Source organism: Suncus etruscus, chromosome 16 (genome assembly GCF_024139225.1).
Source record: "Suncus etruscus isolate mSunEtr1 chromosome 16, mSunEtr1.pri.cur, whole genome shotgun sequence".
Taxonomy (NCBI): Eukaryota; Metazoa; Chordata; class Mammalia; order Eulipotyphla; family Soricidae; genus Suncus; species Suncus etruscus.
Genome location: NC_064863.1, coordinates 77497232 through 77569170, shown reverse-complemented (window position 1 = coordinate 77569170; position 71939 = coordinate 77497232). Strand labels below are relative to the sequence as shown.

General features: G+C 43.0%; 1 protein-coding gene across 1 annotated transcript; it reads left to right on the top strand.

Moving 5' to 3' along the window:
* Positions 1 to 17351: 17351 nt before the first annotated feature.
* On the top strand, positions 17352 to 70360 carry ABCG2 (ATP binding cassette subfamily G member 2 (Junior blood group)). Its single transcript, XM_049789760.1, has 15 exons — positions 17352 to 17574; positions 29578 to 29637; positions 30205 to 30319; positions 31764 to 31916; positions 35970 to 36127; positions 45588 to 45739; positions 47672 to 47776; positions 48737 to 48993; positions 60065 to 60147; positions 62525 to 62614; positions 62786 to 62910; positions 64529 to 64683; positions 66820 to 66909; positions 68483 to 68565; positions 70162 to 70360. Exons 1-15 carry the CDS (start codon positions 17372 to 17374, stop codon positions 70307 to 70309), a joined length of 1977 nt encoding a protein of 658 aa, XP_049645717.1. The 5' UTR covers positions 17352 to 17371; the 3' UTR covers positions 70310 to 70360.
* The last annotated feature ends 1579 nt before the right edge of the window (positions 70361 to 71939 follow it).

Here is a 71939-nt window from a genome sequence, read left to right as displayed (position 1 = left end):
AAAGAATCTTTAGGGGCTGGAGCCATTGCACAGCAGGTAGAGCATTTGCCTTGCTCATGGCTGACCCATGTTAGATCCCTAGTATTAGGCATGGTCCTCTGAGCCTACCAGGAATTATTTCTGAGTGCAGAGCCAGGAGTAACCCCTGAGCACTGCTGGATGTGGCCCTCAAACAAAAACAAAACAAGACAAAAAGAATCTTTACACTGATTCATAAGTTAATGCAAGAAGACAACCCAAGTGTCTGGGTTCATAATGGATATATATGGAGAGCAATAGATATGTATCTATATGCTGCAGACGGGTTAGCGTTGCTAAGCAGAACCTTCATGAGGTCCGGGAACCTTTCACAGGGAAAGAAGAGGGAGCACGAGTGGACGAATATGAAATATGAAATAAATGAGACCACACAAAATACATTGTATGGGGACCCTCGCCCAAGGGACGAGAGACAAATTTACTTTTCAGTTGATGACGTTTATAAGCACAAACTCTGGTATGCAAGATGTTTTCAAAGAGCAAGAGAGCAATACAATGGGAAAACAAGCCTTAAATTTACAAGTTAAAAGACGGTTCTTCAGGTGAGAAAGAACTCTGCTGGAGGGCAGTGAAATCAGTGCTGGGGATGTTTATGGTTAGCAAAAAGCAGGTCTTTCAAGATACCAGGAGGAGAGACACAGAGATATTTTTGATGTCTATGTAGTAGTCGCAAATAGATTTTTAGGGGGGACGGAAATAATTGTTTACCATCATAGAGCTAGACTTAGAAAAACAAGCTGTTGGCGCCAGGCTATACGAAGTAGCCAGCAGGGAACTTTTGGCAGGCTTTTGGTACTGACATTTCTTTGTCTGTAGAAGAGCTGAGACTGGATTTTTATAGTGGCCAAATTGAGAGAAAAATGTAATGTTACAGCCATGTTGGGATTACCGCCAATGATCCACGCAAAGGGTCAAATGATTGACTTCGCTAAGCGGGCCTTTTGGCAAATAATTCTTTTGGAGAAAGGCACTGCACCAGGGAAGGAAAAAACCACATCTGGTGCGTGCTTCCCTTAAATGGGAGGTAACAGCTATATCTATGTACAACTCCCTTCAGTGTATAAAAACTTTTCTATCATTGTTTTTGTTTTGGGGTCACACCTGGAGATGCTCAGGTGGATTCCCAGCTAGGATCAAATCTGGACTCAGCATGCAAAGCCTGTTGGTTGACCCTAATCTTAGGCCTAAGATCTTTTTTTCTCCTTTTTTCCCACTCCTGGCCATAGCCAGTGACGCCCAGGGGCCACCCCTGGCTATGCGCTCAGAAATGGCTCCTGGCTCGGGGGACCATGAGACACCCGAACCGCGGTCTGTGCTAAGCTAACACGCCTTATGGCCTGTGCCACCACTCGAGCCTTAAGATCAACTTTCTTACCTAGTTTTTGTTTTTTTTTTTGCCTAAAATTTATTTGCACTGGATGGAGCATCAACACCAATCCTAGTTTTGTCTTCAACTACTTAACTGATATGACTTTTCTTTTTTATTTATTTATTTTTTTAATTTTTTGGGCCAAACCCGGCGGTGCTCAGGGGTTACTCCTGGCTGTCTGCTCAGAAATAGCTCCTGGCAGGCACGGGGGACCATATGGGACACCGGGATTCGAACCAATCACCTTTGGTTCTGGATCGGCTGCTTGCAAGGCAAACACCGCTGTGCTATCTCTCCGGGCCCTGATATGATTTTTCTTTAAAAATGCAAATAGAAACATAAATTGCAAAGGAAGCCTTTATTTTGGGCAATACACTTAGCCTGATAACCTGCTCTTCTGAATCTGCACTTCCCACACAACTAGTATTTGCAAGAAATAGTAAGAATATGAACAATACTTAAAATACTTAGAATGTGAACAAACCTTAAAACTGTTTGTGGATTATTTCTTTTCTTTTTTTCAAAATGTATTTTGGGCTATACCGACAGTGCTCAGGAATCACTCCTGGCAGGGCTTGAGGGCCCATCTGGGGTCCCAGGAGTTGAACTAGATGCTGGTTAACAGGGATTGAGCAAGTGTTAGCTGTGTGCAAGGCCAATGCTTTAACCTCTGTTCTGTCTCCTTATGCACTTTGTGTCTGTATGTGGGGATGGGAGGTTAAGCTACAACACCATGATCCAGCCGTGATCAGGGCCTCTTTATTCCTGCTTCGTGCTCAGGAAAGCATGTGTGGTGTTGGGAGTTCTGAAACCCGTTGTGAGCTTAGAGAGGAGCTTGCAAGACCAGACCTTAATCTATACTATGTCTCCAGCCTAACACTCAAAAAAGTTGTCCTATCTGGGCCAGAAAGATAGCAGGCTGGGTAAGGCGCTCGCCTGGCACGCAGCTCACCAAGACTTGATTTCCAGCGCCCCAAAAGCACCCCACCTCGATGCCCCATCAGGAGGATGCCTGAACACAGAGCCAGACGGTTTCTAGTGTCCCTTCCCGGAGGGCCAGGCAGCTACTTTCTCAGAAAGTCCATCCTGAGCCCACCCATTTGCCCTGGAGGCTGGGTCCCAGCAAAGCACGGAGGGAGGTCTGCCTGGACCTCTGGGGGCTCCGAATTCTGCACCCGCAAGGGGCCCGGATCCGTTTCCTCTCCGCTCGGTTGCGCGCCAACTCGGGGCCCGGTGCGCTCTGGTGCCAGGAGCGCGCCTGGCCACGTCCGGGCCCGGGGATTGTGGCCCGGGGCCCGGGCGCCGCTCCTTGCTTATCGCGATCGTGCAGCAGCAGCCCCGCCGGGGCGGAGCCCGCAGCCCTTGGCCCGGAGCGGTCATTCGGGGTAGCTGGTCCGGGAGGCCGGCGGGGCGCCCCGAGGCGCGCGCGGGTGAGTGGCAGGCCCGGAGCCGATCGTCCTTGCAGCGCGCACCGGGACCGTGCCAAGCGCGCGCGCCCCTCGGCCGTGCAACCGGACGGTGGAGTTGGGGCCCGGGGCGACCCCGCACACTGGGCTGGGGGACCGCGGTGGGGAGCCGGGGCACGTCCGGAGAGGCGCCTGGAGCGCAGCGCGCGGACCCGAGGTCACCCGCTTCCTCCGGGGTTGAGCCGGGCGCGGCTGACTCATCCCCGCCTCCCTATAAAGGCCGCGGCGGGCCCCGGCGCCCGCGCACACACGCGCCGGGACTTGGGAGCCCCGGCTTGGCTGGCGGGCTGAGCCGAGCGACCGACGGTGCCCGGTGAGCGTTGGGGCGCAAGCGGGGCGCGCGCGGGGCTGTCTTGGTGGACTTGCTGGAGGCGCGGGGAAGACTTTCAGCCCCAGTGCTTTCTTGGAAGGGAATCTTTTTCTCTCTTAATACCCAGTAGTGTCTTCTCTATGATTTTTGGACGGGTTGTCAAAGCTATTGAGCACCCCCTCCCCTTGCCCTTCTCCTGTTTTTCTTTGGGGTCCACACTCGGTTGTGTGCTCAGGGTTTAAACTCCTGGCTTTGGGCTCAGAAAAAGAACTCCTAAGGCATTCTAGCCGTGGTCCTCCAACTATGTATCTCTATTTGTATTTGTATCTGTTTTGTTTCTTCATTGCAAACTAAGATCTACGCCGTGTGCAGAAGAATTCGTTCCTAGTTTTGTTTTTTACTAAAGTCAGACCCTCCAATGGTCTGAGGGACAGTGAACTGGCCCCCTGTTTAAAAAGGTTGAGGACCCCTGTGACTAGAGTGACGCTGAGGTTTGAACTGGGGCTGGTTCCAGGCAAGGATGATGATGATGAATATTATCTCTCTCTGGCCTTGGATTGTTTACTTTAATTCTTAACTTATTTATTTATTTATTTTTGTTGTTAATGAATCATTTTAGGGCAGGTAGGGAAGCCGGAGTGCGGAACATCAGTGCCAGAGCCTTGGCACACTTGGTTGGCCTGGCACAGGGGGTCAAATCCTGCCAGCATTTAGCGGGGAGCAGGCCAAGCAATTCCAGGTGAATCCATAAAACCGAAATGCAAATCACTGGGTCACAATACTTGGGGAGGGGTCCGTTCCCTACTCTCTTCCCACCTTTGGGTCATACCTGGTGGTGCCCGGAATTACTTCTGGCAGTGCCCGGGGCACTCCATATGGAATACCAGAGATCAAATACAGGTCATCTGTGCAAGGCAAGTGGTCTCACCTGTTTTCTCCCCTGATTTCTCCCCTGATCAAAATACATCTTAAAATACTGAAAAAGTTAGAATAGTGCAGAGTGATAAAAGACTCCAGAGTAGAGGGTAACATCTAGCAATTACCCAAAAACGTTGTGTCTTTTTTGTCTTATTTTTTCTTGTTTTGGTCTTTGGGGTCACACCAGTGGTGCTCAGGGATCAGTCTTGGAGATGATTGGGGGACCATACTTGATGGAGCCTAGGTTGGTTGCATGCAAAGCAAGCTCCTTATTCTCAGTTTTCCTTTTAGCCCGTTACCTAGTTTTATTTTCTTACCCAATAGTAAAAATATTAGGAGCACATTTCACTTTCAGGAAAAATGGGTTCTTGAAACTAGTGTTTATTAAGAAATTTTGTTCTTGACTGGTATTCAAGAGCTCCATTAGAAAATACATTCTTACTTTTTTTTAAGTTTAATTTATGTGTGTGAAGCTAGCTTGTTTTTAATTAAATGAAACTTACACAGAAAAGGATGTATAGGGGACCAGAGAGATTGCATGGAGGTAAGGCCTTTGCCTTGCATGCAGAAGGATGGTGTTCGAATCCCAGCATCCCATATGGTCCCCCGAGCCTGCCAGGAGCGATTTCTGAGAGTACAGCCAGGATTAACCCCTGAGCACTGCCAGGTGTGACGACCCCCCCCCCAAAAGGAAAAAAAGAACAGGATGTGAAGGGCCGAAGTAATAGCATAGTAATAGAGCGTTTGCTTCCTTGTGGCTGTACCGGGTTCGATCCCTGGCATCCCATACAATCACTCAAAGCCTGCCAGAAGTGATTTCTGAGTGCAGAGCCAGGAGAAAGCCCTGAGTACTGCCAGATGTGCCCCCTCCCCAAAATAAAGTGGGGCCAAAGAGATAGTGGGTAGGGCGTTTGCCTTATGCATGTGGCCAACCAAGGTTCCATCCCCAGCATCCCTTATGGTACCCCAAGCCTGTTAGGAGTGATTTCTGAGCACAGAGCCAGGAGTAACCTGAGTACCACCCAGTATGGCCCAAACCCTCCAAAATTTGAATTTAAAGTACCATGCTTTTACAAAATTATTGATAGTTGAGTTTTAGGTATATAATATTTCAACATACCAATCCTACCACCAGTGTTAACGCCTATTACTAGTGTTCTCTTACTTCTTCAGATATACAAAGTTTGGTGGCCAGTTGGGAACTCATTTATCCAGTGCTGTTGAGTCTGTACTTGAATTTATAGGTAGGCCACTCTCCCACATCACCAGTATAACAGAAGACCCGATCTGTTTCCCCATCACTTCCATGTCTTCATTTTCCTTCCTGCCTTGATTTCTTTCCTTTTTGGTTCTCTTTCCTTATAAGATCTCGGGTCAGAGGTGATCAAGACATCCCCTCTTTACTCATTTACTCATTCATTTATTCTGTATACTATAGATAAAGTGAGATCATCTTGTGCTTGTCTTTTTTCATGCAACATGACATTTTTCAGTTCCAACCAGGTTGTACCAGATTGCATGATTTTATGGTTCCTCACAGCTGTATAGTTTCCATATATACCACATTTTCATAATCTCTTCATCTGTTAATGGACACTTAGGTTGATGTCATATTTTAGCTATTGTACTAACTACAGTAATGAACAATGGTGTGCATATTTTCATCCTTTTGAGTGAATGTTTTTTAAATTCTAGGTGTAGATATTCAGATGTGGAGTTGCCAGACCATATGGCAGTTCAATTCTAAGTAAACTGAGAACTCTCCTTGTGGAGAGAACTTTTTTTTGGGGGGGGGGGGGATAGTGGGCACTCTCAACAATGCTCAGAAATCACTCCTGGGGCCCGGAGAGATAGCACAGTGGTGTTTGCCTTGCAAGCAGCCGATCCAGGACCAAAGGTGGTTGGTTCGAATCCCAGTGTCCCATATGGTCCACCGTGCCTGCCAGGAGCTATTTCTGAGCAGACAGTCAGGAGTAACCCCTGAGCAACGCCGGGTGTGGCCCAAAAACCAAAAACCAAAAAAAAAAAAAAAAAAAAAAAAAAAAGAAATCACTCCTGGCAGGTTTGGGGACCATATGCAATGTCAGGGATCGAACTCAGGTTGGCAACTCGGGTGTGCAAGGCAAACGTTCTACCTGCTCTGCTATTGCTCCAGCAATAGCATTCTTTTGTATCAAGAAGATATATATATATAAAAAGAAGATATCAAAGTGTTTATACAGTCAGAATTTATTTTTGGGGCCAGAGAGATAGCATGGAGGTAAGGCACTTGCCTTGCATGCAGAAAGTTGGCGGTTCCTGGCATCCCATATGGTCCCCTGAGCCTGCCAGGAGTGATTTCTGAGCATAGAGCCAGGAGTAAGCCCTGAGCGCTGCCGGGTGTGACTCCAAAACAAAACAAAACAAAATTATTTTTGCCTCCTTTTGAAAACCTTTTTCTATGTTGGTGGTTCTCAGAATTGAACCCAGGACTTTACACATATGGGGTAATTGCTTTTCTGCTGAGCCAAATCCCTTCTGCAAATTTAAGTGAGTATGGATGAAACATCGGTGGAAAATTTAGTAATTACAAATGAAAAATAAAATAGACAAAGTTTCTCCTTGGGAGAGCACAAGGACAGTGCTGTGTTGAGTTAGATCCTGGAGATGTAACTGAGGGAACAGGAACTAGAAGTCACAATTCAGTGAAGGACAGTGAGCGTCTTCTTGGCATTTGCCTTGTGCACATCCAAGGAGGCAGGGAAACTAGGGAGCAGCATGAGGACACACCCTGTGGTATATGGTATGTGACACTGCTTCCTCCACCAGCTGGCAGCCAGTCATCATTTTCAGATTTTACAAGACACCTGTTGGATGCTGAGAATTTGTGCTCAAATAGACCACTGTTTATGCTTGAAGGTTTTATTAAGTTTTTCTGCTTTGGGACCACACCCAGTGGTGCTCAGGGATCATTCTTGGCAGATTTCGGGGGATCTTGTACTGTGCTTAAGGATGAAGCCTGTGTTGACTATTGGCAAAGCAAGCACATATACAACCTGCTGGTCTCTAAGCATGGAGATTTGTACTAGAGACTAGATATATAGAGGAAATGGTGCTTCCAATCCTTTTTACTCTTTGCCATGTTAGGGATTAAACTCTGGCCTCCTGAATGCAAACCAGATGCTTCAGCTTGTTGAGCTACATCTCCATTCTGAATGTCTAATTTGTTGAGCTCACCTAGTTAGCTTATTGATTGAAAACAAAAAAAACAAATATTAAAAACAGTATTATAGGTTGAAAGTCCTACACTGATTATTTAAACCTGCAGTTAGGGAATGTAGGTGAAGCAAAATTGCTGCTCCATGCTAATTTCAGTGAAGTTTTTGTTTTTCCAAAAAAGATCGAATGAAACTATAAGACCAGAAACCTGTTGAACTTCTGTTGAGTGCCTTGCACTTTGGTGTTTACTGGTCCAGTCTTGGGCTTGCATGTGGAAAGAGCTTGGTATTTGCTGGGAGAGAGGCTGGCAGGAAATTTTTCAGAAGTCTGGTCCCGTTATATAATTCCACGTTAATTTTCCTGACATTGAATTCTATCCTGCCCCAACCCAAGAGATTCATTCAAGGAGTTGAAATTTTTCTTTTTCTTTTTTAATAGGTTTGGAGACATACTGGGGGTGCTCAGGGCTTACTTTTGGCTCTGTGCTCAGGGCTCATCACTTCTGGCAGGTTTTAAGGGGCAATATAGGGTACTAGAGATTTCAATCCTGCCCTATACAAAAATTTTTGCTTTATTTGCTGAACTACCTCTCTGGCCTTCTCATGGGGTTTGAATTTTCCAACAAAACAAATTGTTGCTCTCTTCCCCCTCCACAATTGACACCTGAACAAGAAAGTCTAGAGCACTTTGCAAAACAATTTACAAAATGAAAAGGCTTTAACAGTACATCCCTCTCAAGTTTGATCTGCATTTCAGCTAAACATGGAAGAGGTGAAATCTTTTAGTGAAATCAGGCTAGGTGCAAACTTCCTGTTCCTGCCTCCCAGGGTTTTCTGAGGATCCCACAGCTCTCATGTTCTTTTAGCTCATTCAAAACATGCCAGCTATATATATATATATTTATTACGAAACCACACTTTTTTTTTTTTTTTTTTTTTTTTTGGTTTTTCGGGCCACACCTATTTGATGCTCAGGGGTTACTCCTGGCTAAGCGCTCAGAAATTGCCCCTGGCTTGGGGGGACCATATGGGGATCAAACCTCGGCCCTTCCTTGGCTAGCGCTTACCTCTAGCGCCACCTCACCGGACCCGAAACCACACTTTCACACTTTCAATAAAAGCTTAGAACTGTAGCTAGGTTGTATGGATCTTGATGAGGATGTTGATTCTTTTTTTTTTTTTTGGTTTTTGGGTCACACCCGGCAGCGCTCAGGCTCTATGCTCAGAAATCATCCCCGGCAGGCTCGGGGACCATATGGGATGTCGGAATTTGAACTAACGTCCTTCTGCATGCAAAGCAAGCGCCTTAACTCCATGCTATCTCTCCAGCCCCTCATTGTCTTTTGATATTGGTATTCTTACCTGGCCTTTGTTGAAATGTTGGAGCCTCTCCTCCCCAGGGGTCCAGCCACCTCTCCTCAGGAAGCTTTGTGTACTTCCAATGAAGTCATTGGAATTCTGCATCTCATCTCTTTGACTTTCCTGACTCCTAATGTTTTTAGGCTGCTTCAGGTTTCTGAGACTGGGGGTTATCTTTCTGCCTATAACAATGCCACAGTGGCCTTTTAACTCTATTTTTTTTTTTTTTTTGTCCTGTTGAGGATCCAGGCTAGGATCTCAAATTGCGTTTGATTGTTTTTCTGCTTATTGTTTTTCTCAAGTGTTCAGTCCTTAACTGGTTAGTTACTTTTTTCTTTTTGTATGTGTGTTTTTGTGGGTCACACCCTGAAGTGCTGGGTTGCATATGTGGTTTCTGAGACTGAGCCTGTGTTGGCTGTGTGAAGGCAAGTGACCTAATCTCTGACTATCATTTCTTCCTAGTCATTTAGTGTGTAGAAAGCCCTTCATTTAGTATTTGTTGTTTTCTCATGATGAGATTGTATTTCAGTGTTCTGTGTGTTTGGGGGGAGATTAGGATCAGGAGATTAAGATTAGGATTAAGATTAGAAGCAAGGGTGCTTGTCTTGCACATGGCCCATCCAAATTTGATATCTGTATCCTATGTAGTGTAGTGTATGGTCCATTTCTCTCTAACCCCACATGTACTGCCAGGAGTAATTCCTAAATGCAGAGGCAGGAGTAACCCTGAGTGCTGCAGGGTGTGACCCCCCAAAAAAAGCAATAAATAAATAAATAAATGAAGTCATTCTGGAATATCTTGTCAGAGCATATGGCCTCTCATTACTGGTGTCAGTCTTGGTTTAGATGTTGCTTGAGGGTTTTTGGGAATGCGGCTCAGCTGTAGAGCACTTGAATTGGTTATAGCTTGGATTTGATCCCTAGCAAAGCAATAGCTGCATAAAAAACTATGCTGTTTGACAGGATCCCAATAGAAGCTTACTGTTTTTCCCTTTGCAATGAGTCGTTATTTGAGAAAAGAAACTTGGGCTAAGCAAATGTCCTTTGAGCAATTGCCATGTATTGGCTTTAGGACCCTTCAGAAGAATAGCTAGGAGGCCTTGACTTTCAAATAGATGCTTCCAAATAGATGTAGAGGCCCAGATTATAGTTGCCAATCAGGCTCACTTTTTTTGAGGGAGGGGAAAAATAAAACTGGGGACTGGAAAGACAACACAAGAGGTCAGGATTGGTTGAAGAGGCCCTGACCATTGCTGGATGTGGCCTACAAACAAACAAAATTGGAAGACTCCAGTTTTGTAGCAGGTCACCAGACTCAACTTTCTCTCCCAGTGACCTGAGAGAGAGGAGAGACATTGATTTCCTTGAACCTAGCTTCCTAGACTAGCAAGCTGAGCTCCACAGCTCATGGTGAGATGTGTGCCAGGCTTTAGGGTAGCAAGTGGGAAGGCTCTGCTTGCCTTTGTAACGTTGGCTTTCTAGGGTTTTCTCCTACTTTTTGTTCTGTGTTTTTGGGCCACACCTGGTGTTGCTCAGAAATTTTTCCTGGAAAGTTGCAGGTCAGGGTGGGGAACAGGGGTGGACAATATAGGACACCAGGAATCAAACCCTGGTCAGCTGCATGCAAGGTATTAAGACCTTTTGTCTCTTAGAGCTTTTCTGTGGGGTCCAGTTTTCTTGCTGCTGGGCAGCCTCCCGGGTTAGTGACTAGGCAGTGTATTTAAATCATCAAAAACTGGTTGCCAAGGTTCCCTTCCCCCGTCTGCCTAGTTGCAACACTATGAACAATCCTTAGTTACCTATTGATCCAAACTTGAAAATATTTCAAAATTGCCAGTTAATACAGAGGTGCCTTAACACCAAGATCACTAGGACTGAAGCACTAGCATGGCAGGTAGGGCATTTGGTTTGCATGCAGACAGCCAACCCAGCCTCAATCCCCAGCAACCCATATGGTTCCCCGAGCCTGTGAGGAGTAATTTATGAGCACAGAGCTCAGAGTAACCCCTGAACATTGCCGGGTATGGCCCAAAAACCATAAAAGCAAACACCAGAAAAGATAACTGTTTAATTACATACCTAATAATAAAACCAACATGAAATATATATATATTTTACTAACATATATATATATAATTAACATATCTTCATTTGAGAACTGCTTACAGTCTGGAAAAATGGCCGCAGTTTTTGGAACAGGTTAGTCCTAGCAAAGGAAAATGAAAAATTTATTTTTTTGCACATACTTAAATGTACTATGATATTAAGAGTTGTATCTTAAAATCCTTAAAGCAGTTCATTAGACTGTTCATTCCCGCTGTTGTTGTCTGGAGGCCAGTACTCCCTGCTTATTGCTTGAGGGTCAGTCCTGTGAGGTTCGGATATTAGGGATGCATTATGGCCCTTTGATCTGACTGGCTGATGGTTCTATTCATACTGACCACAAGTGGTCTTCATATCCCTAGGGTTCCATTTTCAGTTTGTTGCACATTGCCTGTGCATTCCCATTCTGTACTAGAGCTACTTCATTTCCCTTAACAAATAGTCCATTTCACTCTCAGACTATCCTTTCCCCTCAACAAAAATAGTTCCATTCATTATATATAGCTTTCTTTTTTTTTTTTTTTTTTAAATCGCCCCTGGCGGGTCCGGGCTGTGGCGCTAAAGGTAAGGTGCCTGCCTTGCCTGCGCTAGCCTTGGACGGACCGCGGTTCGATCCCCCGGCATCCCATATGGTCCCCCAAGCCAGGAGCAACTTCTGAGCACATAGCCAGGAGTAACCCCTGTGCATTACCGGGTGTGGCCCAAAAACCAAAAAAAAAAAAAAATCGCCCCTGGCAGGCACAGGGGACCATATGGGATGCCGGGATTCAAACCACCGTCCTTCTGCATGAAAGGCAAACGCCTTACCTCCATGCTATCTCTCCGGCCCCAATATATATAGCTTTCTAACTTGAAAACACCTAACTCACTTTATAGTCAGAATCGTTCTCATTTCTATTGGCTTTGAAATCATAGAATTCTTCAAAGGCATAAGTCTTTGTTTTTTTTGTTTTTTTTTGGTTTTTGGGCCACACCCGGTGATGCCCACGGGTTACTCCTGGCTATGCGCTCAGAAGTTGCTCCTGGCTTTGGGTCGCCGGGGGATCCAACCGCGGTCAGTCCAAGGCTAGCGCAGGCAAGGCAGGCACCTTACCTCTAGCATCACCGCCCGGCCCCAAAGACATAAATCTTTAAACCTGAACTTCTCAATTCAGAATTAAAAGCAGTTGTGAAAATTGTGTTTATATTCTGAGTCACTAGAAGACTTATAAGTAAATTCTCACAATTTCTTAAATAATGTGAATTTCCTTACTGGACATCACCTCCATTTATGTCCAAATATATAGGTTCTATAGTAAGTCTGATGATGAATATTTTCATAAAATGATCATCTACAATTTTTTTTTTTTTTTTTTTTTTGCCTCCTGGACTCCACCTTCACAGAATGCTGGACCATTCCCAATACTAGACACCAGAGGTGTCAGAGAGCCCGGTGGCGGTGGGGGGCTGGGAATGCTTTTCATTTGGCCTTAAACCATTACATTTTAGACCAGTTTTCACTTGCCATTTATCTCAGATCATAATAAGCATTTGAGGATTTGTGGTTCAATATCCTAATAATTTTACCCAGAAGCAAAACAAGTGAGGACGATATACTGAATCTGCATTCGGGCCCAAAAGGAAGTATCCTATTTTTAGGAAGTATCCAGGTTAGATAAGGCACCATATATCATCTCAATTTTAGTCGTGCCACCCAAACATAAAAGCAATCTCTGGATTAAGTAAACTCAAACATACATGTGCCCTGGTTTAAGAAATATTTGAGGGGCCGGGCGGTGGCGCTAAAGGTAAGGTGCCTGCCTTGCCTGCGCTAGCCTTGGACGGACCGGTTCGATCCCCCGGTGTCCCATATGGTCCCCCAAGCCAGGAGCAACTTCTGAGCACATAGCCAGGAGTAACCCCTGAGCATTACCGGGTGTGGCCCAAAAACCAAAAAAAAAAAAAAAAAAAAAAAAAAAAAAAAAAAAAAAGAAATATTTGACTTGCCAGTATGTGAAAACACAAGAACTTTCTTTGATTTTATTTCAAAACAGTTCTCTACTTCTTTTGGTTTGGTTTTGTTCTTGGGTCACACCCTGCTGTGCTCAGGGGTTACTCCTGGTTCTGCACTCAGGGGTCATTCTTGGCAATGTTGAGGGGACCTAGTTCTCTACTTATACCTTTTTATTTTTATTTTTTTGGTTTTTGGGTCACACCCGGCAGCGCCTAGGGGCTTACTCCTGGCTCTACACTCAGAAATCGCCCCTGGCAGGCTCGGGGGACCATATGGGATGCTGGGATTTGAACCACTGTCCTTCTGCATGCAAGGCAAATGCCTTACCACTGTGCTATATCTCTGGCCCCTCTACTTCTATTTCCAGAGGCCTCTTCTTATTTTTCTGAAACAATTTCTCTATTTCTTTTTTTTGTTTGTTTTGTTTTGTTTTTTTGGATCACACCCGGCAGTGCTCAGGGGTTCCTCCTGGCTCTAGGCTCAGAAATCGCTCCTGGTGGGCTCAGGGGACCATATGGGATATGGGATGCTGGGATTCAAACCACCGGCCTTCTACATGCAAGGCAAACACCCTACCTCCATGCTATCTCTCCAGCCTCTAATTTCTCCATTTCTAAGACATTCCAGTGCCTGAAGGAACTTGGGTAGGATAAACCCTACAGTTCTTCAGTCTTTCTGAGATCAAGCCCAGTCTTCTCACTCTCTCTTTCTCTCTCTCTCTCTCTCTCTCTCTCTCTCTCTCTCTCTCTCTCTCTCTCTCTCTCTCTCACTCTCACTCTCACTCTCATCTCTCTCACCCTCTTTCTCCTCTCTTTCTCTCTTTCTCCTCCTCTCTCTCTCTTTTTCCCCTCTCTGTACTCTCTTCTCTCCCCTCTCTTTCTCTCTCTCTTTTTTTTTTGGTTTTTTGGGCCACACCCATTTGATGCTCAGGGGTTACTCCTGGCTAAGCGCTCAGAAATTGCCCCTGGCTTGGAGGGACCATATGGGACGCCGGGGGATCGAACTGCAGTCCTTCCTTGGCTAGCGCTTGCAAAGCAGACACCTTGCCTCTAGCGCCACCTCTCCGGCCCCATCCCCTCTCTTTCTCTCCCCTCTCTCTACACCCGTTTTCAGTCACAACTAGTGGTGCTCAGGTATTATTCCTGACTCCTGGCTGGCTCTGCTCAGAAATCACTCCTGGTAAGCCCTGGAGACCATGTGGAATGCTGGAAATTGAAAGCTGCATGCAGGACAGATACCTTACTTGCTGTGAAGTCCAGTTCTTGATGTCAGTAACAGCAACTAAATCCAGTCTGATGCTATTTCCCTTTATGAAGCTCACCAGAAACAGGTCTCAGACAATGGTAGCAGCAGGATGCCTTACATCTTACTCAGTTGCCTCTTTTTTTTTTTTTTTTTTTTGGTTTTCTGTTTTCCTTGTTTTGCTTTTGTACTTCAGGAATCATTGGGGCTATTTCTCTTCCTGGCTTGTTGATAAGACCACTTTTAGCAGGGTTCAGGGGACTATGCAGTGCTGGGGATTGAACACTGGGTCATCTGAGATAAGCAGTGTTACAGTAGAACATATGTTTTTCCTCCCATGGGCTCATAGTTTAATGTGGTCTGGTCTGCTAGGATATGTTCTAGTAGGGGGATTCTGTTATAACTGAATTCCCCAGATTGAAATCTAAAACAAAATAAAAAAATCAAAACACAATTACCAAACAAATCAAATCCACAACAAAGATGACAGTAGACCCAGACAATCTGAAAGGAGATCTTCTAGTTGCAAATTATCCCGGCCAACCCTGAGAACAGAAGTGATTACAAAGCTCCTAGTCTGACGTGGATGATCCAGGATTCTAAATAACTAGAAAGCTCAGATGTAAGAACAAAGGACAGTCATGGTATTTACCCTAGTTTTTTTTTTTTTTTGTTTTGTTTTTTGCTTTTTTTGGGTTTTTGGTTTTTAGGCCATACCCGGAGGTGCTCAAGGGTTATTCCTGGCTCTTCTCTCAGAAGTCGCTCCTGGCAGGTGTGGAGGATCAGATGGGATGCCTGGCTTTGAACTGCCATCTGTCCTGGGTTGGCTGCTTGCAAGGCAAACTCCCTACCGCTGTGCTATCTCTTTGGTCCCTCTTTTGGTAGTTTTATCATAATATAACCAGGTGTAGTTTTCTCGTATTTATCTTGCTGTGGTGTTTTTTGAGTTTTTCTGGTCAGCAACTTGCTAACTTTATATTACTTTTGGGAACTATCTAGTATTCCTTCTTCAGCTATTTCTCTTTTCCTATAGGTCTCCCTCCTGACACAAGCAACCCAGGACCTGCCATTTACCATATTAGCATTTCTTTTTAGCCACTTTAATTTTTTTTGTTTTCTGAGTGGAGTTGTTATTCTTTTACATAATAATGTTCATCCTTATTTTTGTCTGGATAGTTTCTACATGCCAGTTACCTTGCTCACCAAATTTTTTTTTATTTTTTTTTGCTAATCTGACTTCTAATAACTATTAAATTCATCTACTGGACAAAAAAAAATCTAGACTTTTGGTGATGATAAACCTTCTAATTTTTTGTTTGTTTTTGTTTTGGGGCTACACCTGGTGGTTCTCAGGGGTTGTTACTCCTGGCTTTATGCTCAGAAATTGCTCCTGGCAAGCTTGGGGGACCATATGGAATTCTGGTGATTGAACCCGGGTTCATCCTGGGTTGGCAGCATGCAAGACAAATGCCCTACGTGCTATTGCTCCAGCCCCATTCTAATTTGTTTTCTTTAAAAACTTTTTGGGAGGTACACCTTGCTGCGCTGAGGACTTATTTCTGGGTTTGCTCAGAGTACAGTTTTTGTGAAGACCCTTAAGGATTTGGATAATCAAACCCGGGTCATTTCTGTACAGGACTGTCTCCCTGTTTTACCATTGTGGCCCATAAACATCTTTTTTTTCTTTTTTCTTTTATTGTTTGTTTGTTTTTGGGCCACATCTGTTGGTGCTCAGATATTACTCCTGGCTTGGGGATCACCTGTAGAGGCCTTCTAGGGATCATATGTGGTGCTAGAGATTAAATCTGGGTTGGCTGTATAAAAGGCATATGCAGTCAAGCACCCTACCTGCTGTATTATTTCTCTTGCCCCTCAAAATCCCATTTTTGATGCATTAGATCTTAGGCAGAGAAATTATTCAAATGACTGGAGATTTTGTATTTGTTTGTTTGGTTTGGTTGTTGGGCCACACCCATTGTATCTCAGGTTAAATTTACTTCTGGCTTTCTGCTCGGAAACCCCTCCTGGAAAGGCTCAGGGGACCATATGGGATGCCAGGGATTGAATTCCTGTCAGTCACATGTAAGGCAAACATCCTGCCAGCTGTGCTATCACTCTGGTCCCTGACTGGAGCTTTTAAGAATCTCAGATTTAATTCTCTGCTCCACAGGCTTCTTCAAGTACCACCAAGATCAACCCGTGACCACTAGGGCAGGTGTTATCATAATTGACATATATTCCTTTTAAGAATATGTCATAATTATTTAATATTAGTGTGTCTTATAAAACAATTGCCAGGATAAATTAAATTGCCTCTTTTTTTAATGACAACTTTTAAGCTCTTAGTACTTTTCAAATATATAAAGAGTATTTTCTTCACCATCTTCCTTTTTCTTTCTTTTTCCTCCTCCTGCCCCCGCTCCTCCCTCTTCCTGTTCTTCATCTCTTTTCCTACACCTTCTCTTTTTGCTCTTCCTCTATGTCCCTTTCTTCCTTCTTCTCTTTCTACTTTCACTCTTCTGCTTTTCTTCCTCTTACTTTTTGTGGTACCAGTGATCATATGAAGCTCTTCATTGAGGCCCCATCCCTGCCCCGTCAACAGCTTTACGAACCATAATGAACCCATGGTCCATTCTTTTTCTTTTTTCCTTTTGGGCCACACCTGGTGACGCTCAGGGATTACTCCTGGCTATGCCCTCAGAAATTGCTCCTGGCTTGGGGGACCATATGGGACCCCAGGGATCGAAGCCAGGTCTGTCCTGGGTCAGCTGCGTGCAAGGCAAACACCCTACCGCTTGCGCCACCACACCCCCCTTCATGGTACGTTCTTATCTCCCTGCACTTTTTTTTTTTTTTTTGTGGTTTTTGGGTCACACCTGGCAGTGCTCAGGGGTTATTCCTGGCTCCAGGCTCAGAAATTGCTCCTGGCAGGCACAGGGGACCATATGGGATGCTGAGATTCGAACCAATGACCTCCTGCATGAAAGGCAAACACCTTACCTCCATGCTATCTCTCCAGCCCCATCTCCCTGCACTTTTATAACTGTAAGTCTGTATCAAAATGGACCTAGAAAGATTTAAAAAAGAAATTAAAGCTTACAAAAAAGCATCCCTTCACATCTGTGAGATTCCTTCCTGGTGCCAGGGGTGGGGCTCTTGGCTAAGGTGCCTAGGGCTTGCACCAGGGGCCTGAAAGGCTCTGCCGGCTGCAGGACACATGCAGGCATGCTGTGGGAGGAATTAGTGCTGGGAATGAGTTGTGGCCTCACCATCGCTGGCCCAGCTTTCCCCAGGCTCTTTGAAATGTATGGTGATGTTTGACATTGATGCTCACAGTGTTTTTTCCTCTGCAGAAAGGCAGCAGCGGCTTCCAGGATGTCCGCCACAAGTGACCAAGTGTGTATTTCAATGTCCCAAAGAAACAACAATGGCCTCCCCAGGCCCAGCGACAACAGCACCAAGACGTTTACCGAAGGCGATGTCTTGAGTTTTCATAACATCCACTATCGGGTGAAAGTGAAGAGTGGTTTTCTACTTGGTCGAAAAACAGTTGAAAAAGAAATACTGAAGAATGTCAAGTATGGATATTAAATTTTAAAATGTGTTTCGTGTTTGCTTTGGGGTAACACCTGGCATTGTTCCAGACTTCCTCCTATTTCTCTGCTCAAGGATCACTCAATTTCAGTTTATTTCTAGGATATTTTTGATGTCAGAATTATTAAAAAAATGAATTTTGTTTTTATATTTTGGGTGTTTTGGGTCACACTTGGCAAAGCTCAGGGTTTACTCCAGGCTCTGCGCTCAGAAATCGCTCTTGGCGGGCACTGGGGTCCTGCCATATGGGATGCCGGAATTTGAACCACTGTCTGTCCTAGATAGGCTGCATGCAAGGCAAATGCTCTACCGCTGTGCTATCTCTCTGGCCCCTAAAAAAAGAATTTTCTTTTTTATTTTTTTAAAGGACTAGAAAAAAAGAATTTTCTAAAATCAAAACATATCTTTTAGTTTTGGCAAAATTGCATCTCAGTAATTTAGAACTCTTCTTTAGGGGTTTAGGTTTTTGGGTTTGAGGCCACATTTGTCCGTGCTCAGGGCTTTCTCCTTCCTCTTTGTTCAGGGATCATTCGTGGCAGAATTCTGGGGACCAAATGGATTAACAGGGATTGAATATGAGTCAGCCATGTGCAAGGGCAAGCCCTTCTACTCACTGTATTATCACTGGTTCAGAGAGAAGTATTTTTATCTTTTTCCAGGGCCTTCCCAGTTCAGGATGCAGGGCATTTTCATAGTACCCTGGGTATTTTTTACTTTTTTTGGTTTTTGGGCCACGCCAGGTGATACTCAGGGTTTACTCCTGTCTCTGTGCTCAGAAATCACCCCTGGCAGACTGGGGGACCATATGGGATGCCTCGAATCGAACCACTGTTGGTCCTGGGTCAGCCTCATGCAAGGGAAATGCCCTACTACTGCTGTGCCATCTCTCTAGCCCCAACCTAGGTACTAGGAATTTAACATCTTTTCACATAAATACTCAAGTTTGTGCTTTGAAATACCTTACCTTTGTCAATTATAGAGATCCTTTTATTTTGGGGGGGCCACACCAGCTATTTGCTCAGAAATAGCCCCTGGCAGGCACTGGGCACCATATGGGACTCCAGGATTTGAACCAATGATCTTCTGCATGAAAGGCAAATGCCTTACCTTCATGCTATCTCTCCGGCCCCAATTATAGTGATTCTTGTTCTAGGTTCAATGTAGGCTGGTTAAGTTTTGTTTGTTTATTTTTATTTTGAGCCACAGACAGGGTTTAGTAGGGGTTGCTCCTGACACTATGCTCAGATCTCTCCTGACAGGCTTGGGAAACCATATGGGATACTGGAGATCAAATCTGTGTCAGCTGTGTGTAAAGCAAAACACCTTACCTGCTCTGCTATAGTTCTGGTTCCTAAACTACAGGTTTTTGGGTTTTTTGTTTTGTTTAGTTTTGATTTTTTGGTCACACTCAGCGGTGCTCAGGGGTTACTCCTGGCTCTGTGCTTAGAAGTCACTCCTGGCAGGCTTGGGGGACCATAAGGGATGGGGTGCCGGGATTCGAACTGGGGTCCCTCTTGTGTTGACCACTTGCAAGGCAAAACGCCTTACCACTGGGCTATTGCTACAACCCCTAAACTACAGTTTTTATATTACTAAGTTTACAAAAATAATTTGAAGTTTCATCTATCATAAATAAAATTGCCTGTTATTCAAAGTAGTTGCAGCTGACATTTTCTGAAATGTCACTTTAAATTATCCTTTCTTATTGATTTCCCCCAATTTAACTACTATCTATTTTTCAGTGGGGTTGCTATGGGCCACACCTACCCCTGTGCTTGGGGGTTGCCTTTACAGGTACTCAGGAAACCATACAATGTTTGGGCTTGAACCTGTGTTGACTGTGTGCAAGGCAAGTACCTTCCCCAACTCTCCTACTTCTTTGGCCCCATTCTGAACTTTTCCACATAGTTTTTAATGTAAGATAAATTGTGCAGATTTTGTCCATTGCATTTAAAACTGTGCTGACAATTTATTTGTGCTTGTCTGTACACACAAACACGTGCTTTTGTTTCTTTTGACTGAACCAGGAGGGTTAAGATTAGATCATGTTAAGTATATATGTTTGTAATTTTTGGAGAGCAGGTTGTTTGGTTTGTCTGGTGTTCAAGGTTACTCCTAACTCTACTCAAGGATCACTCCTGGTGGGCTTGGGAGATCATACGTGATTATGGGTATCTTACATGGTTTAGCCATGTGCAAAGCAAGCACCCTACCAGCTATACTATTGCTCTGGCCCTAAATTTGTGTTTCATTTATTTTTGACGCCACATCTGGTGGTGCTCAGGCACTACTTCTAACTCTATGCTCACGGATCAACTACCAGTATTACACAGGGGACCATGTGGTGCTGGAATTGAAACTGGGTTTCTTTCATGCAAAGCTGAATATATGCCACATACTCCATATCCAAGCATGCTCCAGCCCTTATGTATATATTTTAAAGCACCAGATTGAAGTGGTCTATAGGCACAAAGGGATTGACATCTGGCTGCTACTTTGGTTCTTGCTGCTGGTCATACACCGTGTTCTGCAGACAGGGTTGGTCTACAGGTAGTGTTTGAAGACTGCTGATTTAAAGGATATTTAATGTGATTGGACCATAAACATTTTTGTTTGAGAAATCAATTCATGTGTCATTTAGATTTTTCTCTGTGTTCAGTGCTGTTTTCATCTGACTAGCTAAATGATACTTTTTTTTTTTTTTTGGTTTTGGGCCACACCCGGTGATGCTCAGGGGTTACTCCTGGCTATGTGCTCAGAAATTGCTCCTGGCTTGGGGGACCAGATGGGATGCCAGGGATCGAATCGAGGTCCGTCCTGGGTCAGCTACATGCAAGGCAAATGTCCTACCTCTGTGTTACCGCTCCGTCCCATATACAATACTCTTTCATGGAGATAAAACCGTGATCTTTATAGTTCAAATCTCTCCTTTCTTGTTTAGAGCTGAGCTGAGCTGCTCCTGTTGTGTGGTTGAAACTAGCCACCTTTTTAGGTCCTTGTATGTGCTTGAAGGTCAAAAGACAGAAGTTTGAAGTGATAGGGAAAGGACTTTGGGTATCAAATAGGCTTGAATGTTTTATTAATTTTTTAATTTGTTTTACTGGGTCATATTGACAGTTTTCTGCTTTTTTCTGGTAGGGTTCAGGGGGACTGTATTGGGTGCTAGGTATTTAACTGGGCCAGCTACCTTTTTTTTTTGTATTTTTGGGTCACACCTGGCAGTGCTCAGTGGTTACTCCTGGCTCTACACTCAGAAATCGCTCCTGGCAGGCTAGGGGGACCATATGGGATGCTGGGATTCGAACCACTGTCCTTCTGCATGCAAGGCAAACGCCTTACCTTCATGCTATCTCTCAGTCCGCTGGGTCAGCTATTTGTAAGACAAGTACCCTACGCACTGTACTATCGCTCCAACTTTAGACTTCATTTATTTATTTTTTAATTGCTTTTTGTTTTGGAGCCAAACCAGGCTATTCTCAGAGGGTACTCCTCACTCTGCACTCCTGGCAGTGCTCGGAGGACCAGATGGGATGCCAGATATCAAATCAGGGTCAACTCACTATTCTATCACTCTGGCTCCAGATTGTTTTTAGTGTTTCATTTCTATGGTAGTTTCACTTTTTCTTTTTTGGCTTTTGAGTCACACCTGGCAGTTTTCAGGGCTTAATCCTGTCTCTGCACTCAGGAACCACTACTGGCAGTGCTTGGGAGACTATATGTGGTGTTGGGGATCGAACTAGAGTCATCCACAGGCAAGGCAAATACCTGCTGTATTTCATGCCAGCCCCTCGATGGTAGTTTTTGTAGTTATTGTCATTTGTAATAAAGTTTCCCTCCATCTTACAGACCAACCATTGAAATACAAGGCAACTATATCTTATATTGTCAATTTTATTTTGGGGGTGGGGGGGGTCACAGCCGGTGGCGCTCAGTGGTTACTCTTGGTCTCTCTGCTCAGAACTCATTTCTGGTAGGCTCAGGGGACCATATGGGATGGCAGGAATTGAACCAGATCTGCCATGTGCAAGGCAAATGTCCTACTAGCTGTACTATCACTCCGGCCCCTATATCTTATATTAACAATGTGAATGAAGTCCAAATTTCTAAGCGAATATAGGAGACAAACCAATTCATTTAGCTATATTTTAGATCCATATCAATACAAAGATGGGGTTTTTAGTTTCTTCATACATTGTGTAGAATGAGAGGGACATGAATAATGAGAAAATCTGGGTTTTCCAGGTACTTCTATTATTTTTTTAATCATCGATTACTATTGTATATGCAACTATTTTTCTGATTTTTAGGGAATTGAGTTGGAGTCTTCCCCTATGGAGAGTTAACCTAGTCTTGCTCAGATGGTTTAGCTCATTTAGTTTTTGTACTCAGGGGTTACTCCAGTTCTGTACTTAGGATCACCCCTATCAGGCTCGGAATCATGGGATGAGGTTATTGAACCTGGGGTGGCCATGTGCAAGGTAAAGGCACTACCTGCTGTACTGTTGTTATGGCCCTGGCCTATTTGTTTGGCTTTGGTTTGCTTCATAGGGAGGAAATGTCTCTTAGGCAGAACAGACAGCATGTCTGGCTCTATTAAGGCTGGAGGAGGAGCAGCTATGTGTATTATGTTATGTATATGTATAGCTATAAATCTATATTCAGTCACTTATTTTCCATTTTTGGATGCATTGCTGAGGACTTTACTTATAGCTAACTGCTGCATGTGGGCTAAGAAAATGAGCAGTAGGCCTGAACATTTATGCCATGTGGGTGGCTAATAAATTGTGAAATCTGGGCCATGAGGATGCTGAGATGGGCCATTGCTATGAGTTTGGTAGACTTCCTTTGTGTAGAATCTTCTCTGTCTACTATTCCCTCTTGTTTTCATGGCTCTGAGACTGAAGTTTCTTCTTTTTTTTTTTAATTTTTTTATTTAAATAAAATGCATTACTTAGTTGTCATAACTTATTGTAATAAATTTGTTTCAAGATAAGGGAAAGCAAAGTTATTGAAAAAATAGAAAGAAAATAGAAAGAATAACTAAAAAATAAGATGAAAGAGAAGAAAAAAGAGAGAATAAGTTCAGTAACAAGCATAATTGTAAAAATTATCATATCTCCAATAAAGTCATTAATACAATCATAGGTTTAATAAGCTCTTTTTTTTTTTAAAGATAAGAGATGAAAAATACAATTAAAAAAGGTGTGTATGTGTGTGGCAGTTGTTGTTTGCATAGGCATAGCAAAATATGGGGAAAATAGAAAGGTAAAACCTTTGGCCTAAAAACAGGGAGACCTTACCCCATGAACTAGTATCCTGGCATAAGACCAACTCCAGGCTCCAGTTATACTAGGTGTCCAACCCCAAATTCTTTCTCTGTGGTTCCAGTAAAAACTCTTCACAATCACAGTTGTTGCTGTCAGATTTCTGTAGTGAGAGATCCTGGTTTCTGTACAGATCCAATGTCAAAGTCAGGGTGACATGGAGTGTCTTCTGGTTTCATCTCACCATAAGGTGACAATGCAGAGAACACTGCCCTGAAAGCAGGTTGTTGCTGTTACCAAGTCGTCAAGCTGTCATATGAACCCTCTCTGGAGTAAGTCAATGCCAGGGCAGCAGAAGGGCCTTCCTTAGTAGAAGTTCAATTCCTGGTGATGTTGTAGAAAACCGGTGGTTGTTTCCATAGATGGTATCCAAGGTTCAGGATGAATGGTCAATGTCCGATCTTCTGAAGTCCAAGCCAAGGCACTATGACTAATTGAAACTGAAGTTTCTGAGCCAGGGTAGGGAGAGAAAGGGCAGGTACAAAGCTCTTACCTTTGGCTTCATAGATAGACTAGAAGGGACCACTGACCTTTCTGAAACATTGACAAGTTCTTTAGTGAAGTATAATGGTCAATATGTTAGTCTCCTAAGATTTTGGAAGATAACCACTGATCTGAATATAGGCAGGCTTCATAAGATTTAAAATATGTCCCCTTGGGGCTGGAGAGATAGTACATCAAGGAGAGTGCTTGCCTTGCATGAGGCTGACCTGGGTTTGATCTCCATATGGTTTCCCATATTGTTCCCTGAGCACTGCCAGTGATAACCCCTAATGTTGAGCCCGAGTAAGCCCTACCACTGTCGTGGTGGTCCAAAAACCCGAAAGAAAGATTTTTAAATGTACCCACTGCCTGCATTTGTTTATCTTGTTCATATTTTACAGCTAGTAAATTAGTAACTTAATGTGTACCAAGTGTCATCCACTCAGTGCCCTGTAAATGTATGTAGGACTCAGTGGTGTTACATTTCAGTGTTAGATGAGTTCTTCTGGCTTCTGGTTTGCAAAGACTCAAATTTTAGATTTAAACGGACAGTGTAGAGCTGGTTTTCTTGTTGCCTTATATTTGTAGTTTAGGCATCCATGAGTATGATGTCTTGTTTTAGGTGTAGTTTTGAAGATTTTTCTTTTTTTGGAACTAGAATAGTAATATAGTTTGCTTTGCGTGAGGCTGACATGGGTTTTATCCCTAGCATCCCATATGGTACCCTGATTCCTGTCAGGAATAATTCCTGAGTGCAGTCAGGAGGAAAACTTGAGCTCCACTGCTTGTGAGAAAATCTTTCTCTCTGCTCTCTTATTATCAGTTCAGTAGTTTATGAGAAGATTTCTCTTCCTCTTACTTTGTGTTTACCACCATTTGAGATAGTTATACTCCCCGGAAGCTATGAAGAGTCTTCATTTTTGTTTTTCACTAGGACATTGTACTATCTCCCGTGTATAAGTAACAATGACTTGGGGGTTCTCTGTCAGAGATATAACTCCATTACCAACACACTAGAAAGGTTGGGAATGAGTAGTAGAAAAGTTGATGTACTATATGTTAGTTTGTTGGGTTTGGTTTTGGGGCCACACCAACAGAGCTTGGGTGCTACTCTCCTGGTGCATAGGAACCATGCATTTGTGGGTGGATCAAATCAGAGGCTCTTGCATAAAAGGTTTGTTTACAACCTGTTGAGTGCTATCTTCCCATCTTCCCAGTGCCACTCTACTGTTTTCACATGTAATGACAAGCTGGAAATATAATTAAGTTTTCTTTCTAACAGATTGAATGAACTTCTTTCCATGAATGAACTTTGCCCTACTTTTTGACTTTTTTTTTTTGCCACACCTTGCAGCACTCAGGGATTATTTTTGATTCTGTGACAAAGATCCTTCCTAGTGGTACTTGGGGGGACTCTAGATGGTGCCAGACATTGAACCCATATCAGTTGTACAAAGGATAATCATGTCTTATTGTATGCTGTACTGTCTCCAGCATGACATATTGTTTTGTTTTAGGGCCACACCTGGTGGTCTTTAGGGTTTATTCTTCCCCATCATTAGGGCTTATTCCTGACTCTGTACTCAAGGATTTCTCCTGGTGGGGATGAGAGAGCATATGGGGTACTTTCTGCCACATTTCATCCAGGCAGTATTGATGAGGTGGCTGCAGTGCTGGCGGGTTTGATCCCCAGTGCTGCTGCATGGCTTCCCAGAGATGTGGTGTCATGTTGACACCTTTTGCTTCCTGTCTTTGGTTTTGACCCCTTACATGGCTCAGTACTTAAGTAGCAATAGCTTGTCATTGGTTACTAGGAACTTTTGGCTTGTCACTTAGGAGAATACAGAGGTTTTGTGATTGAGTGAACATTGAGCACCTCCTGGGTGCCAAGCAATTGTAACCAGTTGCTTTGGTCACTCCTCTGTCCTGAGAAACCAGCCTATTGAGGGCTGGAACTGTTGGAGCATTCGTGCACAGCTCAGCACAACACAGTTATGGTGGGAAGGAGAAACTGGAGGTCAGGGAGAGAGAAAGGTAGATAGGTGTAGATAGGTGGGGTTGTGACAGTGTTGAAAGCAGTGTGGATGGCAGCAGCCTCTTATCCACAGACAAGACCAAAGGATGGGTCATTGTCCATTAAAATGTCTTAGAGGGCCCGGAGAGATAGCACAGCGGCGTTTGCCTTGCAAGCATCCGATCCAGGACCAAAGGTGGTTGGTTCGAATCCCGGTGTCCCATATGGTCCCCCCCCATGCCTGCCAGGAGCTATTTCTGAGCAGACAGCCAGGAGTCACCCCTGAGCACTGCCGGGTGTGGCCCAAAAACCAAAAAAATAAAATAAAATAAAATAAAATAAAATAAAATAAAATAAAAAAATAAAAAAATAAAATGTCTTAGAGGGGGACCAGCACACATGGCCTTGCACACAACCAACTCAGGTTTTATCATGCAATCTTCTTAATGTCCTTTGAGTGTAGAGCCAGGAGTAAGCCCTGAACATTACTGGATGTGGACCCAACCCTCTCTCTCACCTCCCAATTAATAAAATAAAACATTCTGGAGGTCCAGAGTGATAATACAGTAGATAGGGCACTTGCCTGTGGCTGATTGTGGTTCGATCCCCACCACCACATATGGTTCCGTGAGCCTTGCTAGAAGTAAGTCCTGAGCACTACTGATTGTGACCCTAAAACCAAAAATAAACGAAACACCCTAGAGAGACACTTTTTGTCTAATTTCCTATCTTTAGTTCAAGTGATCAGTATGAAGTGAGGACCAATGTGAATGTGGCAGGCTGGAAATTGGTCAATTGATGAGATGCTGCTCCTATGGGCATTCTTTCTTGTTCAGCAAGTGAGGTTTTCTTGTATGTAAATGCTCCAAGGTGGTCAATGTAATGGAAGATACTAGAAGGGTGGAGAATGGGGAACTAGGGAATTGCACACCCCAGAATAAAAGTCAGAGGCCTGCTGTAGATGTTTCTGGTGTTATGGACCATATACCTCCCTGAGCAGTATCCCCTCCACTTGGTCTCTGTAGTATGAAAGTGCCACAGCCACTGCCTAAAGGGCAGTCATGAGCTGTTTTTATTTTGATAACATTTTCAAAAGCAGAAAGCATGTTTTTCTTTTTTTTTCTTTTTCTCTTTTTGTATTTTGGGCCATACCCCATAGTATTCAGGGCTTATTGGGGAAGTAGCTCTCTGTCCTGGTATCGCTCATGGCAGGACTTAAGAAGGACCATATGGGGCCTGGAGAGAGAGCACAGCGGTGTTTGCCTTGCAAGCAGCTGAGCCAGGACCTAAGGTGGTTGGTTTGAATCCCGGTGTCCCATATGGTCCCCCGTGCCTGCCAGGAGCTATTTCTGAGCAGACAGCCAGGAGTAACCCCTGACACTGCCGGGTGTGACCCAAAAACCAAAAAAAAAAAAAAAAAAAGAAGGACCATATGGAATACCTGGGGTTAAACCTTGGGTTGGCTGCATGGAAAGGCTAGTGACTATAAGCTGTAAGATCATTCAAATCTGAAAGCATGTTATTTTAGTCTCTGGAAGATCAGTTCTGTGAGGGCTTAGACTTGTTTTAGTCTCAGTTTTGTCTTAGATCTGAACAGAATGTCTTGAACATACACAGTATAGATTGGGGGCGGTGGAAGAACACACCTAATGGTGTTCAGGGTTTACTCCTTCCTGGCTTTGCATTCAGGAATTATTCCAGGTAGGCTTAACAGACTACATGGGATACTAGAGATGGAATCTGGAGATGGAACCAGCCATGTACCAGGCAAACTCACTACCCACTGCACTCACTATCTGCTCCAGCCCCTGAACCGTGGATCTGTGACCCATTTATCACTTTTGCATCTTTCAAGGATCAGAGAGTTGGAATTCCTTTTTGTTTTTGTTTTTGTTTTTGTTTTTGCGTCACACCAAAAGCGCTCAGGGATTACTACTCGTTCTGTGCTTAGAAATTGCTACTGGAAGGCATGGGGGACAATGGGATGGCGAGAATCGAACTGGGCTCTGTCTGGGATTGGATGTGTGCAAGGCAAATGCCCTGCTGCTGTGCTATTGCTTTGGCCCCCAGAGTTGGGATTCCTAAAGTTATGATCACTAGAAAAAATTATTTCATCAAACCTAACTGCTTTGTTTTTGACTTGTCCCACTCCCTACATAACTAAAAACTAAAAATTGTGAGGGAGTAAAGGCTGGGAAGGTTATCAAATGATGAAACCTTAGAATAGCAAGGCCATTTTTGGTCATGTTAGAAATGTGGTAATTGGGGCCAGAGAGATAGCGTGGAGGTAGTGTGTTTGCTTTGCATGCAGAAGGACGGTGGTTCGAATCCCAGCATCCCATATGGTTCCCGAGCCTGCCAGGAGTGATTTCTGAGCATAGAGCCAGAAGTAAACCCTGAGCACTGCCGGGTGTGACCCAAAAACCAAGAACCAAAAACAAAACAAAACAGAAATGTGGTAATAGTAATTATGACTGAAGAAGATATAAAAAGCAGTATAGATTAATGCATCTTGAAAACTTACTCTTGGGCCCGGAGAGATAGCACAGTGGCGTTTGCCTTGCAAGCAGCTGATCCAGGACCAAAGGTGGTTGGTTCGAATCCCGGTGTCCCATGTGGTCCCCGTGCCTGCCAGGAGCTATTTCTGAGCAGACAGCCAGGAGTAACCCCTGACACCGCTGGGTGTGGCCCAAAAACCAAAAACCAAAAACCAAAACAAAAAAAACAAAACTTACTCTTGGTAGTATCTCCTCTCTCTTTGGTGGGTGATAGGGGCTGGGCCACATCCAATAGTTCTCAGAGCTCACTCCTGGCTCTGTGCTCAGGGAACTCCATGTAATGCCAACCATCAAACTGGGGTTGGCTGTGTGCAAGGCAAACACTTTATCCACTGCGTTCTCGCGCTTGCTCTCTCTCTCTCTCTCTCTCTTTCTCTCTCTCTCCCTCCCTCTCTCTCTCCCTCTCTCTCTCTCCCTCCCTCTCTCTCTCTCTTTCTCTCTCTCCCTCCCTCTCTCTCTCTTTCTCTCTCTCTCTCCCTCTCTCTCTCTTTCTCTCTCTCTCCCTCCCTCTCTCTCTTTCTCTCTCCCTCCCTCTCTCTCTTTTTCTCTCTCTCTCCCTCCCTCTCTCTCTCCCTCCCTCTCTCTCTCTTTCTCTCTCTCTCCCTTTCTCTTTCTCCCTCCCTCTCTCTCTCTCTCTCTCTCTCTCTCTCTCTCTCTCTCTCCCTATCTCTTTCTCCCTCCCTCTCTCTCTCTCTCTCTCTCTCTCTCTCTCTCTCTCTCTCTCTCTCTCTCTCCTCCCTTCCCCTCCCCTCCTCCCTTTTCATACTCCTAGGAAAGCACACTCAAAGTAAAACAGGGACCAAAGTGATACAGTACTGTGGATAGGGTGCTTGCCCTGTCTGATCAGCTTCATTCCTTGGCATTCCATATAGTTTCTCCAAAGCATTCCAGGCATACTTCCTGAGGGGAGAGCCAGGAATAACTCCTGAATACCTCCCCCTTCAAAAAAAAAAAAAAAACAACACCAAAACATCCCAACCCATACAGACAAATCAAAAAACCCTAGTGCTGTTTTTTATTTTCCCCTGTTTTTTTCCCCCCTTTCTCTATTGTTAGACAACTACCAAATTCTTCACCTATGGTTTTTCTTTTCGTTTGTTTGGTTCTTTTTTTTTTTTTTTTTTTATATGACTGGATTTGAGCTGGAGAGTCTCTACTAGAAATCCATTCACCATCCTGTAGAATTGACCTGGGGGCAAATGAAATGATTTGAAGATAATGATTAAATACTACTCAAGACCTGTTCTGTACTATGTGCTTAGAGGAGTAGGTGAAAGGTATGATCTGCCACATCATTCCTCAAGTTACTTCACAGAAGAACCTTGAAGGTGTGTGTCCTTTTCCAAACACGGTGGTTTAAGGTACAGTGGCAGGAATTTAGAGCCCCCCCACCCCATCTGGCCAATTTTCTTACTGGTCTACTTTTCAGTGATTAATTAACATAGCTATTTTTGTCTAATATAAGTCTGAGGAGTGGGGTTTCAGTTTCTTCTCTTGAGTTATCCTTACGTTTTGTTTCATTTCAGTGACTCTATGAAATGTGGCTTCTAAATGGTGACCACTAGTTTTCAAGTGGACTAGTAAGTGGTTGTTTTTCTGTTTTCGCAGTGGGATCATGAGACCAGGCCTAAATGCTATTCTAGGACCCACCGGTGGAGGCAAATCTTCGTGAGTATGAGGCAGTGTTTTCTGTCCACTTTTATCTGGCCTTGGAAAGTCCTGTTACCTGAGCTGGTACTTACTGAACTTTGGCTGCACGTCCAGTCAGCTTCCTGGCTCTTTGAGGAAAAGCTTGCATTTGAGCAAGCTGGCATTTGCTCTGAAGACCAGGAAGTCTTACTAGATCAACTCTACTTGGACATGGTGAGGTGGCATGTAACCTTCAGGAATGATTTGATCTACTTGGGGAGAATGGGACAGGGTTAAAATGGAAAGTGAGGCATAGGGCAGGAAGGTGTGAGTGAGGGCTTGCATCTTGTGTGTAGAAGCTAATTGCCTACCTCGAGTAGTTGGGCATAAAGAGCTGTTCTGAGAGATCCACCTACATCACCCAGCAGTATATCACTTCCATTTTTGCAAAACCTGGGACTGTGCCCAGAGCTTCACACATACTGGCCCTCTGGCAATTCTTGACCTGTCTATGATTTTTTTAGACTTGAACAAAATTGCGATTGATGTACATGGGAGGTCCAACCTGATATAGGGAAGCGAAATGACCTTCATGTCCTTTTATAGGTTGTTGGATGTCTTAGCTGCAAGGAAAGATCCACGTGGGTTATCTGGAGATGTTTTAATAAATGGAGGACCTCGACCTGCCAATTTCAAATGTAATTCAGGTTATGTCGTGCAAGTAAGTATCCACGGATTTGCAGCTTAGGTTTCTTTTATTCTATATAATTCTGCAAGTGGACTATGAAGCACTCATAGAACCAGTATTTGTGTTTGTTTTGGTTTTGGTTCTGGGCCATACCTGGCTGTGTTCAGAAATTACACATGGCTCTGCACTTGAGGATCAATGCTGGTGGGCTCAGGGGAATACATGGGATATGGGATGCCGGAGATTGGACCTGGTTTGGCAGCATAAAGAGAAATGCCACATGTACTTTATTGTCACTCTGGCCCCAAACCAACTTTTTTTTTGTATTTTATTAAAACACCTTGATTATAAACATGAATGTGGTTGGATTTCAGTCATGTAAAGAACACCCCCCATTACCAGTGCAACATTCCCAACATCAGAATCTCCCTCCTCCCCACCCCACCCCTGCCTGTACTCTAGACAGGCTTTCTATTTCCCTCATACAGCCTCATTGTTAGGATAGTTCACAATGTAGTTATTTCTCTAACTAAACTCATCACTCTTTGTGGTGAGCTTCATGAGGTGAGCTGTAACTTCCAGGCCTCCTCTTGTTTCTGAAAATTATTATTGCAAGAATGTCTTTCATTTTTTATAAAACTCATAGATGAGTGAGACCATTCTGCGTCTTTCTCTCTCTCTCTCTGAACTTATTTCACTCAGCATAATAGATTCCATGTACATCCATGTATAGGAAAATTTCATGACTTCATCTCTTCTGACAGCTGCATAATATTCCATTGTGTATATGTACCACAGTTTCTGTAGCCATTCATCTGTTGAAGGGCATCTTGCAAACCAATTTTCTAATTACAGCTTTTTTTTTTTGTTTTTGTTTTTTTGTTTTGGTTTTTGGGCCACACCTGGCGGTGCTCAGGGGTTACTCCTGGCTGTCTGCTCAGAAATAGCTCCTGGCATGCACGTGGGACCATATGGGACACCGGGATTTGAACCAACCACCTTTGGTCCTGGATCGGCTGCTTGCAAGGCAAACGCCGCTGTGCTATCTCTACGGGCCCTAATTACAGCTTTTTTATTAGTATTTTTTTTTTTTATAAATACAGCTTTTTATAAATGAGAACTGATGGGAAGACACTGAAACCTAGATCCTATCATTCTACTTCCAAGATAATATTTTTCTGTTTTGTTTTTGGCCCTGCCTTTATCCCTCTTTTTTTAGTTTTGAAGATGTTGGCAAATCCTTACATAAAGCAGTCAAAGAAGTATCTTCTTCCAATGTTAAGTGTATGTGTTTAACTGTATAGATAGAGAATGAAAATTCAGTTTTAGCAGTCTCTTTATGGAGTTACTTTATTTTATGTCATTGTTAACTCATCATTAGCTACAAAATTCCCTTGGGTTTTTGTGGCTTGCTACTCTCACTACATTGGATAGCAGAAAGACCTGACATATTTGTTAAAACACCCTTTTCCTTAAGGATGATGTCGTGATGGGAACTCTGACAGTGAGAGAAAATTTACAGTTCTCAGCAGCTCTCCGACTCCCAACATCTATGAAAAATCATGAAAAAAATGAACGCATCGACAAGGTTATTCAAGAGTTAGGACTGGATAAAGTGGCAAATTCCAAGGTAATGGAGAAAAAGCAGAGAGCCTGGGCCAGCAAATAAAACTTTACCGATAAATGACATAACCCCATTGCGAACTTCTCTTCACTGTGGCACTTCTCTCCAGTGTTGTCATCAGAAGTGCCTGCTTTCTGTACTAACAAGACGTGAATCCTTACATAGTGAATCAGAAAGCCATGCATCTATGGTGCTATGGTCTGTGCAAAGAACATGTGGCCTTTCTTCCTTTAAAAGCTCTTCATTCTCCCTCTATCTCATGTTGCATCATCATCTTTATATGGTTTTCCCTTCCTTTTGTTTTTCTTTCAATCTTTTTCCTCCAGGGAATCTTGTTTCCTTGTTTCGGAGGTGTATTTCTGAAATGTATCAGTTATCCTCAAACTTTTAAAACAGGCCCAGTTCACTGTCCCTCAGACCATTGGAGGACTGGACTATAGTTAAAATAAAAACTATGAAAAAATTACTATGCACAGTGCATACTTCTTATTTTGAAGTGAAGAAATAAAACGGAATAAATACAATATGTGGCTCGCGGGCCGTAGTTTGAGGACCACTGGATAAATGAAGAAATTCAAGGCTCTTTGCTCTGTTTGTCAGGATTTGGATTTCACAATCATTCTCAACCACATGAGGGTTTTCCCTTAATTTTGTTGCTTTTCTAGTGCTTTTTCCTTCAGCACTCTCTCCTGTCTTCCTTTCTTTCTTTCTTTTTTTTGGTATTTGGGCCACACCCGGCGGTGCTCAGGGGTTACTCCTGGCTGTCTGCTCAGAAATAGCTCCTGGCAGGCACGGGGGACCATATGGGACACCGGGATTCGAACCAACCACCTTTGGTCCTGGCTCGGCTGCTTGCAAGGCAAACGCCGCTGTGCTATCTCTCCAGGCCCTCCTGTCTTCCTTCCTTTTGTTAATATTTACCTATCAGTTTATACGTAACTGGTTCTTTGGGATACTGTTGTTGAAGAAGAGACTCGTAAGTAGCACCCTGTCAATGGGTTTTGTCAAAAAACTTGAAGTGTCAGGCAAAAAGGAGCTCTCTGGTCATTTGGCTGTAAGGTAATCTCCCCTTGAGGTGCTTTTCTTAGAGGAATTGGAGTATTTGTTGACTGGGTGTCACTTCTTGTTTCTTTCTCTTATTTAGCTGGAGAGGGACTTGGGGCACAGGGGGTAGAATCTGTACCTCCAACCCATCAAGTGATCTTGTGGGCTCTGGCTGCTGCCCGTCTTAACTTTCTCACATTTTAAAATGTGAAGTATATTTTGTGTGGAAGAATAACTTCAAGACATCATCTTTTCCCACGTACTTTCATTTTATGATTTCCTTCCTTCCTTCCTTCCTTCCTTCCTTCCTTCCTTCCTTCCTTCCTTCCTTCCTTCCTTCCTTCCTTCCTTCCTTCCTTCCTTCCTTCCTTCCTTCCTTCCTTCCTTCCTTCCTTCCTTCCCTCCCTCCCTCCCTCCCTCCCTCCCTCCCTCCCTCCCTCCCTCCCTCCCTCCCTCCCTTCTTCCCTCCTGGCTGTCTGCTCAGAAATAGCTCCTGGCAGGCACGGGGGACCATATGGGACACCGGGATTCGAACCAACCACCTTTGGTCCTGGATCGGCTGCTTGCAAGGCAAACGCCGCTGTGCTATTTCTCCAAGCCTCCTTCCTTCCTTCCTTCCTTCCTTCCTTCCTTCCTTCCTTCCTTCCTTCCTTCCTTCCTTCCTTCCTTCCTTCCTTCCTTCCTTCCTTCCTTCCTTCCTTCCTTCCTTCCTTTTCTTTCTTTCCCTTCCTTCCTTCCTTCCTCCCTCCCTCCCTCGCTCCCTCGCTCCCTCCCTCCTTCCCTCCCTCCCTCCCTCCCTCCCTCCCTCCCTCCCTCCCTCCCTCCCTCCCTCCCTCCCTCCCTCCCTTCCTTCCTTCCTTCCTTCCTTCCTTCCTTCCTTTTCTTTTTCTTTCTTCTTTTTTTTTGTGTTGCGGAGGGCATTTTGGACACCCTGTGGGGCTCAGGGGCTAGACTTAGCTTTGTGTTTGGTGGTACTCAGGGGAACCATATGGGTGCTTGAGATTGAATTATGATCTGCTCATTGCAGGGCAAATTCTTTAACCTTTTACTACCTCTCTGTCTCCTCTCTTCTCTTTTTGCTCCCCTTCTCCATATGATTTCAAGATTTTATAGTTTTCACAATAAAAGGTGATGCTTAGGTCTTTATATCACTGAGCCTTAATTTTTTTATTTAGCCTTTTTTATTTGCAAATATAAATTAAAATTACTAGTACACCTATAATTCTTTTCTTTTTAAGCCAGTAAAATTGAGCAGTGGGGGGGTTTATATACCAACTTTTGAGATACTAACCTATAATTCTTTATAGTGTTTTCAACTAAATAATAAGCACACACAACATAGGTCGGTTCAAAGGAAATCACAATATTTCTTAGTGTAATTTGCAAAAGGGAAGAAGTCTTGAGCCTACTCCTTGGAAATAAATATCAAGTTACCATTAAAAATAGTCATCTTCCAATTCTTCAGGAATATTTATGCATGGTCCCAGAGTATCAGAGTTCTTTCCCCTCTTACTCTTCCATCTTCTACCTTTTCCTCCTCCCTGTCTCTTTCTTCCTCTCTCTTCTTTCTGCTTCATATCCCCCCCCCCTTCTTTATCTTGTGGTTTGAGGACCAAATCCTTAAAATTAAGCAAGTGGTCTCCTTCTGAGTTACCTTCAATTATATCTATAACTGTGAGTCAAGTAAGTATGCATTAGGCAATAAATGATCCCTAAGTACAAAGCCAGGAGGAAGCCTTGAGCACATGTCAGTATGGCCCTAAAATTAAAAACAAACAAAATACCCAACTAATATCTTAATGTCAAAAATTTATTCACATTTTTCATTTGTCTCAAAATGCCTAGCCGTTATCAGATCCAAGTTTAGGCCTGACACTTGATTGTTGTCTCTTGGAAGGCTATGAGAGTTATCTCCCTGAGTCAGATAGCCCAAGGGACTGGAACATACTTTGCATGCTAGTGGTTTCGACCCCTAGCACCTCACCAGATATGACCCCTGAGCACAGAGCCAAAAGTAGCACCACTGGGAATGTGCCTGCCCTCCCCATCAACAAAAAGAAAAAAAACCAAATCTTTGTTTCCTACCTCTGTTTTTTTTTTTTTTTTTTTTTTGGTTTTTGGGTCATACCTGGCAACACTAAGGGGTTACTCCTGGCTCTGCATTTAGAAATTACTCCTGGCAGGCTAGGGGACCATATGGGAAGCCGGGATTCAAACCACCATTCTTCTGCATGCAAGGCAAACACCCTACCTCCATGTTATCTCTCCAGCCTGTTTCCTACCTCTGATCCCCAAAAACTTTCTCTTCCCACTGCTCTACAGAGTGACCCCGAACAGGCTGAAAAGACCGAGCGAGCCATTTGTCCTGCTGTATATTCCTAGATTTGTCTGAAAGATGCGATGAATGAGAATGTATACAGGGTCCATCCTGACAAATTCAGTGAAATTTGGGGTGTGTTTGTATGAAGTGGAGGAATGCCAGACAGTGAATAAGTCATAAATGCTTTCTTTTCCCCTTTTCAGCTCTTATCATTCACCCACTTTTCAGACTTGGATTGTGCTGTGTCAGGATCATATCTTAACCAGTGTTCTGATATAATTATATTAAAACTGAATATTTGACCTGATGAACTGTGATTGTATTTCTTACCAGGTTTCCCATTTCAGCTCGGACCTGGGCCTTATTCTACACTTACGATAAATAAAAGCCCACTATAGGTCTTTGTGGGGCCTTTTTTTTTTTTTTTTTTTTAAGCCACACCTGGTGGCACTCAGGAGTTTCTCTTGGCTCTGCACTCAGAAATTGCTCCTGGCAGGCTCAGGGGACCATATGGGATGCCAGGGTTTGAACCCCAGTTTGTTCTGGGTCGGCTGCTTACAAGTCAAACGCCCACCCCACTATGCTATTGCTCCGTCCCTAAGAGAAAGTACTTCTCTCAGAGCTGGCACTCATGTGGAACTCAGCAAGCAACAGTGCCATGGTGCCAATAACTCCAGCTTTTCTTTGTGTTCTAGGTTGGAACCCAGTTTATCCGTGGTGTGTCTGGAGGAGAAAGAAAAAGGACCAGCATTGGCATGGAGCTCATTACAGACCCTTCCATTTTGTTCCTCGATGAGCCCACGACTGGCTTAGACTCAAGTACAGCCAATGCTGTTCTCATGCTCCTCAAGAGGTGAACATTTCGGATTTGTTGCTCTTTTATTTACGCAGTATTTGCTCTTAACTCAGGTGTTATTCTCCTTTCCACCCTTACACACACACACAACACACATATACACACACCCAGCCCATTCAGCAGTTAGAGTTGGTGCAAGAGATAAGAATGCCTTTTTGACTGGGAGGGTCAAGTCAGTTAGTAAATACTTTGAAAATAAAAGTAAGTAGGGGATTGTTTGGGAAGGCCCTTAGGGTATCACAGTTCAGGGACGTAAGCAAGAGATGGTGTGGTATAATCAGTGACTTCTGATTGGAGGGCGCAGCCGGTGGCCTCAGGATTATCAGTTTTGTTTGGATGATCAGAGGAACTGGAAGCCAGTGACTAAAGAGAGTCCGGAATTCTATTATTTTAATCTCTGTTGATGCACTACTGTGATTTTCTATCCTCTAATGGTGGTCTCATTCCAACATCACTGTCATCACCAGCATAGTACCGACTCCCACCCCCAAAAACCCCAGCATACTTGCCCCTGCAAGCTCAGTTGTGTGAATAGTTTTCCCTTTATGTTGCTTTTATTACTACCTTTCTGTGTATCTTTAAGTCCCACATAGGATAAATCATTCTCTCTATGCCCCTTTCCTTCTAACTGACTTCACTCAGCATGGCATTCCTTCAGTTCCATCCAGACATGGGGTTAGGAGATGAATAGAAACTTTCCCTAATAGGCATATGGAAAAGTGCTTCATGGTCACTCATGGTTAAGGAACTGCAAAAGAAAACAGTGAGATAACAGTGAAAATGGCACATATCAACCAATCTGGGAACAACCAGAAAGGAACCTCCTTCACTGTTTGTGGGAGTATTGTCTGGTTCAACTTCTGTGGGAAGTAATATGCAGATCTCTTCAAAAAATTAGAATAGGGTGGGAGTGGTACTTAAAATGCTTATCTTTTGTGAAGCTGACCTGGGTAGATCCATCCCTGGTATTCCATTTGGTCTCCTGAGCATCTCCAGTAATGATTTCCTGAGTGCAGAGCCAGCAATAACTCCTGGGCATGGCTGGGTATTAGCCTACCCTTCACTAAAATAAGAATAGATCTCCCATATGACTCAGTGACAACACTTCTTTGCATTGAACCCCAAAACACAGAACATTGAGAGTTCTTAGTAATTGATTGCTGCAGCTACTGGAAGAGCTCACAGCCTGGGTGATTCACCATCAAGGACCCCCTTTTACACAGCCTGTCCCTAACCCCCGTCCCACCCCTGGCTCTTTGCTTCCTTATTCTTCTGTGTCTCTGTGCCTTTTTTTTTTTTTTTAAACCCTATCCAAACAGCCTTCCTTGGGACTTCCTTAGTCCCAATGACATCTAAAGAGAATAATCCTTTCCCAGAGAGTAGAAATCCAGCATAGGGAGAACTGGGGAATATAGCTGAGGTCTTGTACTGGGCATATGAGGTGGAATTGAGTGGGGAGCTGAGCATTCAGGTCCTTCTTAGGTCACTGTGAGGACTCCTGGTTATGAGGGACTGAGTTTCCCAGTGGAGGAGCCTCAGCTGTTCCAGAAGAAAAACTGTCTGGATTGGTTCTCTTGGGGTCACAGGGCCAGTTGGGAAGAGGACTACGGTCTACTCTGCTTCGAGATATGGCTTTGGCCAGTCTGTGTGCATTGACGGCTGGGGTGGTAGTGTAGAGAAAAGGCATCTAGAGTCCAGGCTTGTGGGTTTAGGACAGGGGTGTTAGGAAGTACATTGTGTGTATGTGGTTTGGGGGGAAGATATCAGTTTAGGAGCTCAACTTGATAGGATCCCAATGAGGGGAGAAAAGGAAAAGGAGGATTAGAGCCATAGAAATAGCTTTTCCTTTTCTTGAGAGAGAAGCCATTGGGACAGTATTTCTGGAAGTGATTTCCAAAATAAAGCCTCAACCATTTCTTCTTCTCCCTACCCCTTTGTGGGGTGACATACCTCTTGGTGTGTGGGGGGATACACCTTTTGGTGTTAAGGCTTGATCTCTGGCATCCCATACAGCCCCATACTCAACTCTGCACTTGTAATCACTCTTGACTGAGGGGACCATATGGGGTGCTGGAGATTGAGTGCAGGTTGCCTGCATGCAAGGCAAACACCCTACCAGCTGTACTCTCTGTGGCTCAGTCATGACCATTGATTTCTGAAATCAATCTTTAAAATTGTTTTAGAGTCCATCTTTCAAGAGAAGTTGCAAGAGGACCAACCAGACTTGCCTGTTTTCCAACCAGAATCACTTGTGCTCTCCCTCTGTGTCCCCATCTCCTTCTGCACATACATTTGCTGCAGCCTTACTCTTCACTCCGAGGTCACACAATCAAAAACACTCATGGTTCCACATGCATGGACTTTCCAGCCATCTAGGATGTCTTCTGCCTTCTTGGCACAGACTCTTCTCCAGATGGGGACTGTCCTATCTTTCTACCCTCCTCTCCTATTGCCAAGCCTGTATCAGCTTTCTATCCATAAGGTGTTTCAGATTCATTTTATTTATTTATTTATTACTTTTATTTATTATTATCTTTTGCTTTTTGGGCCACAACCTGTGACATTCAGGGGTATCTCTTGACTTTGTGCCCAGAAATTGCTCCTGGCTGGGGGACCATATGGGGGACACCAGGGGATCGAACCATGGTCTATCCCAGGTTAGCACTAGCAAGGCAAACACCCTACGGCTGTGCCACCGTTCCGGCCCCAGATCCATTGTAGACATTTTATCTGTAAGATGTTTCTTTGTGAAACCCAGTTCTTTCTTGTACAGTGATGACCTAGTAGCCAAGATATGGGAAAAGATTACTCAGGCTCTTGCTCTCTGTCATTCTTCACTTTCTTAGCAGACTTTGGAAATACACATATCTGTGGAGGGGGTATATATAATGAGATACAGGATAAAACTAGATTTAATGAAACATGTCTCTGAATAAAAATCTATTTTGCACATGTGTCATTTGACTAGGATGACATGTAGGCATAGACCTGAAATACCTGTAGATTGTGCTTTTAGTATATTCTTAGAGACCCATGAAGAAGGCTGGTGAGGTAGCTGAAAGGTCTGGAATGCCTGTCTTGTAGCACAGGGCCCTAGGTTTGAGCCTTCACATCCAGGACCTCCATAGTGACACCAGATATAACCCTGGTGGCCCTCAGAAGCACTAGGGAGACCCTCCAAATAAAACATTCCCTCTCCCCCTAAAACCCACTCTATTAGTTTACGGTATTTCCAGGTCAGGCTGGAGATATGGCTCAAGGAGTTGAGAGCAGCTTTTTGTATAAGGAACCTGAGTTCTGACATCTTATGATCCTTGGTATTGCCAGGTGTGGCCCCAGAACAAAACAAAACATAGTCCCTGTTTCAGTATGGTATTTGCTATATGTGAGAGGGAAAGCCTCAGTTCTGCACATCTAATGACAGCTGAAGCATGCAGGCAGGTGTCTCCAGCTTCCCACCTCACTGAGTCTCCCAACTTTTTCTCACGTCCATTTCCCACTTTTAGTTGGTTCTGGCTCATGGGTGCTTAAGGGCTGGTAGGCCATCTCTGAGCAAAAAGCTTTAGTGTGACCTTGTCTTTGAGGCCACTGCATTGATAGCTGCTCCATCCAACACTGGTGTGATGAATGGCTCAAGGTTCTTGCAGGGTCCTGACCAGACCTCATTTTCCTCACACTTTGTAGGCCTCCTTGATTCTTTCATTTTGGCTTACTCTTGACGCTTTGCTCATTCTCTTCTTATGGCATCAGATTGGGGTGCCACCAGCTATTTGGGTCTAAGCATTCTTGTGACTCCATTGTAACCAGGCAATGGGGTTCCTCACTTCTACTCTGACACTCTTCTTTGTCCTTATAGAAGCACGTCTTCTCTCTTGAAAATGCCTCCTCTTTCTTTTGTTTTTCTCTCCCTTTGAATAAAATCCATTCACAAAAAGAAAAGAAGAGGCATATTCTTTTTTTAATTTTTTACTTAAGCACCATGATTACAAACATAGTTATAGTTGGGTTTCAGTCACAAACAGAGCATCCCCCTTCACCAGTGCAACATTCCCACCCCCAATGCCCTCCTCCCTCTTTTCCGTCCCCTTTCCTATATTCGACACAGACATTCTATTACAGTTATTTTATTTTTTTTTTAAAGTTCAGTAAGCTGGTTATTTTTTCTTTCTTTTTTTTTTTTTTTTTTTTTTTTTGTGATTTTTGGGTCACACCCGGCAGTGCTCAGGGGTTATTCCTGGCTCCAGGCTCAGAAATTGCTCCTGGCAGGCACGGGGGACCATATGGGACGCCGGGATTCGAACCGATGACCTCCTGCATGAAAGGCAAACGCTTTACCTCCATGCTATCTCTCCGGCCCCTATTTTTTCTTTCTTAAAGGTTAAGTGTTAAAAAAATACAGTAGTAAAGTTGTGAAAGTGGCAATCGCCGTTGTTTGCATAGACCCAGCAAAATATGGGGAAAACGGGAGAAAAATCTTTGGCCTGATTACAAGAAGGCCTCACCCCAGAAGTTTATTGGCATAAGACCGACTCTGGGCTCCAGGCATACCAGTCTGTCCAACCCTATAGTCCTGGTGAATCTTTTTCGCACGTTAGCTGTTGTTGGTGTCAGGTTCCTGTATTTAAAGATTCTGGGTTCTGTGCATTTCCTTCCTCAAAATCAGGCTGATGTGGAGCATCCTCTAGTTTCACCTCATCATTAGATGCGGAGAGACCTTCCCTGCAAGCAGGTTGTTGCTAAGTCGTCTGGGTGTTGAGAGAGCTCTTTGGAGTCAATCAATGCCAGAGCAGTGGTAGGGTCTTCCCTGGGAGAGGTTTGCGTCTTGGTAGTGTTTTAGACAATTGTGGTTGTTTCCATAGATGGTTTTCATTGTTCAGGAATGTATGGGCAATGCCCATTCTTCTGAGGCCTAAGCCAACTCATTATGCCAATGTTTTGGGTATAAGGCTTAAATACATTACAAAATTTGTTTTCCCATCTCTATTAGATAAGAACTTGTTTGCATATGTAATATTTTCTCATTTTAATGTGCCTATGCAAAAGAGAAACAATGCCACAAGGTATTGTTGGTGCATCTGGGGGCTGAGGGAGCAAGTCCAACATTTTCCATAACTTGATTCTAACATGAATTCTATACAGAGATACTCTTCTACCAGCATTTCTTAATTGAACAGATCTCAAAGGGGAAAAAGCAAGCAAGCAAACAAACAAACAAAAAACCAAAATTGGGCTAAATTGTCACTGCATAAGAGAATATTCAAAAAGTTATAAATGTTAAGGGAATATACAAAGGAGATAAACATGACCCTTTTATGTTTTAGAAGTAGTTGGGGGAGAGGAGGATGTTGTTTCCGGGACACTCCTTTGGTCTGTGATTTGGCCATCTGGGGTCTGTAAACAACTACCAGCACTCCCGTATTAGGAAATGTCTTTGAGTGGGGGCATCAGAAAGTGATTGTGGTAGCAAGCGCAGGTACCCAGTGAAGGGATTTGAAGGATAGGAGTTCGTTGATAATAAAATTGATAGGAACAGAGTTTTGGTTTCTTCTCAGGCTTAGAGTCTATTTTTTAATTTTGGGAGCTGACTGGCAGTTAGCTTGAGAGAGGATATTAATCTGCTTCATAAGGAGCAAAGACCTACAGGTAAAAATGGTTACATGTGGGGTAAAGCTGAACCCACTTGGCTGTCACCCCAGGCAAGCGGTCTGGGGTAACTCTAGGGTCCCGGAGGAAGGAGAGAGAAGGCTGTGGAATGCAGCTGGAGGCCGCATCTTCCCCTAAGCTTGGCCAAAAAGCCTACAGCGTGGAGACATGCTGTACCCGTTTTGCCTGCTGAAACTTCCTGGCATGTTCTTTTTTATTTATTATTTTATTTATTTATTTTGGTTTTGGTGCCACACCTGGCAGTGATCAGGGGTTATTCCTGGCTCTGCACTCAGAAATCACTTCTGGCAGGCTCAAGGGACCATATGGGATGTCGGGATTTGAGCTGCCATTCTTCTGCATGCAAGGCAAACTAATACCTTACCTCCTCCATGCTATCTCTCTAGCCCTGAGGCATATTCTTTTTTTTTTTTTTTTTTTTTTTTTGTGGTTTTTGGGTCACACCCGGCAGTGCTCAGGGGTTATTCCTGGCTCCAGGCTCAGAAATTGCTCCTGGCAGGCACGGGGGACCATATGGGACGCTGGGATTCAAACCGATGACCTCCTGCATGAAAGGCAAACGCCTTACCTCCATGCTATCTCTCCAGCCCCCCCCCCCCTTTTTTTTTTGGTTTTTGGGCCACACCCGGTGACGCTCAGGGGTTACAGGGGTTACTCCTGGCTATGCGCTCAGAAGTCCCTCCTGGCTTGGGGGACCATCTGGGACACCGGGGGATTGAACCGCAGTCCGTCCAAGGCTAGCGCAGGCAAGGCAGGTACCTTATCTTTAGCGCCATCGCCCGGCATAGGCATATTCTTTTTAAAAATTTTTTATTTTGGGGGCTGGAGAGAAAGCACAGTAGTAGGGTATTTGCTTTGCACTTGGCTGACCTGGTATGAACCCAGGCTCGATCCCTAGCATTCCATATGGCCCTTTGGGCCTGTCAGGAGCAATTTCTGAGTGCAGAAACAGGAGTAACCCCTGAGTGTCTAGGTATGGCCCAAACCAAAAAAAATTAAAACTATTGTAATTTTTTTGTTTGTTTTTTTGGGCTACTCCTGGCTCAGAAGTCACTCCTGGCAGGCTCGGGGGACCGTATGGGGTGCCAGGGATTGAACCCGCGTTAGTCCCAGGTCGGCTGCTATCACTCTGGCCCCTAAACTATTGTGATTTACAAAGTTCTTCATAATTAAGTTTCATGTATACAATGTTTCAGGACCAGTTCCACCACCAATATTAACCTCCTTCCATCAATGTTCATCACATGACACCACTACCTACCCTCACCCTCAGCCTACCAGCATAACAGACACATTTTAAGTTTGATTGTTAAAGTTTGAGTCTCATGATTTTATTATTGTAGGCTCTGACTTGGATATTTAGTTCTCTCTTTTCTTAATACCACCAGTGCACCGGAGACCCCTTGGCTCCTGTCCCCCATCCTTTCATATTTGAATTTCTCCTTCTCCACTCAATTTCTTTCCTTCTCTTCATTATACTCTGGGGCCTAGAGTGTTTTCAACAGCCCCCATTTAAACATTGCATTCTTTCATTCATTTATTCTAAATGCCACATATAAGTGATATATATTTTGTTTGTTTGTTTGTTTTTGGTTTTCTTTTTGGCCATACCCGTTTGATGCTCAGGGGTTACTCATGGCTAAGCGCTCAGAAATTGCCCCTGGTTTGGGGGGACCATATGGGACGCTGGGGGATTGAACTGCGGTCCTTCCTTGGCTAGTGCTTGCAAGGCAGACACCTTACCTCTAACGCCACCTCACCGGCTCCTGATATATTTATTTTTTTAATTTTTATTTTGACCATATTGGCTTACATATCTTTCACAGTAGTATTTTAGGTACATATTAACATTGAATCAGGGGAATTCCCATCACCAAATTTGTCCTCCTCCACCCCCATTTCCCTTCCTGCATCCCATATTCCTCACCCTCACCCCCCGGGCTGCTAGAGTAAGTGGTCCCCTCTGTGTCTAGCTTACTACTAGTGATCATATATCTATTTGGTCCTAGTATCCGCCCTTGTTTCCCCCTCTATTTGAGAGGCAGAGCTAGATAGTTCGAGTTATGTGGTTTTGTTTGAAGGAAAGAAAAGCAATAGAATGGGGTACAAAATCAAATAAGCTGAAAATGGGCGGAGTCCTTAGAGGCTTTCAAACTCAGTTTGAGAGAGGACAGGAAAAGGTAATTGAAACACTGCAACAATACAGAAAGAAATATCAAATAAAATATCCAGGGGGCCGGGCGGTGGCGCTAAAGGTAAGGTGCCTGCCTTGCCTGCGCTAACCTTGGACGGACCGCGGTTCGATCCCCCGGTGTCCCATATGGTCCCCCAAGCCAGGAGCAACTTCTGAGCACATAGCCAGGAGTAACCCCTGAGCGTTACTGGGTGTGGCCCAAAAACCAAAATAAATAAATAAATAAATAAATAAATAAATAAATAAATAAATAAATAAATAAAATATCCAGTGAGCACTGCAGCAATAAAGACAAGCACCATACAATAGTCTCGGTCCTGAAATCAAACCATGCCGTAGTGCAAAAAGAAAGATAAAATAATATAAAATAACAGGGAGACATCAACTTCAATATCTACACCAAAGTAAGGACGTCAAAAAAAATCAATCAATCAATCAATAAATATATATGTGGAAAAATAATTATTTTGTGCTTTTTTTTTTTTTCTTTTTCCCCCTGCATAGGCACAGTAATTATTGGGGATATTGTAGAGGGAATTCCCTTGGCCTAGGAGACACAGGGTTTTTCCATCCCTGAAGTATACTGTCATGGGACTAACTATAGACTCCTTGCATGATCATTTACTCTCCCCTCCATGCTTTTGTGGTGTATGGATGACTTCTGCTTCGTCATGGATGGCAAAATCAGACTTCTGTATCTAGAGATCCTGGTGTCTGTATAGCTCAAGGAATGGAGCTCATGATGAAGTCTTTCTGTATAAGTGACATTTTATATTTATCCTCCTTCTGGCTTCATTTAGCATAATATCTTTTAGTTCCATCCACGTTGCTGCAAATTGCATGATTGTATCATTTTTTATTGCTATGTAGCATTCCATTGTGTATATGTACCATATCTTCATGATCCACTCATCTGTTGTTGGACATCTAGGCTGATTCCAACTCTTAGCTATGCACTGAGTGCTGCAATGAATAGTGGTGTGCTTATGTCCTTTTGGATCAGTGTTTTTCTATCCAGTGGATAGACAGTTATTTTCTCTCTGAGAGTTGGTGGGTACATCAGAATTTTGGGTCAAGTAATGGCACGTATCTGGGGATTCAGGTAGAACTGAGGGTCTCTAGGATTATGCCCAGTGGTGCTGGGTTGGAGGGCTCACCTGGTCCTTAAGAATCAAATTTGTGGTCTTTCATAGTTGAGGCAAACACCCTGATCCCTGAGATAGCTTCCTGTCCCTTATTTTAATACTTTAGTCTTTTATAGTTTTCCAAACTTGAGTGTACTTCTAAAATACTAGGATGCTTGCTAAAAATAAGGATCCCTATACCTGGTAGGTCTTGAAAGAATATTAGACATCTATCTTTTTCAATATTCTAAATGATTCTTGACTGTCTATTGAACCCACTATAAGAAACCCTAGGCTTTGAAAAGCAATCACTGCTGTTAGGTCTCCTATTAGATGGTAGGAAATGAGAAGTTAATGAGAAAAAAATTAAGTGGAACTAGGAACCAATGACTCAGAGGCAGGACTAAAGCATTTTGCTGAAAAGGACAAAGTCTCCACTATTTAATGATTTTTTTTTTTTTGGCTTTAAATTTAGGATGTCTAAACAGGGACGAACCATCATCTTCTCCATTCATCAGCCTCGTTATTCCATCTTCAAGTTGTTTGATAGCCTCACCTTATTGGCCTCAGGAAGACTAATGTTCCATGGGCCTGCTCAGGAAGCCTTGGGGTACTTTGAATCAGCTGGTATGATTGACTTTTTCTTGCAGTAAGAACTTGGCTAACAGAACCCGAGAGAATGGAGTATGTGGTCAGAGGGGATGGCAGTTGATCTTTCAGTAGACTTCTGAGTCTTTGGCCATTTTTGGGCTCTTGTTTTCCTTTTCTCTGCAATTCTGTATCTCTCCTGTCTTTAACTTCTGCTTCCAAATTCTAATTCTAATAGCTTCATGCATTTCTTGGCCTGGAACCAGATATCTGGCAACTAAACACTGGAGGTGAGGGGTGGAATATCTGGTTAACCCTAAGTTATTTGTCTTCTTGGCCATACATTGTGCCAGGCTTTAGTACTCTTTATTACTTTTTTACCCTTGCATGAGATATTGATCTTCTTTGATGGCAGTCTAATGGAGATGCTGCTAACTTTTCTAGTAAAGTTAGGAGGTGGGTTTAGGGCTCAAGAGCATGTGAGTGACTGAAACGAATGAAGATTCTGTTGGGAGGAGAGAGCTCAACAGGCTGTGTAAGAGGAGTTTTAGGTTCAGCCCCCAGTACCACATGGATCCCCCAAACTTCCTGCATAACGCCTAAGCACCAGTGGATGTGACTCCAAAGCAAACAAACAAAATATTTTGCTAATTACGAATATGCCTTCAGTGGTCTAATGTTTCTGAACTGTTGGAAGCAGGAAAGACAGCTCAGTAGGCTGAACACTGTCAAGTCTGCTCTGTATGCGGTTCTTTCCTGGCACTTGTGGCCCCAAGTACCAGTCAGTAACCTGAGCACTGAACTAGGAATAGCCCCTGAGCACCAACTAGTGTGTCCCTCTTCCACCACTTAAAAATTAAATAAAGGCATTTCTGGACTGATTTGCTTGATTGTACTTCAAAAGGAAAGGTGTGATTTTCTTTATAAAATGACTCATGCAGGGATTAGAGCTATAGCACAGCAGGTAGTGGTTTGCCTTACATGTGGACAACCTGGGACGGATCTGGATTTGATCCCTGGCATCCCATATTCCCTGAGGCTGCCAGAAGTAATTTCTGAGCAAAGAGCCAGGAGTAACCCCTGAGTGCCACTAGGTGTGGCCTAAAAACAAAACAAAACAAAACAAAAAAGACTCATGCAGGCAGTTCATTTTAGCGATATTTGGGTATGGTTATAGATAATGAGCCATGACCCCACTTATAATTTTATAATTATACACCAGTTATCTATCTCAGTTTATTTTTTGTCATTTCTTTCATTTTATTCATTTTTAGTGAAGCAAGATTTTGTTGAATGAAATTTGCATAGGAAGATGTGAGCGAAGAGAAAGAGGATTATGAGGAAAACTTAGTAATAGAAATATGTGCTTAAGGGCGGACAAGGCTCCAAAGAGCAAGCCCGTTTCTGTTGAGAATGTTGCTTTGCTGTTTTATTTATATTTTGTGTTGGAAGTACTGCAGATGAACGCAGATGATGATTGGTCCATTGAGGCGGTAGAAGATCCTTATGCTAAAGTACACTTTGACTTTCTGGCCACCCCTGATAATCTCAGGGAATAGGATTCATACCTATTCTACCCTATTTCATCCCCCAACATTAGTCCTGGCTGAAGCTTGCTGTTTGTCAGCTCCATATATATAATTCAATTTTTTTGAAAGGACATTCTATTAAATATTAGACCCTGTTAGTTGCCGTTTGAGGTTTCATGCATTATCACAGGCAGATACTATGTGCTAACGTAAGATTGTGAGAGGTTAAGAGTGACATAGATTGTTTATTTTCCAGCAGACAGAATTGTTTACATATTATGATTGAATGGGGAAAAAAAAGGGTAAATAGTGAGGGGGAAGGGGGAAAAATGACAAGGCCAAAGTGGCCGATGCTGTCTCCACTAGCCTCACCTTGCCTGAAAGTAAGTCCGTTTTTCCAAGACACTCAAGTGTGCGTGCCTGAGTGACCCCTCTCTTGTAGGCTACCACTGTGAATCCTATAACAACCCTGCCGACTTCTTCCTGGACGTCATTAATGGGGATTCTTCTGCTGTGATGCTGAACAGAGAAGAGGAAGGTGGTGAAGGTATGTAAATCAGAACCATTACCTGTTGGGACTGTTTGCAGTAAACTGTCAGCTCACCAGAGTGTCGCTGTGTGCCATTAATGGAACGCTGAGATGCCTGATCTCAGCCCTGTTGGCTGTTGTACAGAAGGAGGATCGTTCTACACCTCATAGTTCTAGAAACTGGGAATTACAAGGGCAAGACACCAGCAAGTTTAGTGTCTGCAGAGACCTCAGTTCCTGGATGTTTTCATTGCTGCCTCTCTTTGGAGTCTGAGGAGGGAAACTCCTGTCTAGAGGACTGAAACATGTACTACCCACCCCCAAATGCCATAGCGATGGCAAGTAGGGTTCAGAACATGTATGTTCTGTTTGTAACCCCACTCAACACAGATTTTGTTTTCATTTTCTATTTAATTTATAAAATGAGCATTCGTTATCAGAGAGTGACCGTTCTCGGTGTCCATTATAGAAATGTGCTCCTTGTTCTTGGGATATTTTGTAAAAGGAAACTTGACAATTTGCACAAAAGCACGGACCAGAGTTTTACATGAGGGATTATAAACCTCTTGGGGTAAGAAGTTTGTTTTCAGTGCCCATTAGATGAAGAGAGGGTTCAAAAGGCAGGAGCATATGTTTGCATGCAGGAGTCCTAGCTTTGCCAGGCAACCTGGTCCCGGGAGCACTTCCATGAGTGATCCCTGAGCATGGAGCGAGGAATAAGCCCTGAGCATTACTGAGTGTGGCCCCAAAACAAAAACATAAAAAGCAAAGAATAAATAAGGTAATTAGGATCAACACATTAGACAGGGCAGAGCCAGTTAGCTACATTTTTTTTCTACTGATTTTCTAGACTTTGGAGCCATGATGGAATTATAATTCCTTGTATTAGAGAACTAAAAGGTTGGAGGAGAAAGAAGTGGTAGAAAAGCTGTTTCCTGGTTAATAAATTTTCCTTCTTTATTTGCTTACTTTCCCAAGCTGAGAATGCAGAAGAGCCTTCCAAGAGAGATATGCCACGCATAGAAAAACTGGCCGAATTCTATGCCAACTCCAACTTCTTTAGGGAAACACAGGCTGAATTAGATCAGATCTCGGGGAATCAGAAGAAAAAGAAGAAGAAGAGCACAGAGTTCAAGGATATCACCTATGCCACTTCTTTCTGCCACCAGCTCAGATGGATTTCTAGTCGTTCATTCAAAAACTTACTCGGCAATCCTCAGGCCTCTATAGCACAGGTAACCTGAATCGTTTTTTTATTTGTGGCATCGAGGTTTTTTAGTACTAATATAAGAATGTAATACATATTATTTATTATTATTTAAATATTATTTAATTCTAATATTTAATACTAATACTGACATTACTAATATTATATATTAATGGATTTTTAGTACTAATATATAGAATGTAATATATATTATTTATTATTATTTAAATATTATTTAATACTAATATTTAATACTAATACTGACATTACTAATATTATATATTAATGGATTTTTAGTACTAATATATAGAATGTAATATATATTTATTATTATTTAAATATTATTTAATACTAATATTTAATACTAATACTGACATTACTAATATTATATATTAATGGGTTTTTAGTACTAATATATAGAATGTAATACATATTATTTATTATTATTTAAATATTATTTAATACTAATATTTAATACTAATACTGATATTACTAATATTATATATTAATGGGTTTTTAGTACTAATATATAGAATGTAATACATATTATTTATTATTATTTAAATATTATTTAATACTAATATTTAATACTAATACTGATATCACTAATATATATTAATGGGTTTCGTGAAGATGGTGTTCCAATACCATAGCCACTTTCCTCTACCATTGTCTCCAGCTCCCCTTTCTCCCACCTTTCAAACTCCACCCTTGGTAAATTGTTTTCTCTAGACCAGTTCTCCAGTTTTGGCTCTAATGCTTTTGGCCACTTGTTGTTCCTGTACTGTGTTTGTTTATATTCCACATAGGAATGTTCATTCTGTGTTTGTCCTTTTGCTGACCAGCTTCACTCAGCATACTTTCCAGATCCACATAGCGGTACATTGTGTGATTTCAATTTTTCTTAAAGCTGGGTAGTATTCATAATACATCTGTTATGTAGACCTATCACAGTTTCTTTATCTGCTCATCTGTTTGTGGAACTATGATGGCTTCCATATTTTTTACTATTGTGAATGATGCTGCAATGAACATAGATGTGTAAATGTCTTTTCTGAATAGGGTTTTTGGGTACTGGAGTAGATGCCCAGAATTGGAATTGCTGAGTCAAATAAGCTCTAGTTTTCTAGTTTTTTTTTTGCAAGTTTCCATATTATTTTACAAAAAGGTTTGTCCAGTCAGCATTCCCACCAACAGTGAATGAGGGTCCCTTGTCCCCCACATCCCCGCCAGTGCTGGTTTACTTTTTTTTTTTTTGGTGATATGTGCCTAGGACCAGTTCCTCTAATTGTAAGACTTGTGTTGAAGATAGTAGCTTCTGAGATCAGTGATTGGAAGACTATATTTTCACCCACCTCACTGTGTATAGTAATCATCTCCATTCCATTTATGATCAAGAAACAGTAGGAAAAGTAATCACTAAGTTGTTATTAATTAAAAACTTTGGGGCCGGTGAGGTGGTGCTAGAGGTAAGGTATCTGCCTTTCAAGCGCTAGCCAAGGAAAGATCGCGACCGCGGTTCGATCCCCCGGCGTCCCATATGGTCCCCCCCAAGCCAGGGGCAATTTCTGAGCGCTTAGCAAGGAGTAACCCCTGAGCATCCAACAGGTGTGGCCCTAAAAAACCAAAACAAAACAAAACAAAAAACTTTTTAGTCTTTTTTTTTTTTTTTTTTTTGGTTTTTGGGCCACACCTGTTTGATGCTCAGGGGCTACTCCTGGCTATGCACTCAGAAGTCGCTCCTGGCTTGGGGGGACCATATGGGACACCGGGGATCGAACCGCGGTCCGTCCTATGCTAGCGCTTGCAAGGCAGACACCTTACCTCTAGCGCCACCTTCCCGGCCCCTAGTCTTTTTTTTATTAGCTAATTCAGAATTTTTTTGTATGGATTTAGACTAGCTGTAGCAGATAACATAATCCTTGCAGAAAGAAATTATTTGTAGTGGCTTTTGCTTTGTTGCTGGTTTTTTTTTTTTTTTTTTTTTGGGTCACACCTGGAGGTGCTCAGGGGTTACTTCTGGCTGTCTGCTCAGAAATAGCTCCTGGCAGGCACGGGGGACCATATGGGACACCGGGATTCGAACCAACCACCTTTGGTCCTGGATCGGCTGCTTGCAAGGCAAACATCGCTGTGCTATCTCTCCGGGCCCCTTGCTATGTATCTTTAAACCCCACATATGATCATTCTATATCAATTCCTCCCTTTCCTTCTGACCTCTTTCATATGGCATATATCCTTTAGCCCCATCCACACTGCTGCAAGTTGCATGATTCTTATCTTCCTTAATGCTGCATAGTATTTATTCTGGTGCATATAAAGACAGCTTCTTGTTCCATCAACAGATAAAGCATCTCACAACAATGAAAGTGAATCTGGGCTTTTTTTTTTTTTTTTGAGGAGTGTTGAACTGCGTGTGAGTTTTTCTAGTAGCTGAAAAACCCTTTACTGATCCTTCCTTTATCTACCCATCAAATTTTTACTGATCACGTGCAGATGAGGGAACTTGCATACATGGTGAAATCACACCTTCCCTTACTGAACTTAGGAAATACAATGACACCATAGAGAGAGGAATTAATGGAGCAAGGTAGATAGCAGTGCTGAGGGAAATCTAAGTCAAGACGTAGAAAAGAGGAAAAAGAGGGAAGAGTGTGAAGGGGCCTGATTTACCTCATAAATGTAGGTGTCTGGGCAGCCTCCAGAGAGCTAAAGATGGAGAAGATAGGTAAAGATGGCTCTCTGGGGAAAGGCTCTGAGCAGTGAGAATGAGTCTGAAGATGGGCGATCCCATCGTCTACTCCGAACAGAGCATTCTGCCAGGCTCCATTGAAATACCATCCTTTCCCCCATTTGGTTGATGTGTGTCTGTGTATGTGTGTGTGTGTGTGTGTGTGTGTGTGTGTGTGTGTGTGTGTGTGTGTGTGTGTGACAGAGAGACTGAGAGAAAGAGAAGAGAGAGAAAAGAGAGAGAGAGAGAGAAGAGAGAGAGACCCCACCCAGCAATTGTCAGGGCTTACTTCTGCCTCTTCTCTCAAGAATTACTCCTGGCAGTGCTCAGGGAAGCAAATGCCCAAATTGCTATACTACTGCCACCACCATTCTGACCTTTGATTGTGCTTAAGCCTGCCACATAGAATCATCTCAGTTCATTGGCATGCCCTTCCCAAGGAAATCAGTTCAACCATTTCTTCTGGGGGCTGTGGAGTCTTTTCACAGTCGTAGACTTTCCCCTTGAGTGTTAAGTGAATGCTGTGAAATGCCTGTGAATGCATGAAACATTCCTGTACGTAGACTTGTTCAGAAACATGGTCGCCATCACACTTAATACTGAGTGTTATTTATAGAACAATCTAGTTTAACATCTAAGTTGCCATTGAGTTTTAACACTGAGAACCCATGTACCTGTTTCAGACAAATGACTTGTTGTTCCCAACACTTTTGGGTTTTGTTGCTTGGCATTCGTATTGATCATGGGCCTTCCTGTGCCTATTGATCCATTCTGAGTAAATGTTTGTTATTTGGAAACACATCGGGTGAATAAAATCAGTAAAGTTTGAAAGAGATGCTACGCTGAAGTTTGGTTTATGTAGAGATCTTTTCACTTGTAAAAAACCTTTGGGTATCTTTTGCTTCAGTAAGTGTCTTCAATAACTGGTCTAGATTGTATGTTACATTTTTTATATTTTATTTTTTTACTTTTTTTTTTGGGGGGGGGTCAAACCAGGCAGTGCTCAGGGGTTACTCCTGGCTCTATGCTCAGGAAATCGCTCCTGGCAGGCTCGGGGGACCACATGGGATGCTGGGATTCGACCCACTGTCCTTCTGCATGCAAGGCAAATGCCCTACCTCCATGCTATCTCTTTGGTCCCTATTTTTTTTTTTTACTTTTAAACACCCTTCCCTTCACCAGTGCAACACTCCCAACACCAGTGCTCTCCATCTCCCTCCTTCTCCACCCCTTGCCTTATTCAAGACAGGCATTCTATTTCTATCACTAACAACTATTATGTCAGTTGTCAGTGTAGTTATTTCTCCAACTGAACTCACCACTCTTTGTGGTAAACTTCTTTTTTTTTTCTTTTCATTTTTTGTTTTTAGTTTTTGGGTCACACCCTGTGACGCTCACTCCTGATTAGGCGCTCAGAAATTGCTCCTGGCTTGGGGGACCATATGGGACACTTGGGGATCAAACCACGGTCCGTCCTAGGTTAGCGAGTGCAAGGCAGACACCCTACTGCTTGCATCACTGCTCCAGCTCCTGTGGTAAGCTTCTTATCATGGGATGGCCCTTCCAGCCCTCATCTCTATTGTCTCTGGGTATTATTACAGTAAAGTCTTTTATTTTTCTTAAAACCCACAGATGAGTGAGGCTATTCTGTGTCTATCTCTCTCCCTTTGATTATTTCACTCAGCATAATAGTTTCCATGTTGGGCCCGGAGAGATAGCACAGCGGCATTTGCCTTGCAAGCAGCCGATCCAGGACCAAAGGTGGTTGGTTCGAATCCTGGTGTCCCATATGGTCCCCCGTGCCTGCCAGGAGCTATTTCTGAGCAGACAGCCAGGAATAACCCCTGAGCAATGCCAGGTGTGGCCCAAAAACCAAAAAAAAAAAAAAGTTTCCATGTTACACATGTATAGGAATATTCCATAACTTCATCTTTTCCTGACAGCTGCATAATATTCCACTGTGTATATGTACCATAGTTTCTTTAGCCACTCATCTGTTGTCAGGCCTCTGAGTTGTTTCCCGATTCTGGCTATTGCAAATAGCGCTCTAATGAATATATAGGTGTGCAGAAGGCATTTTTGTGTTGTGTTTTTGTATTCCTAGGGTATATCCCTAAAAATGGTATAACTGGATCATATGGCGCTCAATTTCCAGTTTTTTGAGGAGTCTTTATATTGTTTTCTTTCTTTTTTTTTTTTTTTTTTGGTTTTTGGGCCACACCCGTTTGACGCTCAGGGGTTACTCCTGGCTGTGCGCTCAGAAATCGCCCCTGGCTTGGGGGGGACCATATGGGACACCGGGGGATCGAACTGTGGTCCATCCTACGCTAGTGCTTGTAAGGCAGACACCTTACCTCTAGCGCCACCTTCCCGGCCCCTTTATATTGTTTTCAATAAAGACTGGACAAGATGGCATTACATTAGCAGTGGATGAGAGTTCCTTTCTCCTCACATGCATGGCAACACTGGTGTTCTTGTTCTTTGTGGTGTGTGCCAGTCTCTGTGGTGTGAGATGGTACCTCATTATTTTGATTTGCATCTCCCTGATGATGAGTGATGTGGAGAATTTTTTCATATGTCTTTTGGCCATTTGTATTTTCTTTGAGGAACTGTCTGTTGATTTCTTCTCCCCACTTTTTGATGGGGTCAGATTTATTTTGTTGTTGTTAAGTTCTGTCTGTACCTTGTATATCTTAGCTTCTTATCTGATGGGTATTGGGTGAATAGTTTGTCCCGTTTTGTGGATAGCCATCCTTCTTCCTCTCTCCCTCCCTCCCTCCCTCCCTCCTCCTTTTTGCAGTATGTCTCCTTTTTGCAGTATGTCTTGTCTATTTTTGGTATCAGGGTGATGTTAGCTTCCTAACATTCTGTTTCTTCAATTTCCTGAAAGAGCCGGAAAAGGATTGGTAGTAGTTCCTCTTGAAAGGTATGAAAGAATTCATTAGTGAACCCATCTGGGCCTAGGCTTTTGTTTGGGGAAAGACTTTTGATTACCACTTTAATTTTCTCAATAGTGATGGTTCTTATTAGATATGCAAGATCATCCTGATTTATCTGTGAAAGATTATAAGAGTCCAAGAATTTATCCATTTTTTTTAGGTTCTCATGTTTTGTGGCATAAATTTCTCAAAGTAGTCTCTGATTACTCTTTGAATCTCTGTATTATCTGTAGTGATCTCCCCCTTTTCATTATTTATTTATTTATTTATTTATTTTGGTTTTTGGGCCACACCCGGCACTGCTCAGGGGTTACTCCTGGCTGTCTGCTTAGAAATAGCTCCTGGCAGGCACGGGGAACCATATGGGACACCGGGATTCGAACCAACCACCTTTGGTCCTGAATTGGCTGCTTGCAAGGCAAACACCACTGTGCTATCTCTCCAGGCCCAATTTATTTATTTATTTTATTCCTCCCCACACTCCCATCGCACTCTCCTGCTTTTCATTTATAATCTGGTTTACTAAGTTTCTCTTTCTCTCCCTTTCTTTGTGATTTTTGTAGTAGTTTATTAATCTTGTTTATATTTTCAATGAACCAACTTTTGCTTTTGTTGATCTTTTGGATTGTTTTTTTGGATTTCCACTTCATTGATTTCTGCTCTAAGCTTTGTTATTTCCTTTTGCCTACTTAATTTTGGTTCATTTTGTTGATCATTTTTTAATTTTATAAACTGTGTCACTAAATTATTTATGTAGGCCCCTTCTTCCTTCCTGGTGTATTCTTGCAAAGCTATCAATTTTCCTATTAGTACCACTTTGGCTGTGTCCCAAAAATTCTGATAATTGTGTCTTCATTTACATTTGTTTCCAGGAATCTTTTGATTTCCTCTCTGAACCAGTGGTTGTGCAGTAGTGAGATGTTTAACTTCCAGATATTAAAGTTTTTCTTCTGTTTCCCTTTGTAGCTCCCTTCTAATTTCAGTGCATTGTGATCTGAGAAGGTAGTTTGTACAGATTGTATTTTTAGCTGGTTAGGATAGGATGATGGAGGAGTGATACTTAGCACACCACAATTCATTTTGCTGTGAATTCTATTTCTAAGACTGATCTCAGCCTGGGACCTGTACCATTTAGTCCACTTGACTCTTCTATGAATTCAAGTTCTCAAAATGAAGTAAACAGTGCTCAGAGCCATGGTAGCAACACAGAGTAAAGGCAGCATCTTGAATATCGTCAACATTTGCTCAGGGACAGTTCAGATTTATTAATATTGGCATGTCGGCTTACCACAGCATTCAATAAGCCAACCAATTTTTGGTAAAGGATTGGGTGGAACCTATTTTAAGCTTTCTAGATCATGTGGTCTTCATCCCATTGTAGCACCCACTGATAATATGTATATAAATAGGACTGTGTTCCAATAAAACTTTATTGACTGTGTTCCAGGGGCTGGAGCAGTGGCACAGCGGTAAGACATTTGCCTTGCATGCGCTAACCTAGGACAGAATGCAGTTCGATCCCCAGCGTACCATATGGCCCCCCAAACCAGGAGCAATTTCTGTGTGATAGCCAGGAGTAACTCCTGAGCTTTACCAGGTGTGACCCAAAACAACAACAACAACAACAACAACAACAACAACAACAAAAGACTGTTACAATAAAACTTTATTCTCAATTATTAACATTTGAATTTCTTATAAATCCCATAGGGCAACAAATAGTGTTCTTTTTTTTTTCCAACTATTAAAATAGTAGGGGCTAGAGAAATTATACAGTGGGAAGGGTTCTTGCCTGGCATTCAGTGACTCAGGCTTGATCTTTAATACTTCATAAGTTTTCTGAACACTTTCAGGAGTGGTACCTGAGCATAGAGCAGAAATAGAGTCCTGAGACCACTGTATGTCACCCAAAGATAAACAAAAATGATAAAAAGTATTCTAGCTCATGGAAAACAAAAAACAATTGGTTTATAGAAAAAGTCAGTTGCATGGGGCTGGAGAGATAGCATGGAGGTAAGGAGTTTGCCTTTTATGCAGAAGGTCATTGGTTCAAATCCCGGCATCCCATATGGTCCCCCGTGTCTGCCAGGAGCAATTTCTGAGTGTGGAGCCAGGAGTAACCCCTGAGCACTGCCGGGTGTGACCCAAAAACCAAAAAAGAAAAAGAAAAAGAAAAAGTCAGTTGCACATATACCTTCTTAGCCTGTGAGGATTTTACCACTGGCTTTGGCTTTTTAATGTTATAGTAATATTATTTATTTATCTAAGCATTTGAATGTGTCACCATTATAATGTTTTATTATTTCCTGTTGTTAAATCTTTTATCTACAATCTCATAGAAGTGCAGAGGTTAAATATCTGGAACTTGTCATCTGCCGGTTTAGCTTTCTTCATTCAACCAAAGGCGGTATTTGGTGACTTTGGCATGAATAGGTTATTTGAGTTCATCTACATTAATGTGCCAAGCTGAATATAGCTATTTGGAAATTGCTAACTTTTGGAGATTTTTCATTTCTGTGATCATGTTTAGCATTTCCTTGGATTACATATATATATATATTTTTTTTTTATTACTTTTTTTAGTGCCATTAACACACATTAGAACTGACCTTGGAAATGTTGACAAGCACATTTGAACAAAGACACAATAGTCTATTTAGAGACTTTCTTTTCCTTCCTCCATGCCGTCTGTTACAGTTTAGATATAGAGAACATCTAATGGGGTCTTTGCCTACTCTGTTATGCTATGTGTTGTTGTTTTTCAATTTTCCTTAATATAAAACCCACCATAGGTGTCTATTATGCTGTGAAACAAGAATGACAGTCGGGGCTGGAGCAGTGGTGCAAGCTACAAGGCGGCTGCCTTGTGCACACTAGCCTAGGATGGACCTCGGTTCGATCCCCAGGCATCACATATAGTCCCCCAAACCAGGAGCGATTTCTAAGCGCATAGCCAGGAGCAACCCCTGAGTGTCACCGGGTATGGCCTGAAAACAAACAAACAAAAAAGAACATAGAGTCATAGAGTTGATTTTTTTTTTTTTTTTTGGTTAGTATGTTTCAAAGCTGTCTTTCCACAGACTTCTACAGTTTTGGAATGTTGGGAAAATGGGAAACACCTTAATGATAATATTGACAGTCTTTTAGTGTTAGATATCAAGCTAGAAAACAAAAACATGTGATATATTTAGTTCACAAAGTCAAAATATTTTGTAAAATTAGTTGGAGGCCACACCTTGTGGTGCTCAGGGGTTACTTCTGGCTCAGGGCTGGGGTTGGGGTGTAATGTCCGGTTTGAACCTGTTGTACCACCTGCAGGACATAAGCTCTTTCTCTGACTCGGAAATATTCCCAAGTGGTTCAAGTATAGACTCTAGTATACATGCTTGTGCATACATATTTATGGAATCATAATAAATTCTTTTGGAAGTTTGATCTGTTGCCATAAAGCGTAATATCCCAGGAATGATTGAAGTATGTGTGGGCAACAAAGATTACCCCACTTACACAACCCCATTTCTGTTTTATTGGCAAGGCTATTTTTTTCCTAGGCTTTTGGGCCACATATGATGATTTTCAGAGGTTATTCCTGGCTTTGTTCAGGAATCATTGCTGGCAAACTTGGGGAACTATATGGAGTCTATATGAACTGGGGTTGACCATGTATAAGGCAAATAAGTGGCCTACTGACGGTAATATGTTAATCATTTTGATCCCTGTTTCTGGATGTGTGTGTGTGTGTGTGTGTGTGTGTGTGTGTGTGTGTGTGTGTGTGTGTGTGATGTCCTAGGGATTGAACCTGGGTTGACCATGTACAAGTCAAATAAATGGTCTACCCAGTGTATTATCATTTTGACCTCTATTTTTGGTTGTGTGTGTGTCTGCCCTACCTGGGGTTGCTCAGGGATTAGTCTTGGTTCTGCATTCAGGAATCAATTCCTTACTGGGCTCAGACCCTGTGTGCTGCCAGGAATCAAACCTGGGTCCACCACATTCGAGGCAAGTACCTTGACCCCGGTACTATCTCTCTAGCCCAAGTTAGACAATTTCTAGGACCTCAGACCCTCGTATTTCCAAACAAATGTTCACAAATCACTAATCATGATCCCACTTTTCCACTTTGGTTTGTTTTGTACCCAAAGTGTCCTTGAACTATTTCTGTATCAAAATATTTGTTTTGAATTGTGATATTTCTAAACCTCTATTTTCTCTCTCTTCTCTCTCTCTCACCCTCCCTTTCTTCCCCTCCTATCCTTTTTTTCTCTGATTTTTGGGCTACACCCAGTAATGCTCAGTGTTGCTCCTGGCTTTGTACTCCAGGATTATTTTGGTGGTGCTTGGGGGACCACTGGGGAATTGAGCCTGGGTCAGCCGTGTGCAAGGCAAGCATCCTACCTGCTGTACTATGACTCCATCCCCACCTCTGTTCTCTTTAATGAACATTTCCTTTTTTCTGTTTCATATGAATAAAAGAAGACTAAGTAGAGTGTCGTCAGTACTGTCATAACCCCTGAGTCCTTCTCATAAAGAAGTGCCCTTAAATGAACATTTCATCAGGGCAGAAACACGAAAGCAATGTCTTCACTCTTCTTAGGGACCTTAAAATAGGTGGTATAGGTTAAGGTAGGTCAGAGGCACAGAGACCTGGCAGCTTCATTCTATACTGTTGCCCAGAGGTTGCTGGAGGCGCTGAGGGAAGAACTGCAGAAAGCCTGTGTGTGAGAGCCCTCAGGAAACTCAGGACCTGGTGTTTTAGCAGCAGTGACAATGCACTTTAGAGCTGGCAGGGACGGCTCCTCCCAGGTCAGCTAGGCGTGCCCAGTTCACCCCTGCTTCCTTTGTGTGTGAATTCCCATTGTGGAATTTTTCTATGTGTGATCTTCAAGGTTTATTTGTTTTTATTCATTTTGAATGCTGAGAGTAAAGATATCCTGTTTTTCCTCGAACCCCTTGAAATATAAAACCTAGGCGTAGTGTTAACAGCTCAAAGGTTGAGAGTTCAGGCCACAGCTGAGCCACCCCCACTTTTATTGTCCAAAATGCCTTGCTTGGAGCTTGCAGGGTTCTGCTTTTTTTGATAAGCATTCTCGAGCCCTGAATTCTCAGTTGGATCGAGCAGGTGGTGCCTGACACTCAGGCAGGAAACTTAAGCTTTTTCCAGATGTGTACATGGTTCTCCTAAGACACAAATTAGTTCTCTTTCCATTGTCCTTTGGAAATGGTATGAGGTTCCATTTCAGTGGAAAGTGGGATTCTAGCAGTGTGTTCCTGAAGGCACGTACTATTTTGTATTCTCCCAGACACTTTGGCAAAGCCATGTCATTGTTTCTCAGTGGAGAGATCCGAGCACTCAGATATGCATGATAATAAATATTATAATATGTCATACTGCTAGTGGAAACTTTAATTTTTCTCTTCTGTTTGTAAAGATCATCGTAACCATCATCCTGGGACTGGTTGTAGGGGCCATTTTCTATGATCTGAAAAACGATCCTACAGGAATTCAGAATAGGTGAGTACTTTGGGACCTATTTTTGAGAAAGTGCTTACTTTCTTCAAGCTTGAGAAACTCCATTAACAATTTGAATTCTCAGCACTCTGTCTCTGAGCACACATTGACCTCCATAGCAATAGCAGCTAACAAGGAGCCAGCGTAATAGAAGAGCAAATAGGCTTGATTTGCATGGAATAGACACCTTAGTTCAATCCTTGGCACTGCATATATATATATATATATATATATATATAGCAGATATGCAGATATGCAGTTCCTGGTCCTCCCTGGGATTATCCCTGAGTAGCAGAGCCAGGAGTAAACCCTGAGCACTTCTAGGGTGTGGCATCCTCCCACCCTTAAAATAGCAACTAGCAAACGACATAAATAAAACAAATCCCAAAACCTATACAGAATATGTTTTGAACAAATGTTACATGAATTATAACCAAGAGTATAAGTGAAGAATTTTGATAACTATAGAGAAATTAAGTAGAGAACTGAAAGCTGAATGCAAGACTTAATTTTCGTATGCATACATTTACACACATGTGGTGGCAAAACATCTACAGTAGTCTGAACCATTTTTAGTGCAGTTCTGGGGCATAAAGTCCAATCACATTGTTGTGTCACAGCATTCAAGTTACAATTCAATTAACCAAACTCAGTCTCTGCCAGTGGAGCACATTCCATCCTTCTTTCACTTCCTGGAAGTCACTATTATATGATTTGAATGTTCGAGGCATGTCACTAGCACTTGAGCTTCAGTTTCTGACTTATTTCTCTTTACATAAGATCTTCAAGGTTCACCTGTGTTGTAAGCATCTATTAGAATAGTCTTCAGGGGCTGAAGCGATAGTATAGCGGATAGGTCATTTGCCTTACATGTGACCAACGGGGGTTCCATCCCCCGAGCCTGCAGATCATAGAAATCAGGAGAAATTTCTGAGCGCAGAGCCAGGAGTTACCTCAGGTATGGCCCCCAAACAAAACAAAACAAAACAAAAAAGAATTTCCTTCATTGTAGGGGAGAAATAATGTTGAAACATCCATATGTACAAACCACATTTTCTTTATCCCTGTATATGTTGATGGATACAACCTGTGAGTTCTTTCCAAAGTTTGGCTGCCTTGAATATGGATTTCCAGATAAATATTTGTTTCAAATCTCTGCCTTAAATTCCTTTGGGTATTACTGGACTTAAGAGATAAATAAGACGTATTTTCTTTTTTCTTTTTTTTTTTTTTTTTTTTAATTTTGGTGTTTGGGTCACACCCAGCAGTGCTCAGGGTTACTCCTGGCTCTACGCCCCTGCAGGCTTGGGGGACCATATAGGATGCTGGGATTCAAACCACCGTCCTTCTGCATGCCAGGCAAACGCCTTATCTCCATGCTCTCTCTCTGGTCCCATGAGACTAAGTGCTTTCTACACTTAACCCTGCAAGTAGCTGACCCAGTTCCATTCCAGTATATGAACAGTCTCCCCAGTCACCACCAGAGGTCGCTTCTGAGCACAGAATGAGGACTAGACCCTGAATACTAGTCACAATTTGTTACTAAGGATAGTCTTGAGGAGAAATTGGTGGATGAGTGGTAGATGTGTGCAGTTACCTAGCTGAAGAGATTTTTCCTTTATTAGTTTTCATTTGGCCTGTCTTACTTACTTCTTATTGAACTTTTCAGAAAAATAGTTAATAGAACTTATTTTTCACTTCACAGGCTTTACTGTTTATCTGTTTCTATGTTAGAAATGGCACTTGAAAATTTTTTGTTAGTTTAAATTGCAGGTCACTGTATTATGATGTTCTGTGTATTATAAACTCAGTGGGCATAATGAAAAACTGAGCGACTGTACAAAGATGTGTCCCTTATAGTTTTTGGAGTGGGTTCTGGCCTACAGACAATCTCTGAGTTTTATTTTCTTTCTTTTTTATTTTACTGTTTTGGGGTTTGGGGCCACACTTGGAAGCGCTCAGGGGTTACTTTTGGCTCTGTGCTCAGAAATCACTCCTGGCTTGGGGGACCCAAGGTCCATCCTAGGTCAGTCGCGTGCAAGGCAAGTGCCCTATCACTGAGCTACCACTCCAGCCCCTAAGATTTCTTATTTTGAGGGCACTAATCCAGTCATGCAGGCCCCACCATCATGACCACATCCAAATCTACTAACCTCCCAATGATTATCTTAAACCATCACATTGGTGGGGGCTTCATGAGAGGTTTTGGGGTACCAGTCCAGCCTCCTTCAGCTGCTGTGAGTTTGGAACTGCCCTTTAAGAGATGTGTGAGCAGGTGGAAGAAGAGGCCAGTCCTGAGCTCTTAGCACTGTGTCCTCTCAAGTAGGAACCAAAAACCTTCCACTGACCTCAGTGCCTCTTAACCCTCTTTCCCCCACAGAGCCGGCGTACTCTTCTTCCTCACAACCAATCAGTGCTTCAGCAGCGTGTCAGCCGTGGAGCTCTTTGTGGTGGAGAAAAAGCTCTTCATGTGAGTATGTTTCTGCTCCAGTATAGGGTTGTCTGGGGTCTGAAGCAGTGGGGTAAGGTAGGTTATATACAGATGGGGTTTGCTGAACCAAGACTGGGGGAAATGGTGAGCGGGGCCCCAATGCTTGCTTCAGCCGATGGAGGATATGTTGTGTGCGTTCTTGTGTTACAGACATGAATATATCAGTGGCTACTACAGAGTCTCATCCTATTTCTTTGGAAAAATACTATCGGATCTCCTACCCATGCGGATGTTGCCAAGTATTATATTTACTTGCATAACGTACTTCCTATTAGGTAAGCAGAGGCAAAGCATCTTTGCTGTTGGGTATAAAGAGGGCATAAAGCTAGATTTACTTTTTGTTTTGTTCTGGCTCTGGGGCCATAACTGTTGATGCTTAGGGCTTACTCCTGGCTCTACACTCAGAATCACTCCTGACAGGGCGCTGGGGATGGAAGCCAGGTTAGATGTGTACAAGCTTAGGGCCCTGTCTGCTATACAATTGCTCCAGCCTTCAGATTTCTATTTTGCTTTGCTTTGTTTTGGGGTCACACCCAGTGATGTTCAGTCAGCGGTTATTCCTACCTCTGCACTCAGGAATCACTCTTGGCAGGCTCGGTACTGTATAGGACACTAGGGATTGAACTTGCAAGACAAGCTCCCTACCTGCTATCTTATCCCTCTGGATCCTTCCAGATATCTTTTTTGCAAGCATGTTAACCCTCCTCAATTTATAAACCTATGAGGGAACCCTGGACCTTTCTTAGCCTAAGTTTTGTTATTTTGCTCTGTTTTCTTTTCTACACAACTGTTTTGTGGTGATGGAGACAAGCATGGCACAGGCACTAGCTATGTTTTACATCCTCCCACCTGTGCTCCCCCACCCACCCTCACTTTTAATGAGACTTGTAGAACTATACTTTTTTTTTGTTTTGCTATGTTTTGTTTTTTTTGGGGGGGCACACCCAGCAGTGCTCAGGGGTTACTCCTGGCTGTCTGCTCAGAAATAGCTCCTGGCAGGCACGGGGGACCATGTGGAACACCAGGATTCGAACCAACCACCTTTGGTCCTGGATTGGCTGCTTGCAAAGCAAACACCGCTGTGCTATCTCTCCGGGCCCCATAGAACTATACTTAATGGAGACGTTTTGTGGCCCGTGAAGATTTGGAAATAATATTGGTGGAGCTGGATTCAGAGTTGGAGTCATACCTGGTGTGGTGCTCAGGGGTCACCCCTAATGGGGCTTGGGGAACCTATGTGGTGCTTGGGACTGAACCTAGGGCCTCCAATACTAGGTAATATCCCTCCCCCCCCCCAATATGTTTTCAGTATGACCAACTGTTTCACTCTGAGACTGTTGGAAGATCTGGAGCTGGAATATTCATTATTTCTGCCTACAGTCTTGTGGTACTGAACCACAGGAACACATGAGAAATGGATCTGGCTCTGGGCGAGCCTTGTGCATAGCTCAAGTAGTTGTGTGGCTCTGTGATGGTGTCCTTTTATGTTGGAGTCTGCTGCCACCCACACAGGAGGTCCACTGTACTCTGAAACATCACAGCACCACATATACTTTATAAACTTATGTATATCAGAAAAATCACAATTGAGGGGTGGTTAGATCATTAAAGTGCGCACTGGGATATGGGGTTCTGGTTGTGTCATCAGCACCCTCCCTTCTTGGCATTGGAAATCCTTGAACATCGCACATAAGGGAGCACAAACATTACATAGCAAGTGTGTGTGTAGTTGCCATTACCTGGTAGAGAGGCCGGGGAGGTTGGTGGAGCGGACTGGTTGGGTGGTGGGTGGGTTTTCAGTCTGGCTTTTTTTCTCCCAAACATTGTGGTGCTCTTGGTTCTGTGAGAGCTGTCCAGGCAGTCGCTTGATCCTTTACTGTCTCGTTGACTCAGGGTTGAAGCCGGAGGCTGCATCCTTTTTCATCATGATGTTCACCCTGATGATGGTGGCCTATGCAGCCAGTTCCATGGCTCTGGCCATAGCTGCGGGCCAGAGTGTTGTGTCAATTGCTACGCTGCTTATGACCATCTCCTTCGTGTTCATGATGGTGAGTGCCAGCCAGGCTTTTCTTGGGGCATGCTTCTCCCGCCCCATCAGCCCTCTCTTCCATCTCCCACACCTCCTCTGCTGGTATTTGCTGTTGTGTAAAGCCACCACTACTGAGGTTTCCATGAGCAGATGGTGCAGAGGAGCAATGCATGAATACAGCTTAAATGCATCAGAGAACATTCTTGCTGGTTTTGTCCCCTTCCCAGGCACCTGCTGTCGTTACCGTGTCATCCTTAAGATCTTTCGTTAACATGTCACACATGAACTCTATTTTGTTATTTGGGGGAAATCTGAGACCATACCTAGAGGTGCTTAGGGCTCACTCCTGACTTTGCACTCAGGGATCACTCCTGGTTGGTTCAGGGGAGAAGTGCCGGAGATCAAAGCCGATTCTGCTGCATGCAAGGCAAGCTCTTCCCTACTGTAGTATCTTTGTGACACCTCACGCATGGACTTTTATTATTTTAAAAGAATTTTTTTTCAGTTTATGGGCCACACCCAGGCTGCTTAGGACTTCCTCTTGTCCCTGCACTTAAGGAAAACTTCTTGTGGGGCTCAGGAGACCATGTGGGGTGCTAGGGAGGCAAGCTCAGGTCGTCACCAGCAATACAAACTTCCTATTGGCTATACTCTTGCTTTAGCCTCTAACTCTTGAACTTTTGAAAGATGCTTCTTGTTGGCATGTAGTAGACCCTTTATAGGTTGGAATTTCAAAAATCTTTGAGCTCAGACATCAGTTCTGGCAGGCCTATGGGCACCATAACGCAGTGCTATTGCTCTGGCCCTATGTTTATCTTATTTTAAAATTAGGGAATTAGGCAAGAAATAATCATGTCTAGGAAGCCTAAAACTGAACATAGGGCTCTTGGTTATTACTTTCATGTATGGTCCAAACAAAGCAGTTTTCAGCATTCTGGAACAAATGGTTATCAAGTCTGTTTCCATTAGTGGGATACAACCCATGTATTCTATCAAGAAAGAGACCCTGGGAGAAGGGGTGTATTTTTATGGTTTTTTGTTTCTTTTTTGGACCATACAAAGCAGTGCTTAGGGGTTAGTCCTGGCTCTGTAATCAGGAGTGACCCCTGAGGTTGCCTGGGGGAGATACTTGGTGTCAGGGGTCCAGCCTGGACCAGCTGCATGCAAGGCAAATGCCTTATCCACTGTACTATCTCTCCAGGCCCCAACCCAGATAAATTTTGTTTTGGTTTGATTTGGGGGCCACGGCCATCAGTGCTCAGGGCTTACCCCTAGTTCTGCATTCAGGGATGTCTCCCAGCAGGGTTCATGGAACTGTATATGGTGCCTGGAATTGAATCAAGGTCAACTGCATGAAGGCAAGTGTCCTATGCACTGTACTATCACTCCAGTCTCCAAACCAGACAAATTGTGATGGGAAAATTCTTTCCTTAGAATAGCAGGTTGTGAGGCCAGAGATATAGCATGGAGGTAAGGCGTTTGCCTTGGCATTCAGAAGAACGGTGGTTTGAATCCCGGCATCCCATATGGTCCCCTGAGCCTGCCAGGAGTGATTTCTGAGCGTAGAGCCCGGAGTAACCCCTGAGCACTGCCGGGTGTGACACCCCCCCCCCCCAAAATAGCAGATTGTACTGTCTAATATAACTGTGGGATTGATTATTAGGGCTAAGATGATTGGGTAAACATGGAGCATTAGAGCAGTCAATATAAATGGTTAGATCATTAATATGGTTAAAGGGAAAGTAAAGGTTTTGAGAGATAAGGCTTTGACAATGGAAATTCATGCCTATTAGAGAGCAACACCCCATCATTTGAGACCATAAAACCTATGGGTTAGAGAACTGTACCCTTGTGAGAGGATTTGATAAATCTTAAGAGTAAGTACAATGGGGGCCAGAGCGATAGTAGTTGGTACACAGCGGTAGGGTGTTTGCCTAGCATGTGGTCAACCTGGGATGAACGCAGGTTTGATTTCCAGCATCCCATATGGTTCCATTTACAAGACGATTGTATGTGTATGGGTGTGTGTGTGTGTGTGTGTGTGTGTGTGTGTGTGTGTGTGTGTGTGTGTGTGTGTAGAGGCTGTAATAGCCTCTTATCTCATGATTCACAAAGCCACTCCACTCGTTGCTGTTCTTTTATCTTCTTGTTTCAGATCTTCTCAGGGCTCTTGGTGAATCTAAGAACTGTGGTACCATGGCTTTCTTGGATTCAGTACTTAAGCATTCCTCGCTATGGCTATGCGGTAAGTTTCCCTCTGTTCACCTTGACCGTTCAGGACTCCTCTGCCCAGAAACACCCCAGTGTAGAAAAAGCCTCATGGTTCCTGGCTGTCATCTCTGAATAAGAATTTCCCTTGAAACCTAGGACAACCTTGAGCATTTCTTGGAGCCTTTCCAAAGACCTTGTTTGAGGGAGGTGAAGGGTTGGGAGATAACAGTGGGGGAGAAAGACTGACCAATTGATTTTCAATTTTGACTTAATAAGGAAATAAATGAGGATGGAGCCTAAAGAGATGTAGTTACTAAAAGACCATATAATACAGCTACTCTTACCTTTTTAAAGCAAATGAATCCCAAAGAAAATGCTATTTTTTTTACTTTATTTAAAGAAAATGCATCATATATTTGACATAATTGACCATAATACAAATAAATCAGAGTAAATTTATTTTAAAAAAGAAAAGAAAAATTGGGGCCAGAGCGATAGCACAGCAGTAGGGTGTTTGTTTGCCTTGCATATAGTTGATCCAGGACGGACCTGGTTTTGATCCTTGGCATCCCAGATGGTCTCCCAAGCCAGGAACGATTTCTGATTGCATAGCTAGGAGTAACCCCTGAGCATCACTGAATGACCCTAACTCCCCCAAATTAAAAAGAAAGCGAAGGAAATTAAAAAAAGTACAACGACAAGCAAGTTTATGAAAATTACTGTATCTCCAGTGAAGTCATTAAGACAATGGCAGAAGTTAGTAAGCTCTTGATGTTAGCTATGCATTCTGTTATTTCATTTGTTTCCAAACATTATGGAGATTACCAACTTTCAGCTATATGGCTGTTGTACCTGTGATTTTTTTTGTTTGTTTTTGTTTTTCGAGCCACACTCGTTTGATGCTCAGGGGTTTAATCCTGGCTAAGCAGTCAGAAATTGCCCCTGGCTTGGGGGGACCATATGGGATGCCAGGGGATCGAACCGGGGTCTTTCCTTGGCTAGCACTTGCAAGGCAGACACCTTACCTCTAGTGCCACCTCGCCGGCCCCTGTACCTGTGATTTTTCACAATTTGGTTTACATCACTTTCAAGAAAAGAGTGAGTCTATGGAACTAGCCTGGTGCAAACATGGTGACTTGAAAATGCTATTTAATTGTTGACTTTCTGGCTGTAAAAAATTGTTACTAGTTTGGAAGGAAAGAGGTTGCTACTTTTTTTGTTTTGTTTTGGGGCAATACCCAAAATAAGAGTTCTCCTGGCTCTGCACTCAGGACTTATTCCTGGTGGTACTTAGGATTATGGGGGTTACTGGGGATCAAACTTATATCAGCCATGTACAAGGTAAACAACCTAGCTGATATACTATCACTTCAGCCCCAGGTTTGCTACTTTAATCATTATTTAATTGAATTGAATAATATTTAGAGTGTGTGTGTGTTTCACAGCCAGATTTGGTGTGACTCTGAATTTGAAACAGTTTATTTTCTTTTTTCTTTTTTTAGTTTATTTTCATAATAAAGATGAAACCTGAGAATTTGTGGTTATGCTAACTCTGAAAAATTTCTGAAATTGCTAACGAGTTACCTGTTCCATTCTCCTTGTTACAGGCTCTGCAGCATAATGAATTTTTGGGACAAAACTTCTGCCCAGGATTCAACGGTACAGTCAATGACACATGCAACTACGCAACGTAAGTGTGTGATTAACTCTTGGTACATGTGCTCAGTGCATGGGGCACAGGGTTTGGGGAGCCCATGACAAAGACGACCCTCAAGAGCCCAGGCTTTTCTAGATGTTTCTCCTCTCTAAGTCAGTTGTTACGCACTCACGCAAAACAATTACTAATGGGAAGACACTATCATGCACTTCCAGGAACGCTACTGCGGACATATTTGTTTTTAGGTTGGAGAAATGTTTTTTGGTGTTACTTATTTGCTGAGCTTCTTTTTTTTTTTTAAATTTGTTTTTGGGCTACACTTGGTGGTACTCAAGGGTTTCCTGACTCTGCTCAGAAATTGTTACTGGTAGGCTCAATTGTTTGCATCCCATATGGTTCCCTGAGTGCTGCCAGGAGTAATTCCTGAGTATAAAGTCAGGGTTCACTCCTGAGCATCACTGTGTGTGACCCAAAAACTTAAAAAAGAAAAGGAAAGAGAACATTGAAGAGACACTTTCTTTACCTTTTGACTGTATAGGACTTTGGAGAAAGGAAAAAAGAATGGGAATTGGTACGTTCTGAGACCTAACCCAAAAAATGGAAGCAAGCAGTAATTGAAGCTGGGCAGGTAGTTTTAGTAGCGGTGACTTTCCTGACTTAGTCTGTTCTGCTCCAAATGACAAGCTTGAGCTCTGATTCTTGGGCCTGTTGGAGGCAGGAGCTGGGCTGGTTGCTATGCCCATTCTAGTCTTCATGCAGGAAGAGTTAATAGAGTAAGTAGTGTGGGCAAGAAGCCTGACTCACATCTTTTTATTTTTAGTTTTTGTTTGGGGCCACACCCAGAGGTACTTGGTGCTTACTCCTGGCTTTGCTCGGAAATCACTCCTGGCAGGTTTAGGATCAAACCTGGATTGGCCATATGCAAGACAAACATCCAAACTTCACTATTGGCTCTTTGGCTCTTAAGTGTGTTAAATCAAAGTTGCTTTTGGATCACCTAAATTGGATGCTGGTCTCTTAGCAAAGTATCCTGCATAATTGTGAGCACTTGACAAATGTCAGCTATGGTTCTGAAGGGGCAGTTACTAAAGACTTGGTTGGTAGCCTATGTTTCTTAAACTAAAGAACAGTGGATGTACTGGCTACAATTGGACAGATACTAAGAATGCCGTCATACAAGAGAGATGAGGGCTGGTAGGTGCAGCTCAGGACATGCAGCTCATCACATAGAGTGATGAGTGCAGTTGCAGAGATGACTACACTGAAAACTATCATAACAATGTGAATGAATGAGGAAAGTGGAAAGCCTGTCTCGAGTACAGGTGTAGGGGGGTGGGGAGGAGGGAGATCTGGGAGATTGGTGGTGGGAATGTTGCACCGGTGAAGGGGGGTGCTCTTTACATGACTGTAATCATACAACTATAATCATGTTTGTAATCACGGTGTTTAAATAAAGATAAAAAAAAAGTTAAAAAAAATGTTGCCCCTTTAACCCTGGATTTTGGAAAACAAAAGAGAGTTGTGGGTGATTGACTCCCTTTCAGGCTCAAAGGTGTTTTATAAAAAAATAAAAAAAAAAAAAAAAAAAAAAAAAGAATGCCGTCATAATCTTTTTCTGCTGTATTTCAGATGTACCGGAGAAGAGTTTTTGGAAAGCCAGGGCATTGATACCTCCACCTGGGGCCTGTGGAGGAACCATGTGGCTTTGGCCTGCATGATCGTCATTTTCCTGACAATTGCCTACCTAAAATTGTTATTCCTTAAAAAATATTTTTGAATTCCTCTTTGATTTACAAGAGCTATACATTAAAAAGGGAGTCATTTGGTGAAGTTTTTTTTGATGTTTAATATTCATTTGTTTTTTGTTCACTAAGAATTATTTTCAGCAGAAACATCTGTTGAAATAAGAGTGAAATGAGTCCATGTAAGAACCCTGTCAGATGCCATATTAGATACTGATATTAGTTTACCTAATATTGTTTAATGTGTTACCCTAAAATACAGAAGTTAATTCTAGGGGCCAGAGAGATAGCATGTATTTTTGCCTTGCATGCGGAAGGACGGTGGCTCGAATCCCGGCATCCCATATGGTCCCCCCAAGCCTGCCAGGAGAGCCAAGAGTAACCCCTGAGCGCTGCCCGGTGTGACCCAAAAACAAAAAACAAAACAAAAAGTTAATTATAGAAACTTTTAACTTACTAATATCTTTTTTGTTTTGTTTTGTTTTTGTTTTTGGTTTTTGTGCCTCACTCGGCATTGCTCAGGGGTTACTCCTGGCTCTGCACTCAGAATCGCTCCTGGCAGGCTCTGGGGACCATATGGGATGCCGGGAATTGAACCCGGGTCCGTCCTGGTTCAGCTATTTGCAAGGCAAACGCCTCACCACTGTGCTATCTCTCTGGCCCAAATTTACTAATATCTTTGACATAAAAGTTCGTTGTCATAGTTTGGTTAGTTGTCCCCCATATAATTGTATGATTTGCTTTTATTCAATAAATATTAAATAACCAATGTATTGATTCTAAAGTAGAAATAGGAGATCTAAAATAGGTTGGGAAACCCCAGGTTATTTACAGGTTAAAAGAAAAAATCTTTATGCTAGATCTTTAGGCTTAATTGCCATTCTTGAGAGGAAAACTATTCTCTGCGACCTCTTTATAATGGAATTTACAATATCCAGGTTTTTCTCATTTTTGTTTTGTTTATTGAATCAAGAAGGCTTCTGTGCTACTTTCTTATATAATCTGCTACTTTTCTTGCTGTGCTCCTACTATCGGGCTGTCAGTATTGTAGAATTTGGAGATATAGAACTGGGGTAATTCTTTGGCATATGAGAATGAGCTATGACCCTTGTTCTATCTTTCTGGTCTTTCACCTGTCTCTGCCATCCTTAATGGTCTTTAAGTTTCTACCTTTTTTGCCTTTCGAACCACATCCAGTGGTGATCAGGGGCTACTCCTAGCTTAGTGCTGGGGATTAGACCCCAGCCTCCTGCATGTAAAACCTGTACTCTAGCCCATTACTAAGATTTGAATTGCACTCATTGCAGTTCTATCTGCAGATACTTACAAAATAGTGTTACTCCTTTTTCAAGGATAGTCATGACTGCTCTGTATGCCCCTGAGCCAACCACAAGGTAGGGATAGAGACTGTTTCAGGGTTACATTGCCAGTACCTGTGTGGGCTAGGGATTGACACTGACAGTCTATGTGGTGCTGTTCCTCCAGAACTCCAGTCAGTGTTTTTTTTTTTTTTTTTTTTTTTTTTGGTTTTTGGGCCACACCCGGCGATGCTCAGGGGTTACTCCTGGCTGTCTGCTCAGAAATAGCTCCTGGCAGGCAGAGGGGACCATATGGGACACTGGGATTTGAACCAACCACCTTTGGTCCTGGATCGGCTGCTTGCAA

Coding starts and splice junctions, on each gene's coding strand:
- ABCG2 (XM_049789760.1), top strand. CDS start 17,372: ATGTCCGCCACAAGTGACCAAGTGTGTATTTCAATGTCCCAAAGAAAC. Junction 30,320..31,763: donor ATTCAGGTTATGTCGTGCAA/GTAAGTATCCAC, acceptor CTTTTCCTTAAG/GATGATGTCGTGATGGGAAC. Junction 45,740..47,671: donor GGGGTACTTTGAATCAGCTG/GTATGATTGACT, acceptor CCTCTCTTGTAG/GCTACCACTGTGAATCCTAT.